The sequence below is a fragment of the Haliotis cracherodii genome, unplaced genomic scaffold, assembly GCF_022045235.1.
Source record: "Haliotis cracherodii isolate W230 unplaced genomic scaffold, xgHalCrac1.p SCAF_25, whole genome shotgun sequence".
In the NCBI taxonomy this organism is placed as follows: Eukaryota; Metazoa; Mollusca; class Gastropoda; order Lepetellida; family Haliotidae; genus Haliotis; species Haliotis cracherodii.
The window spans coordinates 6,089,848-6,161,936 of NW_027266281.1; the positions used below are offsets into that span (position 1 = coordinate 6,089,848).

The 72,089-nt window shown below is 40.2% G+C and overlaps 2 protein-coding genes across 2 annotated transcripts; one reads left to right on the top strand and one right to left on the bottom strand.

Moving 5' to 3' along the window:
* Positions 1-15,991: 15,991 nt before the first annotated feature.
* On the bottom strand, positions 15,992-27,956 carry LOC139472677 (uncharacterized). Its single transcript, XM_071255138.1, has 8 exons — positions 27,746-27,956; positions 21,334-21,447; positions 20,406-20,642; positions 18,843-19,020; positions 18,061-18,179; positions 17,051-17,213; positions 16,365-16,472; positions 15,992-16,001 (listed from the first exon to the last, which is right to left on the bottom strand). Exons 1-8 carry the CDS (start codon positions 27,954-27,956, stop codon positions 15,992-15,994), a joined length of 1,140 nt encoding a protein of 379 aa, XP_071111239.1.
* Positions 27,957-67,636: 39,680 nt separating this feature from the next.
* Positions 67,637-69,145, top strand: LOC139472911 (uncharacterized). The gene is made up of 4 exons (XM_071255378.1): positions 67,637-67,826; positions 68,117-68,343; positions 68,520-68,629; positions 68,834-69,145. Exons 1-4 carry the CDS (start codon positions 67,690-67,692, stop codon positions 69,143-69,145), a joined length of 786 nt encoding a protein of 261 aa, XP_071111479.1. The 5' UTR covers positions 67,637-67,689.
* Positions 69,146-72,089: the final 2,944 nt, after the last annotated feature.

Below are 72,089 nucleotides of genomic sequence, written 5' to 3' on the forward strand. Positions count from 1 at the left end.
ATGAAGGTGGAAACGTCCCTGATGTCCAAATGTCATCGAATATAGTCAACAAAGTTTCAAGGCATGATTCGGGAAAGTGTTTCAGTAGCTGATAATGAATATTATCAGCTCCTGCTGCTGTATCATGAGCTTGCCCTAAGGCAGTATATATCTCATGTAGTGAAAATACCTCATTGTAATCTTCACCATTATCAGATGTAAAATTTACTTTTTTCTTTTTCTGTTGGAGCTGATATTTTTGAAATTCAGGAACTTAATTTGATGAAGACGAATGTTGAGATAACGTTTTCCCAAGTCTATTGGTAATATCAGATTTATTCGTTAGCAAAGTATGGTTTACTGTAGAATTTGATCCCTTGCCTTTGATCTTTTTGATCATGTTCCATTCCTTGGACATAGGGGTACGAGAGTTAATTTTTGAGACATAAGTCTGCCAGGATTGACGTTTATTTTGCTTAAATAGACGTCTTCCTTTGGCATTTGAAATTTTAACAGTATTTAAATTATGGACAGTGCAATGTTTACGGAAGTATTTATCCGCCTTCTTACGACATTTCCTAGCTTGTTTGCAATTAGCATCAAACCATGACTGAATCGGGGTCACTAACATTCTGAAAAGACGTAGGTTTTAATTTATCTTTCCATAAAGATTGAAATAAAAGCCAATCAGCCTTCACAAAATTCCATCGAGGTGAAGGTGGATCATCAGCGGGATTAATGGGCTTAAGCACAGTGAGGAAATGGTCACTCCCACATAGGTCATCGTGGACGGACCATGAGAATTCATTTAACAAAACTGAATCCGTCAAAGACAGATCTAATGATGAATACGTACCAGTTGCAGGGTGTAAGTAAGTGTCTGAGTCATCATTAAAGATGCAAAGGTCATTATCAGAAACAAAATCCTCGATTACTTTTCCCTTTTGATTAATGAGAGAACCTCCCCATAAAGGATTATGCCCATTTAGATCACCCATGATGATACAGGGTTTTGGGAGTTGGTCGTATAGTTTTTGAAGGTCATTCCACTGAAGACCCGAGGAAGGAGGGAGATATAAGGAGCAAAGTGTGAAGGCAATATGCAGTGTAAGTCTAACTGTAACAGCCTGCAGATTCATGTCAAGCAGAACAGGACTGTGAACAACGCCCCGCCGCACCAACATAGAAGCACCTCCCGTAGCTTTATCTCCCGGAGGAGAGAAGGAATGATAGGAACTATACTGCCTTAAATCAAATTCATCTGTATTTTTAGGAATATCTCTTGTAAACAAATTGCTGATGGAACAAAATCTGTTGTTAATAACTGAAGTTCATCAAAATTGTGTCTAAGCCCTCTGCAATTCCATTGAAGTATATTAGAATGGTTCATGGTGGTTCTACGGGAACTCGCTCACGTGATCGTGAAGAGGAATCACAACTGTTGTCGTTATGTGAAGATGGAGTAACATCCATCTCCAAAGGATCAAAGGAGTTATGAACAGATGTTTCAGTAAGAGTGGGGATCTGTGTTGCAATTTTCCTGTTGTTTTTTTTCTGTTTTTTTTTTCTGTTGGTGGAGTGACAGTAGCTGGTATTGCAGGAGTAGGTGTAGATTGGGCCTGAGTCTTAGTAACAGTTTCAGTAGTTGAAGACATTGCACAAGGATTGTCTGAATGATTTGTCTGACTGTCAGATGTTGTAGTCAGAGGCAGCGGGTGGTCAGTGTCTGTCCATGTCAGGTCAGTCTGACATTCAACAGATCTAGAGGGATTAGGGCGAGAAACAGCAGCAGCATAGGTATGTATTGTTGAAGGTGTCCGGCTGTCAAAGAGCTTTTTCGCATCCAAGTAGGAAATGTTACTGTGACATTTGATGGTCAAAATATCCTTTTCACGTTGCCAAAAAGGATAGGACTTGGACGACGCCACATGTTGGCCCATACAATTCGCACATTTGAGGTCTGCTGTGAAGTCTGAACCGTCATGGTTGCAACCACAACGGTGACAAATAATCGGACGATTGCATGTTTTGGAGCCGTGCTAAACTTCTGACATTTGTAACACCGGAGTGGATTTGGGACATACACCTCCACTCCGATGTTAAAATAGCCTGCCTTTATAGATTGGGGAATGGTTGAGAGAGAGACAGTGAACAAATAAGTATTTGTTGGCACAATATTCTCACCATCTTTCCTGGTGAAACGTTTCACCGACGTGACGCATTGTCCTCTCAATTCTTCAAGAATGTCTTCATCAGACATTTCTGCAAGACAACGTGCTCTGTCGCGAATGATCCCCCTACTCGAGTTTAATGTTCTGTGTTCGGAGACAGCAAATTCAGTGTTTGCAAAGGTGGTACATTTTAAAAGATTGATAGCTTGCTGTCTCCGTGCACACTCCACCAAAAGAGAGCCGCCCCGGAGACGTGAAACATTCTTCACCTCACCACATTTACCTTCAATGGCTTTACATATGGCGAAAGGATTAATTTTCAACGGTAGTTGATTTTGTGATTCAACTACTATAAATGGTGCCCAAGAATTTGAATTTTGTGGAATCGAAACATCATCATCAGATGAGAAAATCTCAGCTTCCAAAAGCCTCTTCTTGTCATTGCGGTTCGAACCAGAGTGATTGTGAGCCATGATGAAAGGTGTTTATTCAGCACCTCTACTCCCCACCCACCATTGAGTGCTATAAAGAGCGATGTTGTATTGCACCGAATCTCCAACATGCAAACATCAGGGATACAAAGGTGGTATACTCCAGTAAGAATAACATGAATAGCTGCATTTGTCTATCAAATAAATTGCCAGGCTGGTTCGGCCCATGACAAGACATTGAAGACATACAGAACTCAGAGGTCGAAAGTACCAGATTGGCCCGTGAGCCACTGGCAAAGAGTTTATATGTATAATATTCACACCCAACATTCATATCAATCGAAAAATTATAATATGAACGTGTTGCATACACAGGGCATGGCGTGACCAGCCGATTGATAGAATCGGGCCTATTCTACCAACCGTCTAGGCGAAGTAAGGGTCGAAGTAATGTGTTGGGCAAAAGGAACACCGGTTCCTGGCTCCAATGCCCTCAACAACCAGACTCCCTTGCATGGCCAAGACCAAAATATACATTAAAATACAACACAGGTGTGCATATACAATATAACGCACAGAGCCTAGCATGACCAGCCAATTGATAAGACCGGGCCCATCTTACCACCCGTCTAGGCGAAGTAAGGGTCGAAGTAGTGTGTTGGGCAAAGGAACACAGTTTCAGGAACCAGTTCCCTCAACTACCAGACTCCCGTCCTCCGCCGACACAGGGACGCAACCCACGGCAAACGGGTTGCCCAATTCGGTCGCCTTTTACGACCAGCAATGGGGTGCTGTGGACAAATTCTACCCCGAGTCCACACGGGGAAGAGCTATCAGCGCTACCCAGCACTCACCACGAGGAGGTTGCTCTTCACGAGTGCCTCCTTCCTGTGTTTTCCTGGTAAAACGCTTAACTGAGGTGACGCCTTGATTTTTTAATTCATCTGCTATGTCCTCTTCTGCCATGTCTGACAGACAGCGAGCGCGCTCTCTCACAATACCTCTGCAAGAATTCAGTGTCTTGTGCACTGAGACAACAACCTTTGTGTTAACAAAATGCTGGAGACCCAGCAGATTAACGGATTGTTGTCTCCGTGCACATTCAACAAGGATTGAGCCAGAACGAAGATGTGTGACATTCTTGACTTCCCCACAGGTACTTTGGATTCCCTTGGAGATGACAAAAGGATTGAGCTTTAAAGGAGAGCCATCAACGGATGAAATGACCATGAACCTAGGCCAAGAATCGGCCACTTGTGGAGAGACATCTTCATCAGACGAGACAGAATCTGTATGCCTACGCTTGTTTGTATTTGAAGAACCAGAGTGCAGATTTAGAGACATGTTGTAAGTATAAGTTTCAGCATCCCTGTTCCCCACCCACCATCGAGTGTCAACAAGGACAGTGTTATATTGCACCGGATATCCAGGATGCAAACACCAGGGATACAGGGATGTTATACTCCAGCAAATATGACTTGAATAGCTACATTTATCTACCAGATGCAGTGCCAGGCAGGTTCAGTCCTTGACAAGAAACTGGAGACATACAGAATACAGAGGTCAACATCACCAGATTGGCCCATGAGCCACCGCCTTCTGGCGTAAGGCTCTAGGCAATTTATTCAATCCAAAATTGAGTATTCACACAAGTTATGCATGGCCAAGACCAAAATATACATTAAAATACAACACAGGTGTGCATATACAATATAACGCAAAGAGCCTGGCATGACCAGCCGATTGATAAGACCGGGCACATCTTACCACCCGTCTAGGCGATGTAAGGGTCGAAGTAGTGTGTTGGGCAAAGGAACACAGTTTCAGGAACCAGTTCCCTCAACTACCAGACTCCCGCCCTCCGCCGACACAGAGACGCAACCCACGGCAAACGGGCTGCCCACTTTTGTCGCCTTGTACGACCAGCAATGGGGTGCTGTGGAATTATTCTGCCCCGGTTCCACACGGGGGAAGAGCTATCAGCGCTACCCAGCACTCACCACGAGGAGGTTGCTCTTCACGAGTGCCGGTTTTGGAACGAGAACCAGCGGATTGTGGGTGAGACATGATAAAAGTAAAAAGATTCGACATCCATGCTCCCCTCCCGCCATCGAGTGTCAACATGGACGATGTCGCAGGGGAAGCCAGACTACAACTCCAGGGATACAGGAATGCTATACTCCAAAATAAAGACATGAAAAAGCTATGGAGACTAAAAGAAGTAATGTCAGGCTGGTTCGGCCAATGACAAAATTCCCAAGAAACAAAGATTTCAGACGTCCGTATCACCAGATTGGCCCATGAGCCACAACCGTCTGGCATAGGACTCTAGGCAAAATATATCTTGGCATCAGTAATGATATCATATTTCACGATAAACAAGTTTTTAAAATGATATTTTGAGATAGGTTTTCCATGCACAGCCGATTGATAGAATCGGGCCAGTTCTACCACCCGTCTAGGCGAAGTAAGGGTCGAAGTGGTGTGTTGGGCAAAAGGAACACCGGTTCCTGGCTCCGATGCCCTCAACCACCAGAATCTTGTCCTCCGCCGACACAGGGACGCAACCCACGGCAAACGGGCTGCCCACTTTGGTCGCCTCATACGACCAGCAATGGGGTGCTGTCGAAATATTCTACTAAGGTTCCACACGGGGGAAGAGCTATTAGCGCTACCCAGCACTCACCACGAGGAGGTTGTTCTTCACGAGTGCCAGGTCACGAAGAGACACTGGTAAAACTACTCAATTGTGGTTTTGTGTGTCACTATGTAATCATTACGGCGAACACACAATGAAATCATCAGGGAGTGAGAGACACACAATGAGATCAGCTGAGAGTGAGAGACACACATTAATATCAGCTGAGCGTGACAGACACACAATGAGATCAGACGAGTGTGAGCGACACACAATGAGATCAGCTGAGATTGTGAGACACACAATGAGATCAGCTCAGATTGAGGGACACACAATGAGATCAGACGAGTGTGAGAGACACACAATGAGATCATCTGAGATTGAGAGACACACAATGAGATCAGACGAGAGTGAGAGACACACAATGAGATCAGCTGCGTTATCGTTACGGCGAACTTTTTTCTTGTATGCAACACAAACGTATCTCCCCTCCAACGATGCATCCATTAAGAACAACACTAAACCCTCTTGACCACAAATTCGACCAGGGACTTCTAGAGAGACAATGACACTGTTCACGATAAGACTGTTTATTATATAAGAAGATAACCACGATACTGTTATACTGTTATACTGTTATACTGAATGGTCGTTTGGGATTTGCTCCGAAAAACATGCTGTACCCTCATTTGAACCAGTAATATATAATCATGGAATCAGGGAAGAAAATTATTTCCTAAGTAGAAAAAGACACCAGTTCGTGACTTGGCTGATACATGACCAAAGATTGATCAAGAAATGATGAAATATCTTTGAGTTATTCTGCGAGCGAAAACGTGAGAGACGGACAGCACCTACTCCATTATACCTCCTCCAACTTTGTAGTGAGAGATGTAATGGTTCCAATTTGTGAGCCCGTTCTCCAAATGAAACACATTTTAACCAAATCACTTTAGTTTTCAAACTGGAGAAGTATTCACTCACATCTCCAAGGCAGACAATGTTGCATATGCGAAGTTTTTCAGAATAGTTACTGACACGTCGGTATTTCTCCTGTTGCAGGTGTGACTGAATATGTTGAGCCCTGTCTTGCTAGAAGCACAGAAATGATGTTGTCTTTACTCATAAACAATTACAAGTGATAAGACAACTTTAAGCAGCATGTGAAGATATATATTAATCAAATAAATATCCGATATTTTACTGCGACAGCTCTCTGTGTGAAGACCTGTGGACATTTCCAGAGGTTTGTAAATTCTCAGTGTGAATAAACAAACAATTTATCTCGAATAAAGAACTAAAATGATAAGTTTCGAATGTTAATTTAAGGCCGAGTCATAATGTTGTCATGCATGGATATTTAATACATGAGTGGGGACTACCGAAGGAAAATTTGTGTTCTGTGTTGGTTTTATTTGGTGCAAATCAAGTTGGTACCGAAATTAAAACGAATCGTTTGAGAAAGCTGACATCTGATTGGATGAAAAACTCATGTGGTCGTCATTTAGATTAGGAGGTCCTCCTATGGTTGCGTTGTCAGATCTTCACGCACAGAAGCATAGTGTCTGCACACAGAGTGAGTTTGATTTTACGCCGCTTTTAACAATATTCCATCAATATCACGGTAGGGGACACCGGAAATGGTCTTCACACATTGAATCAAACTCGGGTCTTCAGTGTGAGGAGTTAACGCTTTAACCACTAGGCCCCCTTCATACAGAGAGGTATGGTGTCCTCACACAGACAGGTATAGTGTCTGAGTAGAAGATTTGATTTTAATTAGATGCAGGCTGTATACTTTATGTGTGAATATGCAAAGGTCCATCTTTAACTTGTCATACTGAAGTTATACTAAATTTAAATTTTGGACAAAACCCCAAAAAGTCATTGTATCCCCCTTTTGACTTTCGGATTCCAGAGGATTTGATTCCATACGGACCAGGTCAAAGATTGAGCCAAAAATTATACACGTGAATGAGGCGTTTGTTTTCCAGCTGTATGACGGAGGCCTACAAATATTCGAGTCTGGAGCAAAAAATTCTAAGTCACCGGCCAAGTGACCACAAATCAATTTTGTCGCCTTGTGGGTCAAACAGCTTCCTGTGTCTCATCCCTAATCCTGCATCCCTGTAGGGTGTAGTGTTTATGGTAAGAAAATCGTAGATCGTTGTTATATCGTACATAACTCACCATCAACATTCATCACAATACAAGCTTTGAACTCCGGAGTGGAGCCGGACACACAGCTGACCTCGGTCCCGTTATCTTCGGCTTTCAAGGTCATGGACAAAGAACTTGTTCTGTTGCACGTGCGGAATGCATCTACCAACCGCCTACATTTCACGTTCCCGCGGAAATCTTTTCCAAGTGGACGGTCCCAGTTCCAGGAAAAGAATCTCCACTGGCTATGCAAAAAGTCTCATCCTTTAAAATGTTTGTTTGACTGAAGTGAGAGATACCCCTGTTTTACCTTTTCGAGATAGCATGAATACAAAACATATTCAGACTGCCACTTTCCTGACCTGGTAAGCGCCGCTCTGATTGGCCGGAATGAGATTGCCTAAGAACTTTGTTTAGGGTATCGAGAAGTGGATCTGAATTCAATTAGAATGGTTCGTTCAGCTATGATCCTGTTACGTGCAGCGTTAAACAAGAAGCGTCATCTCATCATTTTGACTCACGAATCCCACCCTTCTCCCAGTTGCCATACAACAAGAACTCGTGACAATCACGCGGCAAAAGTAGTTTGTGACGTCAGGACATCCTGGATTTTGTATCATGACCTCAAATTTAGATGGGAAGAAGCTGACAACCTCGATGCCTTCACACATCAGTAAACAAGATGGCCGTCGTAGGCATACAACCTACACACCTATCAGTAAACACGATGGCATTCGTAAAAATACAACCTACACACATATCAGTAAACACGATGGCAGTCTTAGGCATACAAGCTACACACCCATCAGTAAACAAGATGGCAGTGGTAAGCATACAATCTACACACCCATCAGTAAACAAGATGGCAGTCGTAAGCTTACAACGTACAGACCCATCAGTAAACAAGACGGCAGTCGTCAGCATACAACCTACACAACCATCAGTAAACAAGATGGCAGTGGTAAGCATACAACCTACACACCCATCAGTAAACACGATGGCAGTCGTAAGCATACAACCTACACACCCATCAGTAAGCAAGACGTCAGTCGTCAGAATACAACCTACACACCCATCAGTAAACAAGACGTCAGTCGTCAGCATACAACCTACACACCCATCAGTAAACAAGACGGCAGTCGTAAGCATACAACCTACACACCCATCAGTAAACAAGATGGCAGTCGTTAGCATACAACCTACACACCCATCAGTAAACAAGACGGCAGTCATAAGCATACAACCTACACACCCATCAGTAAACAAGACGTCAGTCGTCAGCATACAACCTACACACCCATCAGTAAACTAGACGGCAGTCGTCAGCATACAACCTACAGACCCATCAGTAAACAAGACGTCAGTCGTCAGCATACAACCTACACACCCATCAGTAAACAAGATGGCAGTCGTTAGCATACAACCTACAGACCCATCAGTAAACAAGACGTCAGTCGTCAGCATACAACCTACACACCCATCAGTAAACAAGATGGCAGTCATAAGCATACAACCTACAGACCCATCAGTAAACAAGACGTCAGTCGTCAGCATACAACCTACAGACCCATCAGTAAACAAGACGGCAGTCGTTAGCATACAACCTACAGACCCATCAGTAAACAAGACGGCAGTCGTCAGCATACAACCTACAGACCCATCAGTAAACAAGACGGCAGTCGTTAGCATACAACCTACAGACCCATCAGTAAACAAGACGGCAGTCGTCAGCATACAACCTACAGACCCATTAGTAAACAAGACAGCAGTCGTCAGCATACACCATATATATTGTAGCCATACGGGAGCCACACGTATACATGAAATACATCAACCAGGAAACAAGAGGATATTCGTTAACAATGAGACATATTGTGTCCAGTAAACAATATGGCAGCCGTTATCAAGTGACCCGTATATAAGGAGGCTCCAACCGTCAATCAACCGTGACCAAGGCTATTACATACCCCCAGCGTACAATCAGCTCATCAAAGACCCCAGTCAGTCATTATCCTTTTGTTTATATTACTGGTTTCACCCTTTTGTTTATATTACTGACTTCGCCATTCAATATGTTTACTACCCTTTTTGTGTACATAACAGGCTTCTCCACCCAAGCGTTACTACATCTGATATCTACTTTACTGTACAAACACTACCTCCTACCTGGATATATACTTGTTAGCCATACTCTGTACATCTAATTGTAAAACTAATTAATCTACCAATCCAAAATCCAATTAACATACAAACACCCACCTCACCCGGCTCCCTTAGTTCCCTCCTCCACCCATCTCGGCATTTATTCCAAATTTAAAAATTCCAAAAATTCAATATAATCAAGCAACCCCTAAAAGCCCCCTCTTGGGTTGCACACACCACTTTCACCCTTTTCGGAATACACTAAATGGTCTGGCCAGGCCCGTGTGCGAAATACGCTACAGTCGGAAAGCGCACGTTAAATCTCTCATATCAGTCAGTCAGTCTGTACATCACTTGCTTGATAACGGTGTTAGAACCTACACCAACGCAAATGTAAAAAAGAACTTGTTCATCCATAAATCGTATCCTTACTTAGTGCTCTAACTTCAAAATGACCCTCAAAGAAGAAACAATTCATTTGACGAGCACGCGCCTTTGAAGTCCACCCTGATGGCGTTATAGTGAGCGAAAATGGAGGGTCTGACAGACGAAGATGCGATACCATCATCTCAGCGATATTTGCATTTATCCCAGTGGTATCCGAAGAGATCTATTGGGCAAAATACTTTGTCGAAGACCGTATCGAAGTTGGGTACAGTAGCAGGATTGAAACATAACATGAATATTTGTAACATACGTTTTGGTAGGAGTTCCTTTCAAGCGCTGAAACCGTAGTGTACTGTACATCATTTCTTACAAAGTGCTCCCAGCCAGTTCCGGTCCTACAATACAGTTATCTACGGTTATAACAAACTCAAAGGGACCACTAATTTTAGTTCGTTGTAGCCGTGGTTCGTCATATGCACATGTACAGCATAACTACAGCAAATAGTCAGGACAAAAAAGTAAGAACGTTATATCCGTCAGTTCGTTATAAGCGTGCTCGTTATAACCGTAGTGTACTGTACATCGTTTCTTACAAACTGCTCCTGGCCAGGGTCCCCGTAGTAGAGAACTGTTCTACATGCAGGGAAGATAAGGTGCAATGCAAAGGTAGAGTTCAATTCCCAATCATAAATACAAACGGTACATGTACATTAATGGAATCCAACTGTTTTGACCAGTATTGAACATCTTGTCTATAAGAGGTTGCTGAGGAAATTATAACTTCCTATATATTTGTGTATTTTAGGTTTTCTCCACAAACATTCACTTCGTGCGACATTTGCTACAAGACTGTTACAGCTTATTGCCAGTACAACTGGTCATCATGGCAATTGTCTAACTCCCGCAGTGCATTTCAGCAAGACCAACTCATTGTTAATCATATAGACGAAGCTGCTGTAAAATCATCATTAGCAAATCACGACAACAGTTGTGATGTGTGAAGACACAAGAGGTCAAGGCAGCTAGCGCATGTAGCAGGATTGTAATGAGGGACGGAATGGCTTGATATCCCTGGGACTTATAGTTTGTCAGGGATCCAGATGTATGGGTTACCCATGTATGATTTTGCGTCTTTCCTGGCTCTGGCTGCTTCACATATTTGTAAGCATATCTTGCGTCAGTGCTCTTTACTTGTTTTCATTCGAATGTATATTGTGTCACCATTTCTATTCATATGTATATACAAACAAACAGATGACTAATAAAATCCCCTTTCCTGATTATTTTCAAACCTATACGGTTTCCTGACTGCATTGTGTAAAATTCCCCAAACTTCAGACAACCGGACAGGCAACATTGCAAAGTTACCAGGCCAGGTAAAATGTTGCCAGTCCAGAATTTTCAAGACTAAGCAACAAAAGTAACAAAAGGGTTAACATATGAATAATATGATATTAGGGTGTGCTGTATCAATGATCAGTGGTGTAGGCCTGTATATATCATTGACGTTTTATATGTGTTCCTACTTACCCCTCCACGCCAGGATCTCTGACATTGACGTGTTATATGTGGTTCCTACTTACCCCTCCACCCCAGGATCTCTGACATTGACGTTTTATCTGTTGTTTCTACCTACCCGTCCACCCTAGGATCTCGGGCAATGACATGCTATATGTTGTTTCTACCTACCCCTCCAGCTTAACATCTCTGACATTGACGTTTTATATGTGGTTCCTATTAACACCTCGATCCCAGGTTCTCTGACATTGACGTTTGATATGTGGTTCCTACCTTTTCCTCCACCCTAAGATCTCTGGCAATGACGTTTTATATGTGGTTCCCTACGTACCCCTCCACACAAGGATCATTGACATTGACGTTTGATATGTGGTTCCTACTTACCCCTCCACCCTAAGATCTCTGGCAATGACGTTTTATATGTGGTTCCTACGTACCCCTCCACACAAGGATCATTGACATTGACGTTTGATATGTGGTTCCTACCTACCCGTCCACCCTAGGATCTCGGGCAATGACGTGCTATGTGTGCTCCTACCTACCCCTCCACCCCAGGACCTCTGACATTGACGTTTTATATGTGGTTCCTACTTACCCCTCTACCATCGGACCTCTGCAATTGACGTTTAATATGTGTTCCTACCTAAACCCACCCATCATCCCCACCCTAGGATCTCTGGCATTGACGTTTTATATGAAGATTCTACCTACTCCTCTACCCTAGGATCTATGATATTGACATTTCATTTGTGGTTCCTAGCTACCCTTCCACCACCCTAGCATCTCTGGAATTGAGTTGTAATATGTGTTCCTACCTACCCCTCCAACCTAGGATCTCTGGCATTGATGTTTTATATGAAGATTCTACCTACTCCTCTTCCCTAGGATCTCTGACATTGACGTTTTACATGTGGTTCCTACTTACTCCTCCACCCTAGGATCTCTGTCATTGACGTTTTATATGTGGTTTCTACCTAACCCTCCACCCCAGCATCTGTGACATTGATATTTTATATGTGGTTCCTACCTAACCCTCCACCCCAGCATCTCTGACATTGATGTTTTATATGTGTTCCTACCTACTCCTCCACCCTAGGATATCTGGCATTGACGTTTGATATATGGTTCCTACTTACTCCTCCACCCTAGGATCTCTGTCATTGACGTTTTATATGTGGTTTCTACCTAACCCTCCACCCCAGCATCTGTGACATTGATATTTTATATGTGGTTCCTACCTAACCCTCCACCCCAGCATCTCTGACATTGACGTTTCATATGTGTTCCCACCTACTCCTACAACCTAGGATCTCTGGCATTGACGTTTGATATGAACTTCCTACCTACCGCTCTACCCTAGGACCTCTGAGACTGACGTTTTTTATGTGTTGCTACCTACCCCTCCAACCTAGGATCTCTGGTATTGACGTTTGATATATGGTTCTTACTTACAGCTCCACCCCAGGATCTCTGACATTGACGTTTCATATGTGTTCCCACCTACTCCTACAAGCTAGGATCTCTGACATTGACGTGTTACATGTGGTTCCTACCTACCCGTCCACCCTAGGATCTCTGACATTGACGTTTTATATGTGTTCCTACCTACCCGTCCATCCTAGGATCTCGAGCAATGACGTGTTATATGTGGCTGCTACCTACTCCTCCACCCTAGGATCTCTGGCATTGACGTTTTATATGTTGTTCCTACCTACTCCTCCAATCTAGGATCTCTGACAATGACGTTTTATATGTGGTTCCTACGTACTCCTTTACCGAAGGATCATTGACATTGACTTTTATCTGTTTTTCCTATCTACCCGTCCACCCAAGGATTTCGGGCAATGACGTGCTATGTGTGTTCCTACCTACCCTTCCACCCTAGGATATCTGGCTTTGACGTTTGATATGACCTTCCTACCTACTGCTCCACCCTAGGACTTCTGCAATTGACGTTTTATATGTGGTTCCTACCTACTCCTCAACCCTAGGATCTCTGACATTGACGTTTTATATGTGTTCCTACGTACCCCTCCACCCGAGGACCTCTGCAATTGATTTTTTATATGTTTTCCTATCTACCCTCCCACCCCAGGATCTCTGACATTGACGTTTTATATGTGTTCCTACGTACCCCTCCACCCTAGGACCTCTGCAATTGATGTTTTATATGTTTTCCTATCTACCCTCCCACCCCAGGATCTCTGACATTGACGTTTTATATGTGTTCCTACGTACCCCTCCACCCTAGGACCTCTGCAATTGATGTGTTATATGTTTTCCTATCTACCCTCCCACCCTAGGACCTCTAACATTGACGTTTTAAATGTGTTCCTACGTACACCCATCCCCCACCCCCATCCTAGGATCTCTGGCATTGACGTTTTATATGAAGATTCTGCCTACTCCTCTTCCCTAGGATCTCTGACATTGCCGTTTTATATGAAGATTCTGCCTACTCCTCTTCCCTAGGATCTCTGGCATTGACGTTTTATATGAAGATTCTGCCTACTCCTCTTCCCTAGGATCTCTGACATTGCCGTTTTACATGTGGTTCCTACTTACTCCTCCACCCTAGGATCTCTGACATTGCCGTTTTACATGTGGTTCCTACTTACTCCTCCACCCTAGGATCTCTGACATTGACGTTTTACATGTGGTTCCTACTTACTCCTCCACCCTAGGATCTCTAACATTGACGTTTTATATCTGTTTCTACCTACAACTCTACCCCAGGAGCTCTGACATTGACGTTTTATATGTATTTCTACCTACTCCTCCACCCCAGGATCTCTGACATTGACGTTTTATATGTATTCCTACCTACTCCTCCACCCCCGGATCTCTGACATTGACGTTTTATATGTGTTCCTACCTACTCCTCCACCCTAGGATCTCTGACAATGACATTTTATATGTATTCCTACCTACTCCTCCACCCCAGGATCTCTGACATTGACGTTTTATATGTATTCCTACCTACTCCTCCACCCCAGGATCTCTGACATTGACGTTTTATATGTATTCCTACCTACTCCTCCACCCCAGGATCTCTGACATTGACATTTTATATGTATTCCTACCTACTCCTCCACCCCATGATCTCTGACATTGACGTTTTATATGTATTCCTACCTACCCCTCCACCCAAGGATCTCTGACATTGACGTTTTATATGTGTTCCTACTTACCCCTCCATCCTAGGAATATAGCAAGTCCTTCAACTGTTGAAACTATCAACTTGTACTGTTTAGTACAAAACATGTAAAGAAAGTCTTTTGTGCCTGTGGAAAAGATCAATATTTTTTTACTGCAAAGTTATTTTGGTCGCTTTTCTGCCTTCAGAGGATAACCCTTTAGCAGTAATAAAGAAAAAAACCCATTGACTTTGAAACTTGAGGAAAGTGACATAATATTGACTCCTGAGTTGTTCCGTTAAGGTTTACTATTCATATTGTGCGGAGGTATGTTACGCATCACTTGTCAACATATATATACTCTGTAGAGGCATCCCTATCGATGCTGTACTCGCTATTGACAAAAAGAAACAAACATGTTTTAAGTGTAACAAGGTTTATTCACAAAACAAAGTCACAACACTTTTGTTTATTCTTTAACGTTCGGATAACGTTGCTTCCGTTATCAGCTCATCCTGAAAATATAAGGCAAATTCATTATAGCAAATAAATTGCTTGATTCACCAGAGCACACATATACATACAGGAACAGGCACAGGCTCACACGAGATAACAAACACAAAACTCCATACACTGGCATGTGATTGCCTCTCTTCATATCTTAAGTAATAACAATGTTTTGACAAAAGTTGTCATTTGTGTACGAGAGCACCTGCTGTCATTTCTGTTGGGGGTGAAGTGAAATGCGGCCTAACGTCGCGTCCAAGGTTATTGCACTTATAAAGCGACAGGCATGCACGTTTGTGTGTGGGGGGGGCTGCTTGTACTAGTCCTGACTGATGCTGATTTATAGTGCTAGCCCACTGAGATACCATGCCGCAGTGTAACATGAATACCCCACTCAGACACACAGTATACTGACCCTGAGCTGACCAGTCCTTGTCTTAGCCCTTAAATGTCGAGCGCCAGACAGGGTAACAACAAGTACCATCTTTTAACGTCTTTTGGTATGACGCTGCCGGGGATCGAACCCCGGACCTTCAGCTCTACCACTAGACCACAGAAGTATATGTTAATATAATTTCTCACTTGAAAATAATGTCTTTTTAAGTATACTTGGTACATATGGTAGGTATCCTTTAGATTTGTAGCTGTTTATAGAGATCAGAAGTTTCTAAATAAGATATATTTTTGACAATATCTTGATGATCAAATATCGCTGGAACCTTGCAATACTTAGTGCAAATGATCACTCACGCACAATTATTATACAATTAATATGCCACTTTCATAAAATCATGAAAACAGCTTCTCCATCTCCCACAGTGAACACAACACAATGCATTTACACTGAAGGGAAGAACTGTCATGGCTGAGGGGTTCTCTACAAGAATCAACAAGGAAATACTTACCATCTTGGAATCCCGTTTATGCACAGCTGCAACAAGACAATATACATCAGAATTACAATTTAACATTTAACGGATGAGGCGGTATCTAAACGTTATCTCCTCTAAACATATCTGACACATCTTGGTGAATAAAATGAATTATTCTGTTTTGAATGATAACCCTTATTCGAAAATTCTTTAGTGGATATATCAGAAGAATATTAGGATTGAACAATTTTCAGTCACAACTCAATCATATCAAATCAAACCTTCAAACTGTTTTGAAGAGCAATATAAGTAACAAGAAACAATATAAAGTCTATTACTGTATGTTCTATTAGTGGTTAATTACTTGGTCGTTGTTCTTGCTGGATGTGTAACAGTAACTAATACATTGTAACAATTCATACCACAATGTTGGATCACAAGCAATAGACGGGCATGGAGAGGGAGTCGACGTGGTGTATGTCAATGAACCAACGAATTCAAGTGATGTAGAATTGTAGATCTCGATATCCCTGAAAGAAGAAACCTCCATTTAGTCCAGCAGTTAAGTATAGCATGTCGAGGCCCCTCACACCCTTTAACTAAAAGTATATCATGAACAGGTCACCCACACACTTTAACTACAAGTATATCACGTGGTGGTCCCTCACCCCCTTTCACTACAAGCATATCACGTGGTGATCCCTCACCCCCTTTAACTACAAGTATATCACGTGGTGGTCCCTAAAGTATACCATGTCGATGCAAGGCCACATGTTCAGACTGTAAACACAATTCAGTTCTATTACAATAAACCCACTATGAACTCATCTTCAGGTATTTTTCACTTATTTTAGGAAAGACACAAACTCTCACCTTAGACCTCACTCTTACCTGGCCATCAAGCAGCTTGATATGAGAAGGGGTCGGCACAAGGGGCAAAGACATAAAATTCCGCACAAGAGAGACATTTGTTCAACGCTACAGTTGAATTACCAACAAAAGCAAATCTTATGAATAATAAAGATGCCAATTATGTATTTGTTCTTGTTTTGAAGTAAGAAAGTTTAGTGTGTATATATTCAAAACGCATAAAATCTTTTTTACTCACGCATCGTTTTTGTTTGCGATGTAGATCAGGTCATCATCACAGGGGCTGACTTTAACTGAACCACAGCAATCACCAGCGGTAGGCTCTTTCAGCTGTCTGTATGTTTTGTCAGCAGGATCATATATCAACACGGCACCGGATATTTCACAGAACACAATTCTTCCTGTATCAGAAAGTGAGTGAGTGAAATGGGTTTAACACCGCTTTAAACAATATTCCAGACATATCACGACGTGTCGACTTGACGTTAGGAGAAAACCCAAAGTTATGCAGGTCTTAGACGTTTATCACTTTGGAAAAACCCACGAGCACGGGTATGGTGCTGACAAGCATCATCAATTGAAACATAATCGGGGTGAACCGGGATTCAAACCCAAGATCATTGGTTTCTGGCATGCCCAAAGGACGCAACTCTGAACAGCAAATAGTGTCACCTTAGACGACTGGGCCACCCGGGCACCCAGGTGTGAGAAGAGGCATTGCCATGAAATAGTAGAACTCAAGCAGTCAGCATTCCTCGCCGATTTGTATCAGAGAAATGTAGATTAAATGTATGATCTCTTAGGTAATGATTCACATCAAAACACTTTTCTACAGCAGGGCAAGGCTCATCACTAGCCACCGTCCAATCGATACCCAACTGCCACAGAGTATGGACAATTCCTGGGTTGAGACCAAATAGTGACAGAAACACTCGCAGCCTGTTGAAGGAGTGTAACATCCGGCCCGGAGGTCAATTTTGTGACCATGTGTGGGTCACCAGGGTCAAGTTTGAGCAGTTATATGCTGGTTACACCACCCTCCTTGTCGGGTGTGTCTCTCTGTCTTCTGTGACCATGCATTGTTTACATCCCCGCGTAATTCACAGACCTATGTAAAATTGCATATCTCTCTGAATTTACGAAGATGTTGTCCAGACGAAATGGTCTCCATGTGGACATACGCAACGGAAAAAAATATATTCACATGCCAACCCAGAATTATAATTTGATTAATTGTATTGCACCTACCATCTTCGAGAACCACGAACTCCAGAGGAGGCAGTGAATACTTCAAGACTTGCTCCCAGGCGCCTGTGCCATCGAGTGGTCTTCTGATGATCTTCTGACCGTCACTCATGTACAGGTAGCTGCAGCAATATTGTATCAGCTATTGTTCAGTTGTTAACCTGGCCCATTCTCTACCACTCGCATTACTTAAGGGTGTTACATATTAAATACGCAATAAGAACACAGAGCCATAAACTATTCTCACAACATAAATGTAAACATAAAAAAACCCGACAACTCCCTGTCAGCTCATCCTTACGTCATCGATCCCATTTGCGTGAATCGTTGCTCATGATATCAATCACTGGATTGTCTGGTACAGACTCGATTTATGACAGACCGCCGTCATATAGCTGGAATATTACTGAGTGCAACAAACAAACAAACCTCCAATCTGTCTTCTTTTAATGACCTGTGCAATGTGATATCATGATCCTGGCGACAATGCCTGTCGTTAGTGGCGACTAACGGGATCTGGCTTTCAGGCTCGCTGACGTGGTTGATGCATATCATCGTATCCCAATTGCATGGATCGATGCTCATGATGTCAATCACTGGATTGTCTGGTCCAGACTCGATTATTTCCAGACCGACTTCATACAGCTGGAATATTGCTGAGTGCGGCGTTAAACAACAAACAAGCAAACAAACAAACAAACAAACAAAGATAGATATGACACCAAACCAAACCAATCATGCACAACACGTCCTTGTAAGTCCTAGAAGTAAGTCTGTGTACATACTCGCCACAAATGTAAATGTTGCCAGTATCGGCATCATATGAGAAGACAATTCCGAAGTCAGTGCTTCCTCTGTTCAAGGTATAGATGCCATTCTGACCACCAGTCATGATAAGGGCTAGATAAAGGACGCCTCCGTTGGCAGGATTGAAGGCAACGCCAGTAATTCTTATGGCTGCCCCTGACAACAAATCAATGACAAACTAAGATTTGGGCTGATAAAGAATAAAAGTGTCAATAAAGGTGTCAAACAATGGAACGTTTGCTTTTATAGAAGGGGGCACAGGTGGCCCAGTCGTCTAAGGCACCGCGATTCGCTGTGCAGAGTTGCGTCCCTTGGGCACGCCAGCAACCTATGATTGTAGGTTCGAATCCGATAAACATCTGAGACCTGCATCACTTCGGGCTTTCCTCCCAAATTAAGCTGACACACCGTGATATAACTGGAATACTGTTAAAAGCGGCGTTAAATCCTACTCACCCACCCACTCGCTCACTCACTCACTTGTATAGATCACATGTAAAAGTGTAATAGGGTAGTTGTAAGAATATGGCAGGATTATAGCAGTATCTTTCCAATTACCTATCAGAAACAGATGTGTATAATGTAATACGATATTACAGTTATTTAATCTCCTAAAGGGGTAGTTGTATACAACTTGTTATATGCAATTAGTTGCACGAACTGAAATTGTATACAAGTCGGCATTCACACGGCGGTGAGTTGCATACAACACGGGTCTCGCGAGATATCTGACAAAAAGCTTGTGATTAACTACATTATCGCTAGAATCCTGGTTGCCGAGTTAATGTTCAGACACATAGTTTCTAAAAATCAACGCTGTGCGGCACTGGACCAACCTCTGACTTTGCAATTTAACGGACTTGTATATTATTGAATTTTTACCCCCATGATGGACAATTAAAGACTGGTTTGAAAAGCAAAAAGTGTTAATTGTTGTCCAAGTTTCTGTTTGGCTAACGAAAAAGCCTCTAAAATATGTAGCCTTATTAGATCGTACATAGAAAAAGTAAAGTTTATTTGACAGCTTTATGTAAACTGTGAGCGAACAAAATACTGTCATATATCCGAACAACATCATGACACATATATTAGAATTGTATGATTATGTATAACGTGACACATTCGTCATAAAAACGTACTTGTTTTATGTGGTGAGAACAAATTTTACGCTATGACGTCAAAACACGAGGGCGATGTCTACATGCACAAAGACAAAAAGGGGCATAACTCTGCAATTCTTAACCTTAGTCATTGTAACTCAGCATCCGTCATCTTCGTGGTGAGCATCTGCTGTAGCACAGGACAATACATTCTAGTATGTTTTTGTTTATGTGTATCTACAAAGTTCCCACAAAGCCATCGATTCTAAAATCACATCGGTTCCTTTTCTGGGACATTGAATGATTGTCATCCCTAACTCTCCACTCGCAACATTAGTGATCTTGAACAAGAGTGGGTTGCATGTCCAAACAGGGGTATTTTCTCAACATACAAATTGATAAGTTATTTTGAACAAAAAAACATAATGCTCACAAACGTACCAAACCCTGCTGCTATGTTTGTATCCACCCCGGATGGCATGGCTTTACATACGACTGCATAAACAACAGCGTTTTCGTAGTAAGATAATGCATAGTCGGACATCTCGTTTGGGGGGCCAGACAATGTCCATCCGTCTACATTATTAGTTGTAGTGATGCCATTTTGGATGAAGCCGTTAGGATCCACGACGACAACATCAGTTCCATTACACGACGCCACAAACACTGCACCGGTACCTTTAAGTATACAGCAGCAACTTAAACTCAACAAGACATGGTTTTTTTTGCGCTGGCATACCATTTTGAAACTTGATTTAGGTAACGACTGTAAGGCCATACCCGAGTCAACCACATTATCTCATGAGTTGATATTTATTTGCTGATATGTCTACATGCATCTTGACTATGTAACACAGATTCCGGGTATCCTGGTATCTTTTCTAGTCGTGTGAGGCAATCAGCTCAAACACAACGCACAACGTCCAGAAAGGATACCCCAAAACATTACATGTTAAAGATTGCATATTTCTATATTCTTTCTGATGTCATGAATGTTACGCCATGAACATGAACTTGAATGGCAATGGGCATGTGATGGAAAGTTTAACTATCCAAAGTTAAAACACGTGTCCTCCTTTTACTTAAACCTGCGCAAGTTCTCTGCACTAGAACCGTCACTTTGTAAAACTGCCTGCTTTGTAATAACAGTAATCAGTTATTGTTGACTTAGTTTAGATGAATAATAACACATTTCTCAAGTAGCGTTGTAATGGCCTGATTGAAACCCACTGAATCTGTCACCTTATCTTAGATGTTTGTAGAGCAAGGTTCAAGTCACATCAGCAGTAAGTCAGTGAATTTATCGTTTCTGGATATATAATGATATTGCAATAAAGAAAATACTTGTTCTTGATTGTAAAAGACCTACGATCCGGACAGTCTTGTGTAGCGTCGGCCTTGACAGTCTGTACTTCAGCGGAGAAGTTTTGGAGGGCAGTCAAGAAGGCGTTGACTCTTGTTTGGTAACACTCAGGGGGTTCACCTGCAAGACAATAGATTATTTGGAAATAATACTTGATTCTCTGACATAATTTACAGACGCTTCTCTGTGTGCGATAGCATGTGAAATGTATTTCGTTGACAAACACCTGAGAATATTTCAACTCAGAACAGTTGTATTGCACGTGTTGCCGGAATAGTGATTGAACACACTTGTAACCATCATGCTACCACTGTAAGCTACACAATCAAAATAGCCAAATAGATAAATAGTGAGTGAGTGAATATGGTTTTACGCCGCTTTTAGCAATATTCCAGCAATATCACGACGGGGGACACCAGAAATGGGCTTCACACATTGTACCCATGTCAGGAATCGAACCGAGCGAACGCTTTAACCACTAGGCTACCCGACCGCCCCTAAATAGATAAATAAACTCGGCCAATAAAAACTATATATTCTAGGTCCACTGGAGAATATTTGTGAATTCCTCTTTAAGTGAAGAGATAAGATTAAGGACATTATCTTATCGCTTTTAATGTATATCAGATATATCAGAAAGAATTTTGCATTAAATTCTTTTGCCATAATGTATTTAGTTGTTGACAATGTCTTTGCTTAATTCGAAGGTCACCCGAACAATTATTTTCTTAATTCTGGTAGATTTTTTTAATTTCTGTATTTTTTAAAATATAAAATCATGAACGAAAGCCACTCATTAATCTCCTGAATATATGCGCTACATCAAAGATGCTTCAGAAAAAGACCAATGTCGTCGTTACATGATGACTGTTGAGATTCCGATCATATCATTACCATATGTTATTCTGACTCTCCATTCTGTCGCCTGTTACAACAAACATGCAGATTTGTTGTTAGTGACTATTCCAACCTTGATTCACCCTTAGATACTAGAATTAAGAGTTATCTTTCTATAGATAACACAATTTTAAAGTAAACAACACTTCAATTACATTCCTTTACTTCACTGTGGTGCAGAAACACAGGACTAATTATTGGGAGGTCATCAGGTCGAGTGAAAAGAACCCCACACAGCACTTACATTTGCCCGCCATTCAGGTCCACGATAACAGCATCATGTGGACAACACATGTATAACAAACTTTTAGTAGGATTGACCTGTGAATATTCTTGAGAAAATCCGTTTTTCAAACTTTCAGTTCCAGAATAGACTGCAGCCAACGTAAAACAACAGCGAGGGTTGTGTATTTATGCTCACCGTGAGATAGGACGTCGTGCTAGGCGTCTCTATAGTATCCAAAGCAACATTTCATATGTTACAGGAGAGACTATATGCAACAGAATCGAAAAGTGGTGGATCAAGCAACCTCCATACTACAGCCTTCGTATCCAACCATGCATTTGGGAATTACTCGATTCTGATTTGTCAGTCAGAGGCTATTAAATCACAATAAACCCCCTCTGATTAAAACAGCTGGTTTGACGACCGCATCACCGCGGAAGCTAATATTCATAGAATACATCATTTTTTATCATTGTCGGTAGGCATATTTAAATAATTATACCTACAATTGTAGGTTACATAATGAAAAGTTACGGTTACTGCAAAATTCAAAGGATGTGTAATGCATTAAGTATTATTCTTTCAATCTTTTCCCTTGACCTTTCTCAGACCTTTCACTCGCCTCTCTTCCCTCCGATTTTACTGTCCCAAGCAAAAGGTCCACTCGTGTCACATCTTACACACATACTTGTGGCAAGGCAAATGTTCGTGGCCCACGGTATCCAACAACCACACATATTCCCCACTATGAACTATGCCATCTGTCAACACGACACTTCAAGGCCAAGATGGTCATGTGAACATGGCGTCTGACCTAGGATCAGATCCATACAATGGTACTCTCCTGACGACCTCGCTTCACTGTGCGATCTCTGATGATGAAATGGCCTGCAAGGCTATCTTTGCGAGGGTAAAGGGGCTTCAATGAAAACCATTTCAAAATCAAATCAAAATGTTATATAACTGGATTAAGAAGAGACAGCTGGACTGCAATCACCTGCATCTTGTCACTGCAATACTATTGGAAGATACGACTAGAAGGAAGATACGACTAAATTGGATGGAATGGTCAGGCTCGTTTATTTGGTAGATTGTGTGATTTGGTTGATTGGATATTGTATTCCGATGCTCACAATATCGGCTTCTGGCGTGTCTAGGACAGGCTTGATTTGCCGATAGTAAGGTTCACAAAATGGAAACTTATTGATTTGTATAGAGTCTACTCATCTCGGGCCAAAAGAAGCCAGTTCGAATCAGGTGAGTTGATCTCAAACCAGAACAGATGCTGGTGTAATATATGCAGTAAAAGAATGATCCCTGGAAGTGACGGCAATGTATTCAGCTATGGGTGCAACGACACGAGTTGGGGCCTTGTGTGATGGATCTATGGCGAGTTGGTCACAGACAGGAACTGATGCTCACGTTGCATTCTAGTAAAAACGGCGACCCATAGAAGAGATTTGAAAGTAGTGTATTCATCTCGGCACCAAGAAACCAGTTGGAATGTTGGCTGCAGGCTAAAAGGCGAATTTGCCTTAAAGAAGAACAGATGCTCACGTTACGTGAGAGGAAGAATGGCAACCGCTAGAACAGTTGTGGAGGTAGTGTGTATATCTCTGAACCATTGACACCATTTATAGTCTTTGCTGATGGTTCAAAGGCAATTTGGCCTCAAACAAGAAAGTTTTGCATACAGAGTGACAGAACGACTTGTAGAACAGCCGTGATGGTAGTGTATTTCACTTGGGTCTTGGGTGGTGCATCAAGGGTGGTGCCTCAAAGGTGGTGCATCAAGGATGGTGCATCAAGGGTGGTGCCTCAAGGGCGGTGCATCAAGGGTGGTCTATCAAGGGTGGTGCATCAAGGGTGGTGCCTCAAGGGCGGTGCGTCAAGGGTAGTGCCTCAAGGGCGGTGCGTCAAGGGTGGTGCTTCAATGGTGGTGCCTCAAGGGTGGTGCCTCAAGGGTGGTGCTTCCATGGTGGTGCTTCAATGGTGGTGCTTCAATGGTGGTGCTTCAATGGGGGTACCTCAAGGGCGGTGCCTCAAGGGCGGTGCTTCAAGGGTGGTGCATCAAAGGTGGTGCATCAATGGTGGTGCCTCAAAGATGGTGCATCAATGGTGGTGCATCAAGGATGGTGCTTCATTGGTGCTGCTTCAAAGGTGGCGCCTCAAGGGCGGTGCCTCAATGGCGGTGCTTCAAGGGTGATGAAACAAGGGTGGTGCTTCCATGGTGGTGCTTCAATGGTGGTGCTTCAATGGTGGTGCTTCAATGGGGGTACCTCAAGGGCGGTGCCTCAAGGGCGGTGCTTCAAGGGTGGTGCATCAAAGGTGGTGCATCAATGGTGGTGCCTCAAAGATGGTGCATCAATGGTGGTGCATCAAGGATGGTGCTTCATTGGTGCTGCTTCAAAGGTGGCGCCTCAAGGGCGATGCTTCAATGGCGGTGCTTCAAGGGTGGTGGATCAAGGGTGGTGCTTCGAGGGTGGTGCTTCAATGGTGGTGCTTCAATGTTGGTGTCTAAAAGGTGGTGCCTCAAGGGCGGTGCATCAAAGGTGGTGCATCAATGGTGGTGCCTCAAAGATGGTGCATCAATGGTGGTGCATCAAGGATGGTGCTTCATTGGTGCTGCTTCAAAGGTGGCGCTTCAAGGGCGGTGCCCCAATGGTGGTGCTTCAAGGGCGGTGCATCAAGGTTGGTGCTTCAATGGTGGTGCCTCAAAGGTGGGGCTTGAATGGTGGTGCATCAAGGATGGTGCCTCAAGGGTGGTGCATCAAGGATTGTTCTTCAATGGTGGTGCATCAAGGGTGGTGCTTCAATGTTGGTGCCTCAAAGGTGGTGCCTCAAGGGCGGTGCTTCAAGGGTGGTGCTTCAATGGTAGTGCATCAAGGATGGTACCTCAAGGGCGGTGCATCAAGAGTGGTGCTTCAATGGTGGTGCATCAAAGGTGGTGCATCAAGGGTGGTGCCTCAAGGGTGTTGCTTCAATGGTTGTCCATCAATGGCGGTGCATTAAGGGTGGTGCCTCAAGGGTGTTGACCGAACATTTCTGACAGATTTTCTTTGAGAAAAAACAGTGAATACATTTGCTGTGTTGATTTTGACACCCCGGGCCAAGTCAGACCCAACCTTGTTTCCTTTTAATACCGCGATCTGAGACACTATAAAGTGGTACATAGGTAGATATTTAACTAGTTTGTAGATGTGAATACATTTGATGATACATCTGTGAGGTTTAAGTTGATTTTGACAGCTTGGGCTAAGTCGGACCGAACACTTCTGATAGGGACTATGTTGAGAATGTAGACGGAAAGGGGCTTCAGTTTGAGCACCGTGGTTTCTTTAAATACCGCAATATAAGACACTAAAGTGGTATATGGGTAGATATAATACCAGTCTTAAGATGTGAAGAATGTTTAGTAACTTTAGAAGAGCTAGGACAGTTATTAACACGTGTCGTGTCAGCCCTATGACATTCGCGAACATCCACTTCCAGTAAACATCCTGTGTTGTTTTGACATGAACTAGTAAAAGTTAATTAGGGATGCCCAACACGTTGATTAATGAGTGAGTGAGTATGGTTTTACGCCGCTTTTAGCAATATTCCAGCAATATCACAGCGGGGGACACCAGAAATGGGCTTCACACATCGTACCCATGTCTGGAATCGAACCCGGGTCTTCGGCGTGACGATCGAACGCTTTAACCACTTGGCAACCCGTGGTAATTAATGAAAAAAGAGTAGACAAAACACTGTCATTTCTCATCAAAGACAACACACAGTCAAGACACTGACTTTTCTACGAGGACTCACGGTATGTAATCATAATTGTCAGTTTATTGCATTGTTAAAGATGCATTTTGATTCAAACTCAATTAAATGAGCAAAACTATACGTTTGTGGACATTTGAGATCTGCCTAGATATGAACGTTTCGTTTTAATATTCTGCAAAACATTTTTTGTATTACCCGCTGGCCCGCCCGGCCCAATTTTTCTTGGCAAGAAGCAAGATGACAACCCCGATCTAAGATGCGGTTCAACATTAACCTGTAGATTTACTGGGAATGATAGAGCTTGCTGGTACAGTATGATTACCAGTGAAACTGGGTATGACTGAACAGCCTTTTTTTTGAGGCTGCAGACTAGCCGGGTACTTTGACACGAGGAATCTGCATGGTTTGACCTGTCAATTATAAGCTTTCACGGATTCAAAGCCAGAGTTTGAAAGCAATGAGACATTTGTGGCCCAGAAATAGTAGTTTGTGTATGATGTTCTTAATTGTGCATGTTCTGTAATGAATTTCATCACGTTTGATAAGCTGTGACGTCAGTGATGTCGGGACATTGTTTTCATGGCCTGTCGAATGGAGGGTTGTTTTCTGATGGATTTTCAAAAACGGTCCTGCCAAATCCTAACGGTGGACATAGCAATGAATATCAAACACAAAAAGGTTTGTAAACAACATGTTGTCACAAATAAAGTTTCTTCAAACACATTTTTATTATGTTATATTTTACTTTCATTGTCGGTTGTTTCAATGATAATCGAAATTACCTATTCCAGTCTGTTCGCTTCAACATTTCCCTGACAGTTTCATAAACATTTCATTTGTATACAAAAGATATGCCTTCATAGATTCTTGTAATCTCATCACCAAAGCAGTCAGGATTACGGCCTAGAACAATATTTCGTCACCAAAGACATCTGTTATCTACCGTATTTCTTCAATTGGACGCTAGGCCGTGTATTAATTTCGCGAGGGCCATTGACTTGACATGTATTGGAGACCTGGCTTGTATTAGAGATCAAGCGTGTAACAGAGGAAATATCAATTCCTTTCACAGTGGTTGGCAGCTATTTTTTTTATGAATTGATATGTAGGCTATCGATGTATTCTTGCGCACGTTTTTTGTGTGAAATGTCTTAGTGTATTTAAAAGGGGTATCCGTAGCAAAAAAAAACAATCTCTTTTTAACCAGTCAGAATCGAGCATTCTTCAATGTCATGGTAGAATTTCATTTCGATCAAACTTTGGGTCACATCTTCCATGTTGAAATTTGTCGCTGAGATAGGATAGACTTCACTGTAAGTATCTGCCGTTTCATTGTTATACCTACCACTGAACCCCTAACCCAACCCCCCCCCCCCCCCCCCCCCCCCTCCCCCAAACACACACACAACCCCCTCCCACCGCAAATCATCCGCTTCCCACCACAACTCCACACCACCCCTCCGGCTGACAGAAAGCGTTTAATGATCTTCATACAACTAAAGAAAATATCGTAATGCTACTTACTCAGGCATGGACACTGTTCAACGATGATGTCAAGGGCACTATTAATGCCGTTGGAAATGTTGGCCAGTCTGTCATAGAGGACTTGGAGCTTCTGGTTTACACGACCTGGTACTGGGCAATTTGATGAATTTCCAGTGAGCGTTCCGGCTGATGCTTGTTGGGCGAGGAAGGCCAGGAGGAGGCACGGGAAGTAGTTGGAGGAGAACATCATTGTGATTCTTCAAACAGCTACTGACAATTATCAAACACAGACCTCATTTATGCTGTTTGGAACTGCCCACGTGAAGTCACATGATTGTACAGACGCCCGTGGTTTGGTCCATATGGTGTCAATTGATTTAGTGAAAGAGAAGTTGCTCATATATTCCTAGTTTTAAGTAACAGCTCGTAATTTTGTGTCAATGAAAAAAATCAGCCTCCATCTGTTTGAAACAAAAGTATGTCAGCCCCAATAAAAAGTATTGACGCAATACGGCCATCTTATCAATACAGAGAGACATGGCCCTTAGAGATTGTATGCCTGTAACCCTTATTTATTTATAATCATTTCAAATCTTCCAATTTAAAAGGTCATAACAGGTGTTGACTGTGATGGCAAATGGCCATTGAGCATCATATACCCTCATAACTGACGAGCAACAAAACATTACCAATCAACATAGTTTTCTTCCTAAAACAGAACAGGAAGATACTTGAATTCCAAGTTACGCCATGAGAATGAAGTTGGCCTAAAATGTACCCTTTTGCAGATTAAGATGTATCAGTTGTGAGGATGGAGGGTTTGTTTTGGTCTGGATATGCAAAGCTGTGGGTTGTTGTAAGGGCTTGCTTTACCTTTTCGAATGTCTGTTGGCATATGTCGCATCATTTTTCAAAAGGGTTTATAGAGGGGAGGCAATATAAGAAAGATTTGCTGCACATTTGTGATAAAACGAGGCCAAATCTAAGAAATGACACATGTTGTTGACAGTTTTAAATGGTGGGAATCTATATTTGAAGGAACGAAATGGATGCCATCTTTTTCTGAAGATAGACTCCAGACATGTCCTAGGGGCATTTTTGATGCCGAAAGGGGGCGATTCCATCCAAAAACACCATCGGGTGTAATTGAGGCCGACTAGTGTTTTGCATCTGGATGGAATGGTTTTTGCCAAAAGCCTCTAGCACAATCAAGCACACTAAAGTATTGGCAGAGGTAGTAAAGGGAAAAATATAGGTTTGGTAACTGCATTGAAGGGTTTTTAATGTACGGCAAAGCAGTAAGACCTATCACGTTTTTTAACCATAACAATGGGAGAGTGCCATTCAATAGAACTGGACTGAGTGATATTGGCTTCAAACATTTCTTGCATCTGTCTTCTTCATTCGAAAGACGCATTGCCTATAGAGGGGAGGCAATGCCAGAAAAATTTGCTGCACATTTGTGATATTACGAGGCCAAATCTAAGAAATGAAACATGTCGTTGACAGTTTTAGATGGTGGGATCTCTGTGAATAAATCTATATTTGAAGGAACGGCATGGATGCCATCTTTTTCTGAAGATATGCCCTAAGTAGTAAATTTACATTTACTCTGTTTTAGAGTGAGTTCTACTTCTTTGATCTTATGGAATACTGCCTTGAGGTGATTCAAGTGTTCCCAAAACGTTTAAGAAAAGATTATGTCATCTACATTACCTCTGAAATGCCATAGATTCCAGAAATGTCATACGGGCATTTTTGATGCCGAAAGGGGGCGATTCCATCCAAAAACACCATCGGGTGTAATTGAGGCCGACTAGTGTTTTGCATCTGGATGGAATGGTTTTTGCCAAAAGCCTCTAGCACAATCAAGCACACTAAAGTATTGGCAGAGGTAGTAAAGGGAAAAATATAGGTTTGGTAACTGCATTGAAGGGTTTTTAATGTACGGCAAAGCAGTAAGACCTATCACGTTTTTTAACCATAACAATGGGAGAGTGCCATTCAATAGAACTGGACTGAGTGATATTGGCTTCAAACATTTCTTGCATCTGTCTTCTTCATTCGAAAGACGCATTGCCTATAGAGGGGAGGCAATGCCAGAAAAATTTGCTGCACATTTGTGATATTACGAGGCCAAATCTAAGAAATGAAACATGTCGTTGACAGTTTTAGATGGTGGGATCTCTGTGAATAAATCTATATTTGAAGGAACGGCATGGATGCCATCTTTTTCTGAAGATATGCCCTAAGTAGTAAATTTACATTTACTCTGTTTTAGAGTGAGTTCTACTTCTTTGATCTTATGGAATACTGCCTTGAGGTGATTCAAGTGTTCCCAAAACGTTTAAGAAAAGATTATGTCATCTACATTACCTCTGAAATGCCATAGATTCCAGAAATGTCATACGGGCATTTTTGATGCCGAAAGGGGGCGATTCCATCCAAAAACACCATCGGGTGTAATTGAGGCCGACTTGTGTTTTGCATCTGGATGGAATGGTTTTTGCCAAAAGCCTCTAGCACAATCAAGCACACTACAATATTGGCAGAGGTGGTAGAGGGAAAAATATAGGTTTGGTAACTGCATTGAAGCATCTTTAATGTACGGCAAAGCAGTAAGACCTATCACGTTTTTTAACCATGACAATAGGAGATTGCCATTCAGAAGAACCGGACTTAGTGATATTGGCTTCAAACATTTCTTGCATCTGTCTGGAACATTCTTCTTTCCTGTGTTTTGCCTTTACAATGGGAGCCTAATGGGTCTGGTGTTACCTGTGCCTATTTTGTGGTGATGTAAGTGAGTGTGTCCTAATTCTGACAACTCTGAGGCAAATACTGATCTTTGTGCTTGGAGAAATGCATTTTACTGTGTACTTAGACTTTTAATATACTCAACAACAAAAGTTCCTGTGACACGAATATTTTAGTGTATTTTTCAAACAAGTAAAGTTTGGTTTTCAATATTGTAGTAAATGTATTGGATCAAGTCACAAGAACGCATTGGCTACAGGAAACAGGAAACCACCATCAAGAACGTCTGCAGTGAGGACAAGCTCTATTCATTGACGAGTCTCGTTTTCACCTCAGCCACAGTGATGGACGGATTCGAGTGTACCGACGTCGAGGTGAACGTTACGTCAATCATTGTGTCATGGAAGAAGATCGGTTCGGGGGCGGCAGTGTTATGGCATGGGGTGGGATTACAGCAAGACAGAGGACCCATTACATAGTGGTAGAGGGAAATCTCAATGGACAGCGCTTCCGCGACGAGATCATCGTCCCTGTTGTTCAACCGTTTTTGCGTTGTCATGGCCCAAGCATTATCTTTCAACATGACAATGCCCGGCCTCCTATTGCTCGACTTCTTCAGGATTCTCTTCAACAAAACAACGTGAATGTCATCCCCTGTCCGGCTTGCTCCCCTGATTTCCTACCAATCGAGCACATGTGGGATGAGATGGATCGGCGCCTTTGACGTCAACCACATGTTCCACAGACACTCCAGGAACTTCGAAACATGCTCCAGCAGATATGGACAGATATACCACAGGACTTTGTGCGACGCCTGGTCCATTCCATGAGACAAAGATGTGTTGCTTGCATCACAAGCAGAGGTGGACACACACGCTATTGATTTGTAATTTGGCATGTTCAACATTTTTTAATGAAATCGGGCATTTTCTGAAGTCAATATGGCAAATAAAACCATTTGAACACATACAGGAGTCTTTTATCTGTTGATGTCGACGATGAAGTATCGCCTGTCTCCCGTCCAAAACTTTCACTTCAAACTCAAGTTCCACTGATCTGGGTTATGTAGCACGTGCATTACTCATCAAATTGTTGTGATTGTGTTTAGGCGATTGATTCCCAACCATTTTGTAACACTATTTAGGAGTTAGATCCAACATGGAATCTTAGTAATTGAAAATTACATTTCTCCAGTAGATGTGAGTACAAACATGTCAAGTTGACAGGGTTTTGCTACACATGGTGTAAAAAATTGTCTTTTTTTTTTATTTATTTTATAAAATGCTTCATTATGCTCCCATTTCATTGTTCTGTTATTATTGAACAGTGAGAAAAGTTTAACCATCCTTCCATAGATGGAATTTGAATTGTGCCGCAAACAAATGTCAGCTCTCTTTTCAGCAGAAAAAAATATATCTCAGGCTCTAACAATAAAGAAAGAAAAAACATCACTCTGCCCCCTTTAGACTTTAATCTCAATTTAGGAAATATTAATACGTACATAGAAACACAATAGCTTTTATCACTGTTCTAGAATTGTTTTCAACGCATATAATTAAAACCACAAACCCATTTTCATAATCATAAAAGAAAATCTGTTGTATGATTCCAACTATATCATATGTGAAATGGAAGCTTCCACTTACTAGCAACATTCACACACTTCACAAAGATTTTGTCACTATGTACACTTTCAAATTCACTGTCTGGTCCAGACTCGATTATTTACAGACCACCATCATATAGCTCGAATACTGCTGAGTGTGGCATTAAACAACAAACCAACCAAGACATAAGGTGATCGTACCCTAACACACAACTGGCACCCGTCACAAACACATGCAAAGGCTTCACTGTCACTGATGCTACAAATTTGGTAATGTCATCCACATGTCTACCGAAAACTTTCTTATAGCCCCACTGAGGTCTTGAACAATGTAACCTTAATGAAGCAGCTTCTGAACAAGGGTGGAAAGTTGAAGTCATGCCTCCTGTCATTTAGTCATGGGGAGAGTGTTTTATCTCTCTGAATCTTTATTCACAGATCTAACCATGAAAAACACGAGGCGGTCTCACTGGTCTCCTTCAGGTGGGTAAATCAGTGGAAAGGAATTTGCTATATGATGGTTATTGTTATTAGATCATCGATATACCAGAAGCTTAAACTTCTTGGCAAATAACCTTGTTAAGACCGTTTGCCAATCCGAGCAGAAATTCCCATTCATATGCATCAAGGAACAGATCAGCAAGAATTGGCGCCCATGGGGAAGCCTTCTTCTATCTAAAATGTCCAGCCTCCAAATGTTTCATTGATGTTATCACTGAGGACGTCCAGCTTTTCACATATTATTATCTCAGATCTCAAACTTCAGATGGCATTTGTTTTCTTTTTGACAAACTGACCTGTACCTCTAAAAATAGATATGTAACTTTATCTGTGTTCAATAAGTTTTGTAACAAAAGCCCCGTTGATCAAGGAGTGAAGTTTTTTTTAAAGTTTATCATGTGGTATAGAGGTGTACAAAGTCACACGACTAATTCAACAACAGACATGCACTCGTGACCCAAGCAATCTGACATAAATTGTTGAGAGCTCACGGCTAACATACAGTCCAAACACGGCATATGAAATACCGTATTCGACGTAATAAGCGCCCAGGGCGCTCTCAAAGTGAGAAATAGGGGGCTCTTATTAGACATAATTTTGGTGAAAAAAAAAAACAGAGATGAAAGATAAATTTCATGGTAATGCTGACAGCCTGAAATGTTTATGTACGACAGATATATTTTTTCCAGAATTTTATTGCCCATAATTAAGGGTGTATATAGCATACGAGTGCGTATTACAAGTGAATAAATTTGTCTTGTGTACATTGATCAATCTGAAGGGGTGCTAATTGGGATTGTTCACCAGCCACTATATCAGCAAATGTCGCCGTGGGCGCTTATTACGTCGAATACGGTATAGGTCTTAGGTCCAAGCACGGCCTATGAAATATTTACAATGCCGGCTTGGCATGAACTTTATGCTGAGTGTGTGGCGTAGGGCTGTATTTCGTATATCATGCTTATGTGGAGTAGACGTGTTTATTATACATACTTCAGTGAGAAACCCTGAGTTTTCTGACGTTGAGAAAAGGGATATTTTCACTGCAGTGAACATAACACTTGATATTATCACTGCAGTGAACATTAACACTTGATATTATCACTGCAGTCAGCATAACACTTGATGTTATCACTGCAGTCAACATCAAATTGATATTTTAACTGCAGTGAACATAACACTTGATATTTTCACTGCAGTGAAAATAACACTGGGCTTTTCACTGCAGTGAACATAACACTTGATATTTCCACTGCAGTGAACATAACACTTGCTCAAAGTCCGTTTTCAAGCAGTCGATAGCGCAGACTGTGCTCACACCCGACATAGACCTAGACCATTCAAAATTAATTCTGTTGTGTAACACTCCATAACCCATAGGTGAGAGTTGTCGACTTTGCGTGGGTCCAAGTTGACTGAAGGAGAATTCCCAGAGATGCAGTTGTCTACTTCGTGTGGATGCAAGTTGACTCAAACAGAATACCCAGAGAGGTAGTTGTCGACTTTGTGTTGATGCAAGTTGACAGAAGAGGGTATATCTGGAGCTGCACTTGTCGACTTGGCGTGGGGCCAAGTTGACTCAATTAGAATTCCAAGAGATGCAGTTGTCGACTTTGTGCTGATCCAAGTTGACTCAAATAGAATACCCAGAGAGGCAGTTGTCGACTTTGTGCGGATCCAAGACTCAAATAGAATACCCAGAGATGCAGTTGTTGACTTCGTGTGGATGCAAGTTGACTCACATAGAATACGCAGAGATGCAGTTTTCGACTTCGTGTGGAAGCAAGTTGACTCAAATAGTATACCCAGAGAGGCACTTGTAGACTTTGTGTGGATGCAAGTTGACTCAAATAGTATACCCAGAGAGGCAGTTGTCGACTTCGTGTGGATCCAAGTTGACTCAAGTAGAATACCCAGAGAGGCAGTTGTCGACTTTGTGTTGATGCAAGTTGGCTCACATTGAATACCCAGAGATGCAGTTGTCGACTTCGTGTGGATGCAAGTTGTTTGAAGTGGAGTATCTGGAGCTGCAGTTGTCAACTTCATATGGATCCAAGTTAACTGAGGTGGAGTACCCAGAGTCGACTTCATGTTGCTCCAGACGTCCAGATTCAAGGTGTGGCTCCAGAGGTCCGGATTCAAGGTGTGGCTCCAGACGTCCAGATTCAAGGTCTTGTCTCGGCATACCAAAATGCAATCAGAGACCAAATACTTTTAGAGGTACATCCTTTTATACCAAAGAAATCAACAGATAATTTCGGTAGCAGTGACTACGTTTACGTTTTGGGTGAGAGAATATCTCGAAATCACTTTTCCTTCGTATATGTTCTCGAGAACTATGGTCTTCAAAGGGTGACTATTTTGTTCTAAAATGACAGCTGACGGTTCCACGAGTGAGATTCAATTCCCTTCTACTAATTGTAACACATGCTTAAGAAAAATTTCATCGTACATTGAATCGTACATTGTCAGTTAATCCATAAATATATTACAGAATATTTCCACAAACTTTAAACTACAATATCTAAAGATGTTTACGGCATCTGTAGATAACACGTTTGATAAAAAAGTGATGATATTAGAGTCGAAAGGCGCCACAGTCATTATTGGCTGTTAGAACCTGAAGTCGACTTTACCATTTGGTAAAGTAAACAACATCCCTACGAACTACGTCACCTATGAGTTTACTTTTTGGGGAGAGAATATCTTATCTGAGAAACTTTGTGTCAAAGTGACATTTGAGTGAACTGTTACTGTCCTTTGCAGTGAACTATGTGTCAAGGTGGCATTAGATTCCGATGTGAATTACAGTGACTTAATATCAGGACTATAATACTTCAGCAGGTTATCAGTTTTATTATGTGTCTAAAAAAACTCAGTTTAGTTTAATTTCACTTTCTACTTTAGCAATGTTTTCATTATGACAGTAACTTTACAAGGGCCAGTGTACATTGTTAAGTTACTTATACTTTATGAAGTCCCGTGGACTATGTTGTTTATCAAAGGTTATTATTTTGTTTCATAGTAACTTAAATATCTGTAATTGAAACACAGTAGTTTTAAACTAGCTGGTGTATAATATTATGATAGGCCAACAGATGTCAGCTCTTGTAATGTGATTAGTTGCAGGTAAGAGCAATCAAGTGCTCTCATGTAACATGCGACAGTCTTAATAAACGGCCGGTCAAGTGGCAGGCTCGTCTCTCTACTCCCGCATGTGTCGTTCCTCCCTGAGAACCCAACAATAGGTAGATACAATAGTAATCGATAGATGTAAACATATTTGAATATACATCTGTGGTTTTAAAGTTAATTTTGACAGCCCGGGCCAAGTCGGACCCAACACAAGCCAAACACTTCTGATAGAGACTATGTTGAGAATGTAGAGGGAAAAGGGCTTCAGTTTGAGCACCTTGTGTTGTTTACATACCGCGATCTGAGACACTATAAGGTGGTATTTAGGTGGATATAATACTAATCTATAGATGTGAATCCATTTGATGGTACATCTGTGAGGTTTAAGTTGATTTTGACAGCCCGGGCCAAGTCGGACAGAACACTTGTGAGAGTGTTGAGAGTATGTGGAGAAGAGGTCTACTTTAACCTACGTGTCTGCTTTAAATACGATGGACAGTGACATTATAAGGTGGTATATACTAAGATATAGTACTAGACTATGAATATAAACGCTATGCCGACAGATTCAAATTTGTATCAAGATAGTTAGCAGTATTTGATACGTTTCAAATCTTATTTCGTTTTAAGATTGCTCTTTTACATGTTACCTTGATCAGCGACGCTCACACACAGCTCCACTTTCTCTTTTTCAAGTGATTTACTCCGAATTACTACTTTATGGTGCACCTTCTTGGTTGGTGATTGTTCAGTAATGTCATGTGTGTATGTTTCATCAATAATATGTAGGTATGTTCGCCGATAGTGAAGTAATTAGCCAATAACACTTTGGCCCGTCTTGACCCGGCCCGGCCCGGCCCGGCCCGGTCCGACTTTTATTCAATGCCGCGAGGGTTGCTGCCTAGAAGTTAAAACGCATAAGATCAGACTGTTTTCATTGTTTCATCAGGATTCATTGTTACCAGATGGCTCTAGCTAGGCAAGAATACGACACACATTCAACTGGCGGGGTTAAGTTAGTGGGTGATTGACAGCTTGCGATCAATAGTTACAAGATGGCGATAACTCGGCTAGCAAACGACACACATTCAACTGGCGGGGTAAGGCGGGATTGCCTAAAAGTCGTACCGGGCCGGGCAAAGACTGGCTAGGGTTATTATTGACTAGTTACTCCATTATCGACGATCATACCTACATATTATTGATGCAACACAAACACATGACATTAATGAACAATCACAAACCGAAAACGTTTAGGATGATTAAGTGATTGCGAGTAAATCACATGAAAATCAGAAAGTTGTGTGTGTGAGTATGGCTAAGATACATGTAAAAGAGCAATCATTAAACGAAATAGGATTTGAAATGTCTCAACTACATCCAGCTGTCGTGATACAAAATTCCATCTGTCGGCATAGCGTTTACAGCAGTAGGATAATAGTATATCTAAGTAAATGCCACTTTAAAATGTCATTATTAAAGCAGACATGTTGGTTAAAGTGAAGTGTTTTCCACAAACTCTTAACAATCTCACAAGTGTTCCGTCCGACTTGGACTTGTGTCTTAGTTGTGTCACAACACGGTCGTCAAAGTGAAGCCCTTTTCCCTCTACATTCCCAACATAGTCACTATCAGAATTGTTTGGCTTATGTTGGGTCCGAATGGGCCCGGACTGTCAAAATCAACTTGAAAATCACAGATGTATCATCAAATGTGTTTACATATATAGATTTGTATTATATCTACCTATAATGTCACAGCACATTGCATATAAAGAAAGGGGGCACGGGTCGCCGAGTCGTCTAAGGCGCCGCGATTCGCTGTGCAGAGTTGCGTCCTTGGGCACGTCAAAGGCCAATGAGTGTGGGTTCGAATCCCGGTTTTCCCCGATTATGTTTCTAGGTTTGTCAGCACCATACCCGTGCTCGTGGGTTTCACCAAAGTGGTAAACGTCTGAGAACTGTATCACTTCGGGCTTTCCTCCCACATTAAGCTGATACGCCATGATATAACTGAAATACTGTTAAAAGCGGCGTTAAACCCAACGCACTCAAGCACGCATTTAAAACACTTTTGCTGTCTTTTCTGAGGAAAATCTGTCACAGGAGTTTGACCCGACTCGGTCAGTTTAAAATTAATTTAAACCTCAAATATGTATTAACAAATGTATACCACTTTATAGTGTCGGTATTTAAAGACAACATGGTGCTCAAAGTGAAGCCATTTTCCCTCTACATTATGATACAGATGTCCTCATGTGTGATGACTCACCTCTGTTTGGGATGTCATGCAGATGTCCTGGTACGAGATGACTCACCTCTCTCTGGGATGTCATAGAGATGTCCTAGTGTGAGATGACTCACCTCTCTCTGGGATGTCATACAGATGTCCTGGTACGAGATGGCTCACCTCTCTCTGGGATGTCATAGAGATGTCCTAGTGTGAGATGACTCACCTCTATCTGGGATCTCATACAGTCCTGGTGTGAGATGACTCAGCTCTCTCTGGGATGTGATAGAGATGTCCTAGTGTGATATGACTCACCTCTATCTGGGATCTCATACAAGTGTCCTGGTGTGAGATGACTCACCTCTATCTTGGATATCAAACAGATGTTCTGGTACGAGATGACTCACCTCTATCTGGGATGTCATACACGTGTCCTGGTGTGAGATGACTCACCTCTCTCTGGGATGTCATAAAAGCGGCGTTAAACCCAACGCACTCAAGCACGCATTTAAAACACTTTTGCTGTCTTTTCTGAGGAAAATCTGTCACAGGAGTTTGACCCGACTCGGTCAGTTTAAAATTAATTTAAACCTCACATATGTATTAACAAATGTATACCACTTTATAGTGTTGGTATTTAAAGACACATGGTGCTCAAAGTGAAGCCATTTTCCCTCTACATTATGATACAGATGTCCTCATGTGTGATGACTCACCTCTGTTTGGGATCTCATACAGATGTCCTGGTACGAGATGACTCACCTCTCTCTGGGATGTCATAGAGATGTCCTAGTGTGAGATGACTCACCTCTATCTGGGATCTCATACAGTCCTGGTGTGAGATGACTCAGCTCTCTCTGGGATGTGATAGAGATGTCCTAATGTGAGATGACTCACCTCTATCTGGGATCTAATACACGTGTCCTGGTGTGAGATTACTCACCTCGATCTAGGATCTCATACAGATGTCCTGGTCTGAGATGACTCACCTCTATCTAGGATCTCATAAATGTGTCTGGGTGTGAGATAACTCACCTCTATCTGGGATGTCAAACAGATGTCCTGGTACGAGATGACTCACCTCTATCTGGGATCTCATACATGTGTGCTGGTGTGAGATGACTCACCTCTACCTGGGATGTCAAACAGATTTCCTGGTACGAGATGACCTTATATATGTGTCCTGGCGTGAGATGACTCAGGTCTCTCTGGGATGTCAAACAGACGTCCTGGTCTGAGATGACTCACCTCTTCCTGGGATGTCAAACATATGTCCTAGTGTGAGATAACAGATGACCTTTTTTTGCCAAGAACATATTTTTTTAATGGAAGCTTTACTTTTAAAGCTGAAAAAATGTCATATGTTTTCCTATGAATGAATGAATTTTATTTCTGGTTTAACGACGGTTGAATACTGAGAACTGAACTGTGTTTTAAAAGGAACACACCGACCTCGCAATTAACTGTTAGTGTATTGCCAATTGTATATATATATTGTGTGTGTGTGTGTGTGTGTGTGTGTGTCTGCCTGTCTGTCTCTGTGTGTGTGTGTGTCTGTCTGTCTGTATGTATGTATGTATGTATGTATGTATGTATGTATGTATGTATGTATGTATGTATGTATGTATGTATGTATGTATGTATGTATGTATGTATGTATGTATGTATGTATGTATGTATGTATGTATGTATGTATGTATGCTTTCCCACGTACTCTGGTTCAAAATACAAGATTATTTATAAAATATTCCCAGTGTAAAACTACATAATCAAAAGCATGTCTGACACATGTAGAACATTCCCTTGATGTAAGTGGTCGGGAAGCTATCTTAACGTAGTATTGGAGTGGACTGCGTCATTCAAGAAGTTTCGAAAGGGCTGGCGTTTCCTGTCTAAGAGCGAGACGAGGGCCATTCGATGCCTTTTACGATCTGACTAACGTCTTATTCACTTGCCCAGTAAGGACGGAATACCTATCTCCACACACTGACTGTCTGCCACAGCCCCCAACACTGTTTTCAACCAAACGCACAAACGGCAGTATTTGTCGAGCCGTAGCCTTGCAACAATCTATCCTCATAGTACTATAATTTCAGGCAATGTCAGTCGTGCACAGAGTTGGGCCCATTTTAATTTCGTGAGTTATAAACAGATTCTGACACATCACTTCTACTCCACATATAATCATAGACACGTTGAGTACACAAAACGTGTGAAGCATCTATGATGTAATGGGTCGAGAAGCTATCTTAAGAGAGTATTGGATGCAATACAGACAGACAGATTTATTCAGGCCTAGAGCCCATAATACATGTTAACATAATGTAGATCATACATGCTTATATACTATGGCGATATGCTAAGACAAATATAATTACGAGTCCATGAAAATCGATGTTTATGCAACAAAACTCGGAATTTTTTACACACACGCTCAATTTGGGCGTGCTAAAACTTTTATTCTGATAGATATTTTTTTCCCAAAAAATTACAAACTAATACCTTATATACCAATAAGCAACTATGCTGTTTTGTAATTTCAAAAACATTTGTTAAATACTCTGTAATTAATGTTACAAAAATAGCTATAATTTAGCTTAAAATATAAGGAAATCTACTATAAATTCCCACTTGAAGCATACATTTCATCTAAAATAATGTTTCCTAATAATAAGAGAGTATTGGATGCAATACCTACACTGTAGGATGAGAATAAGATGATGTTAGTTTACAGGCAGTGAGTAGTTTTCGTTGTAACAAGCGAAAGGAGCTCTCGTAAAATGCCAAGTGTCTTTCCACGGTCTATTTGTGATGGTGTTCTGGTTAGTCAGTGGTCCTTACCGGTATTTCTAAAACAACATTACCTGACCCTGAATTGCATGACCTTAGTTGGAAAGTTTACCACAATAACGGAGTGATGTTTCTGCATCATTTTAGTGTCAGCCCTACAGCAGATAATACGATTAGAGTCACGCCCCTTTGGTTCTCCGTTCTCGTGGTTTGCAACACTAGAGCGGACTACTTCATCCGAGAAGCTTCGAGAGGTGACATTTTCTGGAGGCTGGCGGTTCCTATATAATAGCGAGACGAGGGCCAATCGATGCCGTTTACGAACTGACGAGCGCCTTATTTTCTTGTCAAGGAAGGACAGGATACCTATCTCAACACACTGACTGTCTGCCACAGCCTCCAACACTGTCTTTAGCCAAAGGCACAAACGGCAACAATCAAATGTTCAAAGTACTATGATTTCAGGCAATGGCAGAGTTCGCACCTATGTCGTGCACGAAGTTGAGCTCAGATTTACTCTCGAGAGTTATAAACAGATTCTGACACACACATCACTTCTACCCACATATAAACATAAACACTTTGAGTACACAAAACGTGTGAAGCATCTATGATGTAATGGGTCGAGAAGCTATCTTAAGAGAGTATTGGATGCAATACGTAAGATGAGGATGAGCTGATGCCTGTTTACAGGCAGTTTTAGTGGTAACAAGAGAAAGGAGCGCTCGTAAAAAGTCAGGCATCTATGAAATATGGACGGTCGCAAATAATTCCTTTGACAGTAGCAGCGCTCACCTCCCATCCTGAGCAGGACTAGAGGATGGGGGTCAGGATGAGGTTGGATACAGATACCAGCACCAGAATATAGCCAGGAATGCAGTTCACACAGGCATCTGGAACTGAGATCCAGAGTGTTTGATATTCTCTTCGTTGTTCAACGCCGTACGTGTGACAGAACATACTTGATGAAGTATTCTCAGGAGGGAGCAGATCATGTTTTTGGGGCCCATATATATATCGCAACTCTGTGTAGACATGGTATCGATGATTTCATTGTCATTGACATTGCTTCTAAGCGTCTTAAGACGCATCGTGCGTACAATACGAAGGTCACGAAGAGTGAGTGAGTGAGTGAGTTAATGTTTAAAGTCACATCGGCAATATTTCAGCCATATCGTGACTAAATCAAGTTGGACATGAATCATATATAAATAAAGACATTTAAATCTGTCGACGAAGGACAGTAAAAACACTAGACTATCACAGATGTTTTAAATATTACGTTACTTCAACCCCCTTTGAAGGTACAGCCACTAACAATCACAGTTATATAATCATTTTACCAAATTAAAAGCACATACTTTATACAATACATATCAAAATTTATCAATCAATTCTATGTCTTTTAAAAAAACAAGAATTAAATGAGAATTAATCTGATTTAAAATATCCTTGATGGATGAAACTTTGAAATACTTGTGATGTAAAAATCAGTACAGTCAAGCAGGACATGCTTGACCGTGATTCTTTCATCACAAGGGATACAGAACGGAGGATCTTCACCTTTTAATAAATATTCATTTGTATATCTTGAATGGCCAATTCGACATCGTCGCATAATAACCGATATTTGGCTTAATTTCACGTAATTTATTGATACCTACTTGGGTGTCCCACTTCTTTTGCAAAAGATCTCTGATGTAACATCTGATCACAGGTTTGTAATCACTGTATGGAATTAGAAGTGGTGTCACAGACTTGTTGAGTGCTGCTTTAGCTTCAGCATCAGCCATTGTGTTGCCTTTTATGCCCACATGACTGGGCAACCAACAAAAGACGATGTCATATTGGCCAGTTGAAAGATCATTATAAAGTTCTAAAATGTTTAAAATAATCGGATGATTAGAAGAGACGTTTTTCTGTGCCTGAAGGCAAGATAGAGAATCCGGAAAGATTATAAATTGTTTACATGCAGACTGTTTCTGAATGTATAACAAGGCTGTAAGGATAGCATTGGCTTCAACAGTGAAAGTAGAGCTATTGTCTGGTATTCTAGATGATAAATGTTTTGATCCAACGACAGCGGCACTTGCTACTTTGCCACCGTCCTTGGATCCATCAGTAAAGATTGAACGGTGTGTATCGTATTTAGATCTTAATTGTACATATTCCTGTTGATATACCAGTTGATTAGTATCAGATTTGATAAAACGAGTGAGGGAAATGTCTACCTCCTGCCAGGGAGGAGAAGACAAAAGACGGTAAGGAGAGATAATATCCAGATTTAAATTGGCAGCATGAAAATGAGTTTTGATCCGAATTCCAAGTGGTGGAACCAGCTTTGGTTTCTTCTGAAACAGCTCTTCATATAGGGGATGAAAAACGGAATCATAAGCAGGATTGGAGGGATTGGAACGTAATTTAGTAACATATTGGAGAGACAATTTAATAAGTGAAGAAGGGTTTTCTGATCCCCTCCCCACTTTGAATTTGAGACAACTTTCAATAAATCTAGTGCCTTCAGGCATTTAGTCTTGAAATATCTGATATGTGGCAGAAACTTCAAATGGTGGTCGAAAATCAATCCCAGAAATTTGGCCTCTTTGACAACCTTAATTCGAGTACTATCTAAAGAGAGCTCTGGGTCTTTATGGGTTTTACATTTCCGACAGAAATGTATACAAGTTGTCTTTGTCTGTGAGAACTTAAATCCATTCTCAAGACACCATTTTTGAATTTTATTAAGCCACAACTGTAACTGTCTTTAAATGGTATGCATATTTTTACCACGACATGAAATATTAAAATCATCCACAAACAATGACCCATCTATTGAGTCATTTAATAATTTAGATAAACTATTTATTTTTATGCTAAACAAGGTAACAGACAAAACACTGCCTTGTGAAACCCCCTGATCCTGATTATAATGATCAGACAGGGTTGATCCAACACGAACTTGAAATTGTCTGTCTGTTAAAAACTGTGATACAAATTGAGGCAAGGGCCTCTTAAACCAAAGTCATGTAAATCTTTTAAAATACCATGCTTCCAAGTGGTACCGTAAACTTTTTCAAGATCGAAAAAGATAGATACAGCATGTTGTTTGTTTATAAAAACATTTTTAATAAATGATTCTAAACGAACCAAATGATCAATTGTACTTCGGTTTTTACGAAAACCGCATTGGATATCACTGATTAAATTGTTGGTTTCTAAAAACCAAACTAAGCGATTGTTTACCATGCGCTCCATGGTTTTACAAACACAGCCAGTTAATGAAATAGGTCGGTAATTGGATGGATCTGTATGATCCCTGCCAGGCTTTGGTATGGGTACAACGATGGCATTTCTCCACGAAGGAGGAAAATGTCCTGTTGTCCAAATATCATCGAAAATATTCAATAGTGTTGTGAGACAAGATTCAGGCAAGTGTTTTAGAAGATGATAATGGATATCATCAGCACCAGATGCAGTATCATGAGCTTGTGCTTAAGCAGTGTGTAGCTCATGTAGTGAAAATATTTCATTATAATCTTCGCCATTGTCAGAAGTAAAATTGACTTTTTTCCTTTCTTTCTTTGGTTATAATTTGACGAAGAAGAGTGTTGACCTAAAGTTTCACCCAACTTATTTGCAATTTCAGATTTTTCAGTCAATAAATTATTGTCATCTTTGAGATGATGAATATCAGATTTGGAACCTTTGCCTTTGATTTTCTGGATCATGTTCCATACCTTTGACATTGGCGTGCGTGAATTTATTTTGGAAAAATAATCTTTCCAAGGCTGCCGTTTAGTATGTTTAAAAATTCTCCGAGCCTTGGCATAATTGATTTTGACATGATTTAAATTATGAACGGTAGGATGGCGTCGAAAATACTTCTTTGCCTTCTTCCTACGCTTCCTAGCTTGTTTGCATTCGTCATTAAACCACAGTTTTCGAATATGTGGGTTCACAGAGGACTTAGGAATAGTTTCATCCGCTATACCTTTCAGTTGATCGGAGAACAACTGAATCGGGTCAGGAACATCCATATAAAGGTCTTGTTGCAATTTGTCAGTACAGATGGTCTGAAATAATGGCCAATTGGCCTTGGAAAAATTCCATCTTGTTTTAGGTGGATCATCAGTGGGATTAATAGCTGTAATTACTGTCGGAAAATGGTCACTGCCACAAAGGTCATCATGAACCGACCATTTAAATTCATTGTATATATTTGAATCTGTGATTGACAGATCTAAAGCAGAGTATGTTCCGGTTGCAGGATGTAAATATGTGTTCGAGCCATCGTTAAATATGAATAAATTATTATTTGAAATGAAATCTTCAAGAAGTTTCCCTTTGTTGTTAGTAACGGAACTACCCCATAGAGGGCTATGTCCATTAAGATCACCCATGATGATACAGGGCTTAGGGAGCTGGTCAAATAAGTCCTGAAGATCGGACTGCTGAAGATTTGAAGATACAAGGAACAAAGTGTAAAGGTTATTTGCAAAGTGAGACGAACAGCAACAGCCTGAAGGTTGCAGTTTACAGGAACAGGGCTGTGGATGATGCCCTGCCTCACCAAAATGGAAGCACCGCCAGTGGCTTTATCACCGGGTGGTAAAAAAGAATGATAAGATATATACTGACGCATTTCAAATGTATCATTTTGTTTAAGGTATGTTTCTTGTAAACTAAATGCTGACGGTTGAAAATCTTGTGCTAATAATTGTACTTCATTAAAATTGTTCCTAAGTCCTCTGCAAATTCCACTGAATTAAATTTGGAGAAGTCATGGAGGTTTAATAGGCGATCTGGGGGAATTTCCACTCCGCCCGATAAGCTGCGGAGTGACATCCATCTGCAGAGGTTCATACGGATTATGAACCTCTATGGGGGTTGTCAAAGGCACTGGTACCGCAACATGTTTCAGTGCCTTTAATTCTTTTTTTTATTTTTTATTTTTTTTTGATAAATGAACTGTAGATTCTTTTACTTCCTTGTGTCGCACAGTTTGTGTTTTAGTCTGTGTTTTAGTTTGTGTCTCAGAAAGAGTTTTTTGAGTGACTCAGTCAGAGGGTTCTGTTGAATCTCGGTCTGTGTGTCAGATGAAACAGATTCTTTACAAATGGAATATAAGACAGTTTGTCTATCCGAGACCCAGGATAATGCTGTCTGGCAGTCATTATCTACTTTGCGGATAGAAGATGATACCGTGGCAGAGTAAGATTTTGTGGAAGGATTTGGTGGTGACAGTTCTGCAACAAGTTTTTTAGCGTCAGAAAAAGAGATGTTATTGGTGTACTTGATTGTGTTGATTTTACTTTCTCTTTCAAATTTCGGACATAATTTGGAAGATGACATGTGCTCACCGTTGCAGTTTGCACACTTAATAACATTAGTGCAGTCAGAGATCTCATGTTTTTCACTACAACGGGAGCAAACTGGAGAATTTCTGCAGAATCTGGCACCATGTCCAAATTGCTGACATTTAAAGCAACGGAGTGGACTTGGTACAAAAATATCCACTCCCAGATTGAAGTAGCCAGCTTTGATAGAGTTTTGAAAGAACAAATGTAAAAAGGTAAGTATTTGTTTTGATGATGTTGTCATGTTCTTTTCTGGTAAAACGTTTAACTGAGATAACACCTTGAAGTTTTAACTCTGTCACAGACATTTGGAGGGATCCCGGACAATATCTTTGCACGAATTCAATGATTTGTGCTCAGAGACAACAATCTCTGTATTCGCAAAATAATGTGCATTGAGCAGATTCAGAGATTGTTGTTGCCTTGCACATTCCACTAGCAAGGAGGCACTACGGAGACGAGTGACGTTTTTGACACTACCACAAATACCCCCTATTGTTTTTGAAATAACGAAAGGGTTGACCTTGAGTGGTTTACCATCAATTCCTTCCACAACCAGAAATCGTGGCCAATAATGTGGGTTTTGTTCGATATGTTCATCATCTGATGATAAAACAGCATCTGTTTCTACATGTCTTCGTTTGGTTTTGGAACGAGTGAGTGAGTGAGTTAAGTTTTAAGTCACATCGGCAATATTTCAGCCATATTGTGACTATCAAAGGTTAGATATTGTAAATACTCTGAAAAGTATAAAAAACCTGCCAACGATTGGCAGTAAAATAATTAGACTTATCACAGAGAAATATTTAAAACTAGTATGGAATCATAAAATTGATATTACGATACATAACAATACATTATAAAAACAGGCTATGATCTCCAACAACTGAAGGTGGATCACCATACTGGGGACCATGGGGACTTACAGTACTTTTGATACCTGCATGGACCCCAGCTGGATTTACATCATCCCTTCAGGTGTTGGCGATTATTAACACATTTAGCCAAATTAAAACAACATATATTCTACGGTTAAAAGACATGGTAAGAATAAATCTACTTTGAATGATATGTACTTACGATACCCTCTCAGGGGGACAATAATTTTACACTACTTCAACCCCCCTCGAGGATACAGCCACTATCAATCTCAGTTATCACATTTATTCTGCCTATTATAAAACAGTATATCATATACACAACATATTAATCAAAATTTATGGACAATTCAATTTCTTTTAAAAAAACAATAACTAAATGAGAACTGATATTAAAAAGATCTTTCCTAGTATTTAACGTCACATGGGCAATATTTCAGCCATATCTGACATCAAAGTAAGGTGACATTTATGATACATATATTTAGACTGAATAAAAAGCTGTCAACGAAGGACAGTAGAATAACTAGAATACCACAGACTTGATTTAAAACTAGTTGAGAATAGTAAAAGGCAGTAAGCATTAATGAACACCACAATATAAAAATGGGCTAGAAATCGTCAGCAACTGAAGGGAGATCACCATACTGTGGACCATCGGGACTTACAGTACTTTTGCTTCCTACATGGACCCCGGCAGGATTTATATAATCCCTTCAGTCACTGACGACAGTGTACCAGTTAAGCCTTAGATTAAAATAACGAAGATACTACGTTTAAAAGGCTAGTGCGCAGAAAAATACCTCGAATGATATGGGACTTACATACCCTCTTAGGGGGACAATAATTTTACGCTACTTCAACACCTCTCAAAGGTACAGCCACTCACAATCTAAGTTATGAATTTCGCACTACCAATTTTTAAAACAATACAATTAGTACATCAAAATTTATGAACAAGTTCAATTTCCTTTAAAAAACATAATATAAAATGAGAATTAACATCATTAAAAAGGTCCTTAATTGTTTTTACATTGAAATATTTATACTTTGTGATGGAAAAATCAACACAGTCAAGCAGGACATGCTTGAGTGTGATTCTTTCATCACAAGGGATACAAAACGGAGGATCCTCACCTTTCAACAAATATTCATGCGTATATCTTGAATGGCCAATACGGCATAGTCGCATAATGACCTCTTCAAATCTGGACTGACAGCCCAAGTAGGTGTAACCGATATGTGGTTTAATTTCATGTAATTTATTAATACCTACTTGGGTGTCCCACTCCTTTTGCATCAGATCACGGATGTAAGATCTAATGACAGGTTTAAAATCAGTGTAGAGGATCAGAAGTGGTGTCACAGATTTGTTGAGTGCTGCCTTTGCAGCAGCATCAGTCATTGTGTTACCAATGATACCAACATGGCTTGGTAACCAACAAAAGACGATGTCATATTGGCCAGTATCAAGATCATTTATTTATAGGAGAATCTGGATTAAAAGTGGATGTCTGGGTGACATATTTTTAATCGCCTGAAGGCATGAAAGTGAATCAGAAAAAAAATTAAATTGTTTATATATAGATTGATGACTGATATATTTCAGTGCTGTGAAAATGGCATGTGCTTCTGCTGTAAATATGGAACTGTTATCAGGTAATCGTGAAATATTGTTCTGGATCCAATGACGGTGGCACTAGCAATTGCGCCATCATCCTTGGATCCATCTGTAAATATACATTTATAAGTGTCGTAAGTGTTTCGTAGTTGCAGGTATTCTTGTTGGTACATTAATTGGCTAGTTTCTGATTTCTTTAGTTTTGTTAATGTCAGATCAACTTCTGGCTTTACCATCTGCCAAGGAGGAGATGAGAAAAGTTTAGTATGAGCTATATCTTGGAGATTAATATCAGAAGCTGATATTGCAGATTTTATTCTGATTCCGAGTGGTGGAGTGAGTGTTGATTTCTTATTGTAAAGATCTTCGTAGAGAGGATTGAAGATGCATTCAAAAGCTGGATTAGACTGATTAGAATATAATTTAGTGATGTATTGTAAAGATAATTTTAAACGGCGTTGTTTAAGAGAAGGCTCATCTGCTTCAATATAGAGACTGTGAATGGGAGACGTTCTAAAGGCTCCAAGGCAAAGCCTCAGGCCTTGATGATGGATGGTATCGAGTTTTTGTAAATTACTTTTTGCAGACTCCACCATATATGATGGAGCCATAATCAAGTTTTGAACAGATTAGTGACCTGTATAAGTGTAGGAGAGTTGTTTGATCCCCTCCCCACTTTGAATTAGAAACTACTTTCAATAAGTCGAGTGCCTTCAGACATTTAGCTTTTAGGTATTTAATATGTGGGAGGAAAGTTAAATGGTTATCAAAAAAAAGTCCCAAGAACTTTGCCTCCTTCACTACTTTGATAAGGGTGCCATTTAGAAATAGCTCAGGGTCTTTATGCGGTTTATATTTCCTGCAAAAATGTATGCAGCTAGTTTTTTATTTGAAAATTTTAACCCGTTCTCTAGACACCACTTGTGAATTTTATTGAGACATAATTGTAATTGCCTTTCTATTGTGTGCATATTTTTACCACGACAAGATAGGTTAAAATCATCCACAAAAAGTGATCCATCAACTGAATCATTTAAAACTTTTGACAAACTGTTAATTTTTATACTGAATAAAGTGACAGACAAAATACTGCCTTGTGGGACATCCTGATCCTGATTATAATGATCAGACAGGGTTGTACCCACTCGGACTTGAAGTTGCCTGTCTGTTAAAAACTGGGATATAAAATGAGGCAGACGGCCTCTTAATCCAAAATCATGAAGATCTTTTAAAATACCATGTTTCCATGTTGTATCGTAAGCTTTTTCTAAATCGAAAAAGATCGATACAGCATATTGTCTATTTACAATGGAATTTCTAATGAACGATTCTAAACGCACTAAATGATCAATAGAACTTCTGTTTTTTTTGAAACCACATTGTATATTGCTAAGAAGATTATTTGTTTCCGCGTACCACACTAATCGATTATTTACCATGCGTTCCATCGTTTTACAAACACAGCTAGTTAGAGAGATAGGTCGGTAATTTGATGGATCAGAATGATCCCACCCAGGTTTGGGTATTGGTATAACAATGGCATTATACCCTGAAGGTGGAAACGACCCTGATGTCCAAATGTCATCTAATATAGTCTTGCCTTGATAGACTGGGGAATGGTTGAAAGTGAAAATGTGAACAAATATGTATTTGTTGGAACAATGTTCTCCCCATCCTTTCTAGTGAAACGCTTCACCGACGTGACGCTTTGTCCTTTGAGTTCCTCAAGAATGTCTTCTTCAGACATTTCCGCCAGACAACGTGCTCTGTCGCGGATGATCCCCCCACTCGAATTTAAAGTTCGGTGTTCAGTGACAACAACTTGAGTGTTTGCAAAGATGGTACATTGCAAAAGATTAATAGCCTGCTGTCTCCGGCAACACTCTACCAAAAGAGAGCCGCTCCGGAGACGTGAAACATTTTTCACCTCACCACAAATACCTTCAATGGCCTAACATATGGCAAAAGGGTTTATTTTTAATGGTTGTTCATTTTGTGCTTCGACTACAAGAAACCGAGCCCAAGAATTTGAATTTGGTGAAGTAGAAACATCTTCATCAGCTGAGAAAATCTCAGCTTCTAGACGTCTTTTCTTGTCATAACGGTTCAAGCCAGATTGATTGTGAGCCATGATGAAAGTAATTTATTCAGCACCCCTGCTCCCCACCCACCATGGAGTGCCATAAAGAGCGATGTTTTCCTGCACCGGATCTCTCAACATGCAAACATCAGGGATACAGAGGTGGTATACTCGAGTAAAAACAACATGAATAGCTATATTTGTCTAACAAATAAAATGCAGGGCTGGTCCGGCCCATGACAAGAAATTGAAGACATACAGAACTCAGAGGTCGAAAGTACCAGATTGGCCCATGAGCCACCGCCTTCTGGCGAAAGACTCTATGCAATTTATTCAATCGCAAATTGAGAATATACACAAGTTATGGATGGACAAGACCAAAATATACATTAAAATACAACACAGGTGTGCATATACAATATACAATAATACGCACAGGGCCTGGCATGACCAGCCGATTGATAAGACCCGTCTAGGCGAAGTAAGGGTCGAAGTAGTGTGTTGGGCAAAGGAACACAGTTCCAGGAACCATTGCCCTCAACTACCAGACTCCCTTCCTCCGCCGACCCAGGGACGCAACCCACGGCAAACAGGCTGCCCACTTTGGTCGCCCCTTACGACCAGCAATGGGGTGCTGTGGAAATATTCTGCCCCGGTTCCACACGGGGGAAGAGCTATTAGCGCTACCCAGCACTCACCACGAGGAGGTTGCTCTTCACGAGTGCCAGATCCTTCATAGATGTAATCTTGAAATATTTATCCCTTGTGATGGAAAATTCAACACAGCCAAGCAGGACATGCTTGACCGTGATTCTTTCATCACAAGGGATGCAAAACGGAGGATCCTCACCTTTTAATTAATATTTAAATCTGGACTGACAACCCAAGTAGGTGTAACCAGTAGTGGGTTTAATTTCATGAAATTTATTGTCTACTTGGGTGTCCCACTTCTTCTGCATTAGATCTCGGATGTAAGATCTAATGACAGGTTTAAAATCACTATAGGGTATAAGAAGTGGTGTCACAGATTTGTTGAGTGCTGCTTATGCAGCAGCATCGGCAATTGTGTTCCCAACAATACCAACATGGCTGGGTAACCAACAAAAAACGATGTCGCACTGGCCAGTAGCAAGAACATTTAATAATTCGATAATTTCAATTAAAAGTGGATGTTTACAAGACTGATTTTTAATTGCCTGAAGACAAGAAATAGAATCTGAAAATATAATATAGTGCTTATGTTTGGAATGTTTACTTATGTACTCTAATGCTGTTAATAAGGCCTTGGATTCGGCTGTAAAAATGGAACAGTTACCTGGAAGTCTTGAAGATATAGTCCTGGATCCAATGATGGTGGCGCTGGCAACTGCGTCACCATCCTTAGATCCATTGGTAAATATAGATTTATAAGTATCATATTTGCTTCTTAATTCATTATATTCTTGTTGATAAATAAGATGATTTGTTTCCGATTTCCTAAATTTAGTTAAGGATAGATCCACCTCTGGCATTACCAATTGCCATGGCGGGGAAGACAAAAGTTATGTGGGAGCTATATTGTCAAGATGTATTTTAGCAGCTGAAATATGATGTTTTATTCTTATTCCAAGGGGTGGAGTAAGACTTGATTTTTTATTGTAGAGTTCTTCATAGAGGGGAGTAAAAACACAACCGAAGGCTGGATTGGAGTTATTAGAATGCAATTTAGAAATGTACTGTAAAGATAACTTTATACGACGTTGTTGAAGGGATGGTTCATCAGCTTCCAGATACAGGCTATGAACTGGAAACGTTCTAAACGCTCCAAGGCAAAGCCTCAGTCCCTGATGATGAATAGAATCAAGTTTTTCCAAATCACTTTTACATGTTCCACCATAGATAATAGAGCCGTAATCAAGTTTAGAGCGGATAAGCGTTCTGTATAGTTGGAGGAGGATTTTCTGATCCCCTCCCCATTTTGAATTTGAAACTACTTTTAATAAATCCAATGCTTTCAGGCATTTAGTCTTTAAATAATTTATATGTGGCAGAAAGGTTATGTGCTGGTCGAAAATAATACTAAGAAACTTGGCCTCTTTTACAACTTTGATAGGAACACCATCTAAAACTATATCAGGGTCCTTTTGCGGTTTATACTTTCTGCAAAAATGAATGCAGTTTGTTTTAGCTTTTGAAAACTTGAAACCATTTTCAAGAGACCATTTATGAATTTTATTTAAGCATAATTGAAGTTGCCTTTCAATAATTTGCATATTTTTACCATGACAGGAAATGTTAAAATCATCCACAAAAAGTGATACGTCGATCGAATCAGTTAAAACTTTTGATAAACTATTTATCTTTATGCTGAATAATGTGACAGACAAAATACTGCCTTGAGGGACACCCTGATCCTGATTATAATGATCACACAGGGTGGAACCCACGCAGACCTGAAATTGTCTGTCTCTTAAAAAGTTGGATATAAACTGAGGCAAACGACCTCGCAATCCAAAATTATGTAAATCTTTTAAAATACCATGTTTCCATGTAGTGTCATATGCTTTTTCGAGATCGAATGTTGTTTGTTTATTGTGGCATTTGTAACGAATGATTCTAAACGTACTAAATGATTGATAGTACTTCTGTTTTTATGGAAACCACATTGTATATTGGTAATGAGATTATTGGTTTCTAAGTACCAAACAAGTCGATTGTTTATCATGCGTTCCATGGTTTTGCAAACGCAGCTTGTCAACGAAATTGGACGATAATTTGATGGATCGGTGTGATCACGTCCTGGTTTAGGTATTGGAAGAAGAATAACCGCACGCCATGAAGGTGGAAAACTTCCTGTCGTCCATATTTTATCAAAAATATAGATAGTAAACATGATTCTGGTAAGTGCTTCAGGAGTTGATAATGTATGTTATCAGCTCCAGTAGCGGTATCGTGAGCTTGTCCAAGGGAAGTATGCAGTTCATGAATAGAAAATATTTCAATGTAATCTTCCCCATTATCTGAATGAAAATTAATAGATTTCTTTTCCTGATGTTTTTGGTATTTTTGGAATTGAGGTACATAATTTGATGAGGAAGAATGTTTAGCCAAAGTTTCACCCAGTTTATTAGCAATATCTGTTTTATCAGTTAATAATTCATTCCCATTTTGAAGATGGTGGATACCAGATTTACATCCCTTACCTTTCATTTTTTTAATCATGTTCCATACCTTCGACATTGGCGTACGTGAATTTATTTTTGAAACATAAGCTTGCCAAGACATGCGTTTATTTTGCTTAAACGTACGCCATGCTTTAGCTTTTACAATTTTGAATTTATTTAAATTATGTACCATAGGATGGTGATGGAAATACTTTTCAGCTTTCTTCCGTGCCTTCCTAGCTTGTTTGCAAGTATCATTAAACCATGGTTTATGGATGTGTAGATTAGCAGAGGACTTAGGAATACATTCATTAGCTATGTGATTTAGTTCAGCAGAAAACATTTGTATTGAATCAGGAACATCAATAAAACGACCAGGATGTAACTTGTTTTCACAGAGTAATTTGAACAACGACCAGTCAGCTTTACTGAAATTCCATCTTGATGATGGAGGAACATCAGATGGAGTTATGTTTTGAAGAATAGTCGGGAAATGGTCACTTCCACAGAGGTCGTCGTGGACTGAGCATTCAAATTCATTTAATAGTTCAGAGTTTGTGAGTGATAAATCAAGAGATGAATATGTGCCTGTACCAGGATGTAAATAAGTTTTAGAGTTATCATTAAAAATACATAAGTCATTGTTCGAAAGAAAGCCTTCTAATATTTTCCCTTATAGTTTGTAGCAGCACCACCCCAAATTGGATTATGCCCATTGAGATCTCCCATGATGATACAGGGCTTGGGGAGCTGGTCATATAGGGCTTGAAGATCAATTATTTGAAGAGTCGAAGATGGAGGTACATAAAGAGAACATAACGTGGCGTATTAAGAGGAACAAGGCTGTGTATAATACCCTGCCAACTCCGATGTTAAAGTAGCCAGTTTTAATGGATTTTGGAACAGTGAACATTGAAAAAGTGAACAGATAAGTCTGGGTGTTAACAATAGTTCCTTCCTGTGAGTGAGTGAGTGAGTGGGTTATTATTTAACGTCACATGGGCAATATTTCAGCCATATCGTGACGAGAACTGACATAAAATACATATATTCGAATGGAAGAAATATCGGACATCGAAGTGAAGTTACATTTATGATACATATATTTAGACTAAATAAAAAGGTGTCAACGATGGACAGTAGAATAGCCAGAATATCACAGACTTGATTTAAAACTAGTTGTGAACATTAAAAAACAGTAAGCATTCATGAAAACCACAATATAAAAATGGGCTAGAAATTGTCAGCCACTGAAAGGAGATCACCATACTGTGGACCATGGGGACTTACAGTACTTTTGCCTCCTACATGGACCCTGGCAGGATTTATATCATCCCTTCAGTCACTGACGACAGTGTACCAGTTAAGCCTTAGATTAAAATAACGAATTTACTACGTTTAAAAGCCTGTTATGCAGAAAAATACCTCGAATGATATGGGACTTACATACCCTCTTAGGGGGACAATAATTTTACGCTACTTCAACCCCCCTCGAGGGTATAGCCACTAACAATCTAAGTTATTAAATTGCACTACCAATTTTTAAAACAATACAGTTAGCACATCAAAATTTATGAAGAAGCTCTATTTATTTTAGAAAACATAATATTAAACGAGAATTAACATAATTAAAAAGGTCCTTAATTGTTTTAACATTGAAAAATGTATCCCTTGTGATGGAAAAATCAACACAGTCAAGCAGGACATGCTTGACTGTGATTCTTTCATCTCAAGGGATACAAAACGGAGGATCCTCACCTTTTAACAAAAATTCATGTGTATATCTTGAATGGCCAATACGGCATCGTCGCATAATGACCTCTTCAAATCTGGACTGACAGCCCAAGTAGGTGTAACCGATATGTGGTTTAATTTCATGTAATTTATTGATAACTACTTGGGTGTCCCACTTCTTTTGCATCAGATCACGGATGTAAGATCTAATGACAGGTTTAAAATCAGTGTAGGGGATCAGAAGTGGTGTCACAGATTTGTTGAGTGCTGCCTTTGCAGCAGCATCAGCCATTGTGTTACCAATGATACCAACAAAAGACGATGTCATATTGGCCAGTAGCAAGATCATTAAATAATTCGAGAATTTCGATTAAAAGTGGATGTTTCGATGACATATTTTTAATCGCTTGAAGGCATGAAAGAGAATCTGGAAACAGTATGAATTGTTTATGTTTAGATTGATTACTGATATATTTCAGTGCTGTAAAAATGACGTTTGCTTCTGCAGTGAATATGGAACTGTTATCAGGTAAACATGAAGATATAGTTCTGGATCCAATGACGGTGGCACTAGCAATTGCACCACCATCCTTGGATCCATCTGTAAAGATAGATTTATAAGTGTCATAATTGTTTCTTAATTGACTGTATTCTTGTTGGTAAATTAATTCGTTAGTGTCTGATTTCTTTAGTTTTGTTAATGTAAGGTCTACCTCTGGCTTTACCATTTGCCAAGGAGGAGATGAGAAAAGTTTAGTAGGAGCTATATCTTGGAGTTGAATATTAGAAGCTGATATTGCAGATTTTATTCTGATTCCGAGTGGTGGAGTGAGTGTTGATTTTTTATTGTAATGATCTTCGTAGAGAGGATTGAAGATGCATTCAAAAGCTGGATTAGACTGATTAGAATATAATTTAGTGATGTATTGTAAAGATAATTTTAAACGGCGTTGTTTAAGAGAAGGCTCATCTGCTTCTATATAGAGACTGTGAATGGGAGACGTTCTAAAGGCTCCAAGGCAAAGCCTCAGGCCTTGATGATGGATGGTATCGAGTTTTTGTAAATTACTTTTTGCAGGCTCCACCATATATGATGGAGCCATAATCAAGTTTTGAACAGATTAGTGACCTGTATAAGTGTAGGAGGGTTGTTTGATCCCCTCCCCACTTTGAATTAGAAACAACTTTCAATAAGTCGAGTGCCTTCAGACATTTAGCTTTTAGGTATTTAATATGTGGGAGGAAAGTTAAATGGTTATCAAAAAAAAGTCCCAAGAACTTTGCCTCCTTAACTACTTTGATAGGGGTGCCATTTAGAAATAGCTCAGGGTCTTTATGCGGTTTATATTTCCTGCAAAAATGTATGCAGTTAGTTTTTGATTTGAAAATTTAAACCCGTTCTCTAGACACCACTTGTGAATTTTATTGAGACATAATTGTAATTGCCTTTCTATTGTGTGCATATTTTTACCACGACAAGATAGGTTAAAATCATCCACAAAAAGTGATCCATCAACTGAATCATTTAAAACTTTTGACAAACTGTTAATTTTTATACTGAATAAAGTGACACACAAAATATTGCCTTGTGGGACACCCTGATTATAATGATCAGACAGGGTTGTACCCACTTGAAATTGCCTGCCTGTTAAAAACTGGGATATAAAATGAGGCAAAAATCATGAAGATCTTTTAAAATACCATGTTTCCATGTTGTATCGTAAGCTTTTTCTCAATCGAAAAAGATCGATACAGCATGTTGTCTATTTACAATGGAATTTTTAATGAACGATTCTAAACTCACTAAATGATCGATAGTACTTTTGTTTTTCTGGAAACCGCATTGTATATTGGTAAGAAGATTATTTGTTTCCGCGTACCACACTAATCGATTATTTACCATGCGTTCCATCGTTTTACAAACACAGCTAGTTAGAGAGATAGGTCGGTAATTTGATGGATCAGAATGATCCCGCCCAGGTTTGGGTATTGGTATAACAATGGCATTATGCCATGAAGGTGGAAACGTCCCTGATGTCCAAATGTCATCGAATATAGTCAACAAAGTTTCAAGGCATGATTCGGGCAAGTGTTTCAGTAGCTGATAATGAATATTATCAGCTCCTGCTGCTGTATCATGAGCTTGCCCTAAGGCAGTATATATCTCATGTAGTGAAAATACCTCATTGTAATCTTCACCATTATCAGATGTAAAATTTACTTTTTTCTTTTTCTGTTGGAGCTGATATTTTTGAAATTTAGGAACTTAATTTGATGAAGACGAATGTTGAGATAACGTTTTCCCAAGTCTATTGGTAATATCAGATTTATTCGTTAGCAAAGTATCGCCATCCTTTAGATGGTTTACTGTAGAATTTGATCCCTTGCCTTTGATCTTTTTGATCATGTTCCATTCCTTGGACATAGGGGTACGAGAGTTAATTTTTGAGACATAAGTCTGCCAGGATTGACGTTTATTTTGCTTAAATAGGCGTCTTGCTTTGGCATTTGAAATTTTAACAGTATTTAAATTATGGACAGTGCAATGTTTACGGAAGTATTTATCCGCCTTCTTACGACATCTCCTAGCATCAAACCATGACTGAATCGGGGTCACTAACATTCTGAAAAGACGTAGGTTTTAATTTATCTTTCCATAAAGATTGAAATAAAAGCCAATCAGCCTTCACAAAATTCCATCGAGGTGAAGGTGGATCATCAGCGGGATTAATGGGCTTAAGCACAGTGAGGAAATGGTCACTCCCACATAGGTCATCGTGGACGGACCATGAGAATTCATTTAACAAAACTGAATCCGTCAAAGACAGATCTAATGATGAATACGTACCAGTTGCAGGGTGTAAGTAAGTGCCTGAGTCATCATTAAAGATGCAAAGGTCATTATCAGAAACAAAATCCTCGATTACTTTTCCCTTTTGATTAATGAGAGAACCTCCCCATAAAGGATTATGCCCATTTAGATCACCCATGATGATACAGGGCTTTGGGAGTTGGTCGTATAGTTTTTGAAGGTCATTCCGCTGAAGACCCGAGGAAGGAGGGAGATATAAGGAGCAAAGTGTGAAGGCAATATGCAGTGTAAGTCTAACTGTAACAGCCTGCAGATTCATGTCAAGCAGAACAGGACTGTGAACAACGCCCCGCCGCACCAACATAGAAGCACCTCCCGTAGCTTTATCTCCCGGAGGAGAGAAGGAATGATAGGAACTATACTGCCTTAAATCAAATTTATCTGTATTTTTAGGAATATCTCTTGTAAACAAATTGCTGATGGAACAAAATCTGTTGTTAATAACTGTAGTTCATCAAAATTGTGTCTAAGCCCTCTGCAATTCCATTGAAGTATATTAGAATGGTTCATGGTGGTTCTACGGGAACTCGCTCACGTGATCGTGAAGAGGATATCACAACTGTTGTCGTTATGTGAAGATGGAGTAACATCCATCTCCAAAGGATCAAAGGAGTTATGAACAGATGTTTCAGTAAGAGTGGGGATCTGTGTTGCAATTTTCCTGTTGTTTTTTTTCTGTTTTTTTTTCTGTTGGTGGAGTGACAGTAGCTGGTATTGCAGGAGTAGGTGTAGATTGGGCCTGAGTCTTAGTAACAGTTTCAGTAGTTGAAGACATTGCACAAGGATTGTCTGAATGATTTGTCTGACTGTCAGATGTTGTAGTCAGAGGCAGCGGGTGGTCAGTGTGTGTCCATGTCAGGTCAGTCTGACATTCAACAGATCTAGAGGGATTAGTGCGAGAAACAGCAGCAGCATAGGTATGTATTGTTGAAGGTGTCCGGCTGTCAAAGAGCTTTTTCTCATCCAAGTAGGAAATGTTACTGTGACATTTGATAGTCAAAATATCCTTTTCACGTTGCCAAAAAGGACAGGACTTGGACGACGCCACATGTTGGCCCATACAGTTCGGACATTTGAGGTCTGCTGTGAAGTCTGAACCGTCATGGTTGCAACCACATCGGTGACAAATAATCGGACGATTGCATGTTTTGGAGCCGTGCTAAACTTCCGACATTTGTAACACCGGAGTGGATTGGGGACATACACCTCCACTCCGATGTTAAAATAACCTGCCTTAATAGATTGGGGAATGGTTGAGAGAGAGACGGTGAACAAATAAGTATTTGTTGGCACAATATTCTCACCATCTTTCCTGGTGAAACGTTTCACCGACGTGACGCATTGTCCTCTCAATTCTTCAAGAATGTCTTCTTCAGACATTTCTGCAAGACAACGTGCTCTGTCGCGAATGATCCCCCTACTCGAGTTTAATGTTCTGTGTTTGGAGACAGCAAATTCAATGTTTGCAAAGGTGGTACATTTTAAAAGATTGATAGCTTGCTGTCTCCGTGCACGCTCCACCAAAAGAGAGCCGCCCTGGAGACGTGAAACATTCTTCACCTCACCACATTTACCTTCAATGGCTTTACATATGGCGAAAGGATTAATTTTCAACGGTAGTTGATTTTGTGATTTAACTACTATAAATCGTGCCCAAGAATTTGAATTTGTGGAATCGAAACATCATCATCAGATGAGAAAATCTGACAGATGTCCTGTTGTGAGATGGCTCATCTCTATCTTGGATCTCATACAGATGTCCTGGTGTGAGATCATTCATATCTGTCTGGGATCTCATACAGATGTCCTGGTGTGAGTTGGCACACTTCTATCTTGGATCTCATACAGATGTCCTAATGTGAGATGATTCTTCTCTATCTGGGATCTCACACAGATGTTTTCTTCTGAGATGACATGCTTCTATCCGGGATCTCCTACTAATGTCCTGGTGCGAGATGGCTCACCTCTATGTGGGATCTCATAAATATGTCCTGGTGTGAGATGACACACTTCTGTCTGGGATCTCGAACAGATGTCCTGATGCCTGGTGATACATCTCTATCTGAGTTGGCTCAACTCTATCTGGGATCTCATACAGATGTTCTTGTGTGAGATGACTCAACTCTATCTTGGATCTCCTACAGATGTCCTGGTGTGAGATGAGTCACCTCTATCTGGGATCTCATACGTATATCCCGGTGTGAGTTGTCTCACCTCTATCTGGGATCTCATACAGAAGTCCTCGTGTGAGATGGCTCATCTCTATCTGGGATCTCATACAGATGTCCTGGTGTGAGATCATTCATATCTGTCTGGGATCTCATACAGATGTCCTGGTGTGAGTTGGCACACTTCTATCTTGGATCTCATACAGATGTCCTAATGTGAGATGATTCATCTCTATCTGGGATCTCACACAGATGTTTTCGTGTGAGATGACACGCTTCTATCCGGGATCTCCTACTAATGTCCTGGTGCGAGATGGCTCACCTCTATGTGGGATCTCATAAATATGTCCCGGTGTGAGTTGGCTCAACTCTATCTGGGATCTCATACAGATGTTCTTGTGTGAGATGACTCAACTCTATCTGGGATCTCATACATATGTCCTAGTGTGAGATGACTCACCTCTATCTGGGATCTCATACAGATGTCCTAGTGTGAGATGACTCACCTCTATCTGGGATCTCATACAGATGTACTCGTATGAGATGGCTTACCTCTACCTGGGATCTCATACAGATGTCCTGGTGTGAGATGACACACTTCTATCTTAGATCTCATACAGATGTCCTGGGGTGAGATGACACACTTCTGTCTGCGATATCATACAGATATCCTCGTGTGAGATGAGTCACCTCTATCTTGGATGTCATACAGATGTCCTGGCGTAAGGTGATTCACCTCTACCTCGGATCGCATACAGATGTCTTGATGTGAGTTGGCTCATCTCTATCTGGGATCTCTAGATCTTGCAGATGTACTGTTTGTATGACCTACGAGAGGTGACATTTACTGGAGGGCTGGTGTTTCCTGGCTATGGGCGAGACGAGGGCCATTCGATGTTTTTTTTAAGACCTGACTAGCGTCTTATTCACTTGCCCAGTAAGGACGGGATACCTATCTCAACACACTGACTGCCACAGCCCCCAACACTGTTTTCAGCCAAACGCACAAACGGCAGGATTTGTCGAGTCGTGGCCTTGCAATAATCTATTCTTCATAGTACTATAATTTCAGGCAATGTCAGTCGTGCACAAAGTTGAGCTCATTTTTAATTTCGTGAGTTAAAAACAGATTCTGACACACATCACTTCTACTCCACAGATGAACATAGACACGTTGAGTACACAAAACGTGTGAAGCATATATGATGTAATGGATCGGGAAGCTATCCTTAGAGAGTATCGGATGCAATAGGTAAGATGAGGATAAGATGATACCCGTTAACAGGCAGTTTTAGTGGTAACAAGAGAAAGGACCGCTCGTAAAAAGTCAAGCATCGTATGGACGGTATCAAATAATTCCTTTGAAAGTAACAGCGCTCACCTCCAATCCTGAGCAGGACTAGAGGATCGGGGTCAGGATGAGGTTGGATACAGATACCAGCACCAGAATATAGCCAGGAATGCAGCTCACACAGGCATCTGAAACTGAGATCCAGAGTGTTTGATTTTCTCTCTCGTTCATTTTAATTAGATGCAGGCTGTATACTTTATGTGTGAATATGCAAAGGTCCATCTTGAACTTGTAATGCTGCATTTATACTAAATTTTGAACAAAAACCCCCTAAAGTCATTGCATCCACCTTTTGACTTTCGGATTCCAGAGGATTTGATTCCATATGGACCAGGTCAAAGATTCAGTGAAAAGTTTTACACGTGAATGAGGCGTTTGTTTTCAAGCTGTATGATGGAGGCCTACAAATATTCGAGTCTGGAGCAGAAAATCCTAAGTCACCGGCCAAGTGACCACAAATCAATTTTGTCGCATTGTGGGTCAAACAGCTTCCTGTGTCTTATCCCTAATCCTGCATCCCCGTAGGGTGTAGTGTTTATGTTAAGAAAATACTGTAGATCGTTGTTATATCGTACATAACTCACCATCAACATTCATCACAATACAAGCTTTGAACTCCCGATTGGGGCTGGAAATACAGCTGACCTCGGTCCCGTTATCTTCGGCTTTCAAGGTCATGGACAAAAAGCTTGTTCTGTTGCACGTGCGGAATGCATCCACCATTCGCCCACTTTTCACGTTCCCACGGAAATCTTTTCCCAGTTGATGGTCCCAGTTCCAGGAAAGAACTCCCACTGGCTATGCAAAGTGTCCCATTCGTTTAAATGTTTATCGGATTGATATGAGAGAATTTTCTTTTGGAATACCCCGTTTTTACCTTTTCGAGATTGCATGAATAGAAAACATATTCCAACTGCCACTTTCCTGTTCTGGTAAGCGACGTTCTGATTGTCCGGATGAAAGGTCGTTCTGAAGTGATCCGTAATGAGATGGCGTCAGAACTTTGTTTAGGGTGGCGAGAACTGCTATCTGATTTTAATGAGATATAGCTATAATCCTGTTACATGCAGCGTTAATCAAGAAGCGTCATCTCACCATTTTGACTCACGAATCACACCCTTCTCCTACTTGCCATACAACGAGAATTCGTGACATTCACGCTGCAAAAGTAGTTTGTGACGTCAGAACATCCGGGATTTTGTATTATGACCTCAAATTTAGATGGGAAGAAGCCGACAACCTCGATGCCTTCAACATTTCGACAATTTCCATCAAGCGTTGATATGGTAACCAGACCCGATGACGTCAACCTTTGAATACTCGTGATGGGGTTGCTGTCAAGATGGAGTCGCATGATTGATGAGCCGAAGCACGTGACGCTAAGGTTGGAGGTCTTTCCTATCGTGATGGCCCTTGGGATAAACTCTAATCTGGTGATACAGGCTGAAGAATAAAGGCAAAATATAGTACTTGCCTTCCTCATTGATGTCGTTATTCAGTGTACTAGACATACCAGAACCAATCATTTGATATTATGGAGGTATTGTATCGAAACAAATAAATTGTCATAGAAAATGTCAGATACAAACTAATTATGCTTCAAACAGTTAAAAGACAATTGCCTCGAACAAGATGCAAGATGTGTGTTTTATTGACAAATAGTTGGACTCATTTTTTTCCATTAAGCAAAAATCTTGCTTTGCAAGCTGCACCTTACAAAAATATGCAATCTCCATACAAAATCCTGGATCCTGGAGTATGTTTGTCATAAGAGGCGACTAACGGTGACGGGGTTAGTCCATGTCATGGTATCTCAACTCCGTGGATCGATGCTCATGATATCAATCACTGGAGTGTCTGGTCCAGACTCGATTATTTACAGACCGCCGTCATATAGCTGGAATATTGCTGACTTCAGTGTTAAACAACAAACAAACAAATATCTTTTCACACGCAGTTTCACCACTTCTAAGTGACCATGTACTATGGCAAGAAATAAAGCATGTTTGTAATATGATATATAATAATGCATATTAACATTCACACCTATTTTAAACGCATGTTCCACAAATGATATAAACCCATGTCTGCAACGATAATTCAAGACAGTGTCACACCTTGGTCCCATTCGTTAATATATTTTAGTTTGGGAAATGATGTCGCAAATCCAATATCTCCTGTCACCAGGGTAGCACAGAATACCTTGAAGACAACAACAATCACAATTACACATGAAGCATACGTTGTTGATCTGCTTCCAAAATAAATTCCAAGAGTTAGTCCCCCTAAACGTCGTTCCAATATTTATATATTTTTAGATTAAAGACATATGTAAACTCAAAAATTATTTCTGAGGGATTCTTTGACGAAGTACTTGAAATCATACGCGCATTCTAATTGGTTTGTCGTATTTTCGCACATAACATTCATCGATAGGGGGACGAGTCGTCTTGCAGGCTACGGAAATGGGCGAGTGGTGACAAATGGACATAAAGATGCCACTTATCTCCCTTGTGGTGATGAATATCATGATCATAGCTTTACTAACCCTAAACCTAACCCTAACCCTAACCCTAACCCTAACCCTAACTACCAAGATGCCGCCAACACAGTCTGGTTAATACCTTGGTAACTGTCCTCCAGAACTGTGTAGAACGCTTAATGTAGAATTTGTAAATGGAAGATGTAAATTTGATTCAGAAGTTGACTACACATTCTTATAACATTGAGGCAAATGTCGTTAGATGTCTTGGCCACACTTTTGAAATCTCCATTTGCGACAAAATGTGAAACAGTTAGGGCAAGTCACTCACACGGTCAGGTAGTTTGAGCAATCACACATGAGTCTAGGTCATTTCATATGAAAAAAGTAGCAGTTATTTGTCTGAACGGGCGAGTATGTAGGACCAGCGGTAAACAAGAAATCGTGGCACAGATATGATGCGAACGTGCCCTGTCGATCACTTCGGGCTTGGCCATTCAATGTTTAGGTTTTGATCATGAACATAAATATACACTATACCAACTTAATATTAACGATTATAACTATCTTTCCATATCTTCCATATCTGATTGAATATTTTCTGTAAATGTTTAATTGACTATGTCCTAGCATCATCTAATATTTATCATTTCGTCTTACAGTTTCAGATATCATCTACACATGTGAAAACCATTGTGAAATTGCTAATTCTCCCATAACAGGGCTTGATCTCCAATCGCCAGCAGTGGTTTATTCGTAGTGGTTGATTTTTATTTACGCAATCTGATTGGCTGGCTGAGAGTGGAGAGCGGTGTCATCGTGTTTTGATTGGCTGTCTAAAAATAAATTCCGGCACTATTTTCGAATCGGGGATTCCCGAGGTCGTCTGGTGCAGGAAATACTCAGCTGTCAAAACATTAGGCCCCACCGTAGTGACGATGTTTCAATCACCGAAAGTTGGTGATCAAGTGAAAATTTGTGGAGGAGGAAGGGGTGTGATATGCGGAGATGTATCTGAGAATTTCGGCTTCCCGATGTACGAGATTAAGTCGCAGAATGGGAAGACGGTGACCGAAGCAAGATACCGCTTCGATATTACGGGACCAGGTGAGCCATTCCGGTAGATTCTTCACTGGGCGTTTTCAATGATAATAAAACAGCTAATGAAATACTTAATTAATTTATGTAAAAATACTAATAAACTACCATATTGCTTTTGGTATTTTAAAAAATTAACCATCAAACACATAAGCAATGTCACGTTATAAACGAAGTGTTGATATGGAGCCGATCGATCGTTTGTGTAACCCAGCGTCCAAAGCATATTTCATAGTTATTTGACAATATTAGAGACATAAACTTCATATTTCAAGAAAATAAAGACTCAAATAATTTGTATCTAACGCAATACTTCATTTTAATGAAGGAAACGATCATACTTTGCCGGACCGTACAGCGCACGACCAGGGTGTACTGCAACCACAGCAGTTGTCTCCCCTTACAACAGGTAGAGTTTATCCAGATCAATATAATTCATCTATTTGGGCCTATATTTATTTGGGGTTTTTTTACCTTGAAGACTTCAATAATTGAAACATACAATTTCAGGAAATTTATGAAGCTCATTTCTTTAATAAAAAAACAACAACATTACCACATTTAAACTTGAATGTATTAAGTTATAAGTACCTTGATCTCTGAAAACTCAAGAAAGTAATATATGTATTTATATTTTTTCTTAACTATTTTGATTTCTTATAGGTAGCAGTGAAAAAATAATTTCATACTATTATTTTAGGTAGAAACTCACGAGCGAAAGAAAGGAATGGGTCAAAGAAAAGATCAAGAGAGAGTTCTCCATTCAGAGGTAAAATTATGATATAATTTTTTTTTGGAAATTCTGAAAAATTTGTTTTTTGGGTTGGGTTCGAGGCTTGCCGAGAACTTAGCCATAGGAACGAGGCTTGCCGAGTACCTAACCATGACTTACCACAAGTATAAATATATACAATAAAATATACACACATAAATCGATGAATAACTGTTATTAAATCTCATGTTGTTTATTTGTAGATGTTAGACTAGATGGTTCAGATGATGAGTTTGATGAAGAGTTCAACAACTGGATGTCATGTAGCCAGGAGGAAATTCAGCAATTCATCAAGGCACAAGAAAATAAGAACACCGCCAAGAAAACTAATTCAAACATGACAACACTTGCCAAGTGGTTAGAGAAAAATAGAGGTGAAACAAGACCCCTTCAATCCATCCCTCCACACAGACTTAACAGTCACCTTTGCAAGTTTTTTATGGATGCCAGGAAAAGTAACGGTGAAAACTATGAACCATCATCCCTTAAAGGTAAAATTACGCACTTTAGAAACATTATTAAAGTAATATCCAATATTATAAAAACATGGGCCTCAGATTGGCAACTTTTCACTATTACATTCACAGATGTTAACAAACATGATAAAGAAATTGAAGTTTAATATTTTGGTAAACATCCACATCATTCACTTACTGTCATTCTGATAGCAATGTATAGTATATATTCCAAAATTAGGAACAATCTGATTACAGTTAGTTTAATAGATGACACATAATATTTGATCATCTTAAATTTCAAAGTAATTATACAAATCTAAATTTAAATATATTGTTATGATGATTTTAATTTTGGTTTATTCTACATTAGGATAATACACTTAATATCAAATTATTATTTAGAACAGTCTGCTTATTACTAAAAGTATGAAGCATGCTTATCTTCAAGTTCTTAAAGACATTTTACTTACAGGAATGTTATCATCATTTAACCGACATCTGAGGGAACACAATTATGCCTACTGTCTCATTAGGAGCGAGGAGTTCGCCCAACTTAATATGGTCATCGCTTCCAAACAAATGGAACTGAAAAGAAGTGGGAGAGGAAACAGACCTCGTAAAGCGGATTGCCTCACAGAGGATGAAGTCAACAGGCTTTACTCATCAGGTAAATCCATGTTATGATAAATTTATTCAGCTCTTAACATCCAAATATTCTGTGACAATTAGTTCTTTAGCTATGAAAAAACATATGAAAACAGCTAAAACTTTTGTAACGAGCGAAGTGGTGCTCTTCACAGGTATGTTATAAAAGGTCTGTAGGTAATGTATAATTGGCAGGTGTTCTCTTTACTGATATAAAGTCTCCCTCTCTCTTCAGGTCAACTGGGATCACACACACCGGAGGCGCTCCTGCACACTGTATGGTTTAACAATACCATATACTTTGGTATGAGAGGAGTGCAGGAGCACCATGATATGAAGTGGGGCGATTTGAAACTGAAGCAGGACGGTAATGGCGACGATTATGTCGCCTTCTGTGAGCGATCTACAAAAACAAGAGGTGGAGCAGATCCAAATAATATCAGGTAAGGAAAATAAATTGGTGATGATTTGTGAGTATGAATATTATATAAATACAACTTAATGTGCAACAAAACCAAAATATTCAATTGTTTAAAATATACTTCAATAAAATTGATTTTAATGTAATTTGAAATCATCTTCTGGTATGTTTTATGGATGAAAGAAATGTAACTCTTATGAATTATAATGAGTGACCTTACACAAATAATTTTGTAATTAATCAGTAAAATAGATCATCAATGATGTGAAAGATACTTTCACTATTTCTATCTATCATGTGTTTGTCTTACAGACAAGTTGAGCCAAAGATGTGGGCTACCAAGGAGAACCCAGAACGTTGTCCTGTAAGGATGTTCAAAAAGTATTCAGAATTGAGGCCAACACACTACATGAAGGAAACTGATCCCTTTTATATATCAACTTGTACAGACATGAATAAGTCCAAGAAGTGGTTCAGGGGACAGCCAGTAGGGATCAACAAGTTGGGTTCCTTCATGAAATCTATGGCGAAAGCAGCAGGTAATATATGTTGAACTATATGATCTAAATATCAATATAATAAGAGAACATGTAAATTGTTCATATCAATACATGATAATGTTTACACTACAGTGATGATAACTTGACTTAATTACTAAATGCAGATTTAATATAACAAATGTAATAAAGTTTTCGAATAAACCGTTATGATTCAGGTTTGACAGATGGAGGACCACAAGCCAAAAGGTTGACCAACCATAGTGCGAGAAAATATGTTGTCCAAAAGTTGTGTGATGCTGGTGTTCCTAGCAACCAAGTGATGCAGGTTAGGAGCTTCACTAAGTGCTAAATCAGTGAATATTCAAAGTTAAAAAATCAAATTTCAATGTTTGAAAACTTGTCAAGATCTGTGCAACTTCTTTATGTCAACGTGATACAAAGAAAATACTTATAACTAAATTTTAGGAATGAAATTGACATACCCCATATCTCATAAAAATGTATTATTTATTAAGCTTATTGATTGCAGATATCTGGCCACAAGAATGTGCAAAGCCTAAATGACTACAGTTCACTGAACAGCAACCAACATAGAACCATATCTAAGATTATTGGTGGACAAGCAAAAAGACCCAAAAGCACACAAGGTCCTGTGAGCCCCATACCAGATCCTGTGAGCACCATGGTGTCAAGCCAGATGTCCAGAACAAGTTCTGAGCAGAGGGAGAGCCACACAGTCAATGTCTCCAGGGGTGTAGATCCCGTGCAGGGAATGTTCAACAATATATATGGGGGCACATACAACATCACAGTTAATTATTTTCAGAATCAACAGTATTAAAGACAATGTATTAAATGTTGTAAATATTTGATAACTGTTGAAATGATATTTTATTGTTTACATATATCCTATGTCTTTATTTTTCACACACAATAAACTATTGTGCATGTCAAATTCATTGTTTCTTGTCATTCTCAAATGTGGGAAAATTAGACAACTCATTTAGTAACATTTTTGGTGTTATGATGGTAAATAGTATGTTCAAAAGTCAAATATTGAATTATTCACTGTGAAATTAATTTAAAGAGCAAAATTCCTTTACAAATATTTCAATTCTTTCATGGAGTTGAGAAGATTCACCTTCCAACAATCAGCTGATCAGTTGCCTGAGTTGGTATTTATAGAATCTAGCCTGATAAATCCCTCTGACAGTTCCTTGAGCCCTTGTTTTTCGTTATCAATATTTTACAACAACAAAAATAATTTACTTTCCTCTTATTTGGGTTTATAACATTAGTTTCCAGCGGACAAATAAACGTATGACGTGTTTACATACACTCGAAGGTGGACCTATTTAGTGTTGCGCATTGGGACTGATAGTCGCGACGAGATGAATACAAATAGTTATTGGCCGGGTAGACTCTAATCCAAACCCATTTATAGATATCAAGTCACATTAATAATTCTCAAAACGTTACTCCATCATCTTTTAATAATTAACAAAGCCCGTAAAATGAATGCAAACAAGTGCCTTGCCTGTCACGGGAAGACTCCTGTGGGTTGTCGTCGCTAGAGCCTATTTACTTGATTTCGGTGCAGTTGTATTACTGGGCATATTTGAAAACGAGGCTCGGGGGAATCCCGAGTGGTTACTGAACACAGGAAATCTTCAACTACGAGCTCGATATTTTATGGCGTATTGTTATGGGAGAAAAAGGATTAACCACTGTGTTCGGTTGTTACCGAAAAATCTACACACTCGTGATTAATCTACCACGATTAGAACTCGGCAAAGCCTCGTTCTAATCGTGGCAGATTAATCACTCGTGTGTAGATTTTTCGGTAACAACCGAACACAGTGGTTAATCCTCTATATATCATGACAAAGTGAGTTGGGTTTTAAGCTGTGGCGCTTTAGGAGACTGGGCCACACGTGCCTCCTCTAAAATGGAACAGATTACAGTAGATTTACAGATTAACGTCGCGACCAAAATTATTGCACTTATGTAGCGACGTGCATGCAGGTGTGTGTACATGTGTGCCGATTAATAGTGCTAGTCCACTGAGATACCATGCCGCAATTGAATAAGAATACCTAACTCAGACACAGTATACTGACTCCGAGCCGACCAGTCCTTGTTTTAGCCCCTTGATGCTGAGCGCCAGACAGGGTAACGGCAGATACCATCATTTAAGGTCTTTTGGTATGACGCGGCCGGGAATCGAGCACTTGACAACGGAGGCGGTCGTAACACATAACTTCATCCATGGAATGTATAAACGCAGATAAACTAACTGACACTTTTATTTTACACACAGATATTGACCAGGCTGTTGATATTCCAACATTCTTATGGCTAATGAGTCAAGAAAAGGGGAAAGGTTCACCTGTAATGAAACAGAAGTTTTGGTGGGGTGATGAATGTAAAGATCTAAAAACGGGAAAATATAAACATTAAACAAGTTCCAAAAATAACAATAGTAATTCTGACTTAGAGTTTTGTCTGAAAGCAACAAACAGACATATAGATTACTAAAAAATTTCCCGTTTTATTACGAGTGTATTTAAATACGTATCTGGCGAGGATGGGTAGCATAGTAATAATCAAAAAGTCAAAATATTAAGGGCCAGTACTACCTTCCAGTATCTAGGATATAATTAATATGACCATTCAAGAACTATGTATGTATTGATAAAGACTCCAGTTATAATAGGAAACAGAAGAAGTTACGACCGTTCTTTTGCATTATTGTAAAGAGACTCATCCTCATTCAACTCGGTAAGGTTAGCTTCCCAGATAAACTTTCCTTGAAGGAGAAATATACATCTATCAGTCTGACACCAAACAATGAAAACATTTTAAAAAAGAAATACAAACACGAACATAATAATATAAAATAATATATTATTATGATGAAATAATATATCTTGAATGTTCTGTCAGAGCACATTTGCCTTCATCCATTATGCTACCTTTGGTTTCCTTTGTCCTTTCCTCCATTGTTTAACAATATCTTCAGAGATACCACTTCTAGTCTTTGCCGAGACTTCATGTTGAGTACAGCCAATCCCTTCACCCAGGTGTTGCTGTTCAAACCCTATGCTGGACTTGAGATCAGCCTTTGTTCCATCAAACACAATGGTAACTGGTCCTCTCATTGCAATGATGTCTTCCTACAGTGCAATGGCTTTCTCAAAGGACACAATTCATGGCGTACACCAATAGAAATGCATCAGCATTCTGAAGAGCTTTCCCTTTTGTTGCATCAAAGCAGTATACACCTTGAGTCTCCCAGATGTCTCGATCAATTGGTTTCCCTTCAACTTCCAAAGCTATGTTGTGGATCTCTCCCACGGTTACAAAATATCTGTCCAGAAAGATCTGTGGAAGGTACTGGTACCATGACCGCCACTCTAAAAACGTGTTTGTCCCCTTCAGGTCCTGGTAATTACGTGTAGCAATAGCTCGTAGAGTGAATGTGATCTATGGAAGAAGTTTTACGAGACTGTATAGTCATGTATACGTATTTATCACAACTGACAACTGACGTCAAGAAACATTACTTGGACGTCCATGTAAGTCAAATGCTGATCCCTTTTATTAGATGTCTTGAGATGGGGATGCATTTGATCCGAAGGTTGTTGATGCCTACTGGATAATGGATACTATTTCTCAGGAACATATTTTGTTGTCGGGCGTTGAAGTATAAGGATGTATCATAGACTCAGAGAAGAATAACCATTTCTGGCGTCCCCCGCCAAGATATTACTGGAATATTGCTA

Coding starts and splice junctions, on each gene's coding strand:
- LOC139472677 (XM_071255138.1), bottom strand. CDS start 27,956: ATGATGTTCTCCTCCAACTACTTCCCGTGCCTCCTCCTGGCCTTCCTC. Junction 20,643..21,333: donor TACACAAGACTGTCCGGATC/GTAGGTCTTTTA, acceptor GTATACTTAAAG/GTACCGGTGCAGTGTTTGTG. Junction 16,473..17,050: donor ATCGCAAACAAAAACGATGC/GTGAGTAAAAAA, acceptor TTCTTCTTTCAG/GGATATCGAGATCTACAATT.
- LOC139472911 (XM_071255378.1), top strand. CDS start 67,690: ATGAGAGGAGTGCAGGAGCACCATGATATGAAGTGGGGCGATTTGAAA. Junction 68,344..68,519: donor ATCTATGGCGAAAGCAGCAG/GTAATATATGTT, acceptor GTTATGATTCAG/GTTTGACAGATGGAGGACCA. Junction 68,630..68,833: donor CTAGCAACCAAGTGATGCAG/GTTAGGAGCTTC, acceptor TATTGATTGCAG/ATATCTGGCCACAAGAATGT.